Source organism: Cryptomeria japonica, chromosome 9, assembly GCF_030272615.1.
Source record: "Cryptomeria japonica chromosome 9, Sugi_1.0, whole genome shotgun sequence".
NCBI lineage: Eukaryota > Viridiplantae > Streptophyta > Pinopsida > Cupressales > Cupressaceae > Cryptomeria > Cryptomeria japonica.
This window is the reverse complement of record NC_081413.1, coordinates 502,200,922-502,261,869: the sequence shown is the minus strand read 5'-3', so window position 1 is coordinate 502,261,869 and position 60,948 is coordinate 502,200,922. Positions and strand designations below refer to the sequence as shown.

At 36.0% G+C, this 60,948-nt stretch overlaps 1 protein-coding gene across 1 annotated transcript; it reads left to right on the top strand.

Annotated features, from left to right (window-relative positions):
• Positions 1-6,743: 6,743 nt before the first annotated feature.
• On the top strand, positions 6,744-33,823 carry LOC131039329 (uncharacterized). The gene is made up of 6 exons (XM_057972042.2): positions 6,744-7,453; positions 21,492-21,674; positions 21,785-21,886; positions 22,147-22,452; positions 22,586-22,750; positions 33,021-33,823. The coding sequence occupies exons 1-6, from the start codon at positions 7,217-7,219 to the stop codon at positions 33,240-33,242; spliced, it is 1,215 nt and encodes a 404-aa protein (XP_057828025.2). The 5' UTR covers positions 6,744-7,216; the 3' UTR covers positions 33,243-33,823.
• Positions 33,824-60,948: the final 27,125 nt, after the last annotated feature.

The window sequence follows — 60,948 nt, the reverse complement described above, 5'->3', positions numbered from 1 at the left end:
TTTTCAAGGCAACTAATGGACTAAGGCAAGGGGATCCTCTATCCCCTGCTCTCTTTGTCCCGATGGCGGAGGTTCTTGGGAACTTAATTAAAACAAAACATGCAGCTAGGCAATGGAATGACATTTGACTCCATAGATCAATAGAGCCCATCACACACTCACAATTCGCTGATGATACGATTTTGTTTGGAGAAGCTATGGTGAGGGAAGCTAGAGGAGTGTTGGAAGTATTAGAGGAATACTTTCTGCTTTCGGGATAGGAAATGAACAAGGACAAATCGCACATCGCACATTTTCTTTTTTAACACAGACAAAATGAATCAAAATCGCATCGCCCATATTTTGGGCTTCAGCATTGCCGAGCTTCCTCTTAAATACCTTGGGATCATAATTAATAAGGGTAGTAGACAAACCCAAATATGGGAAGATATATTAAACTCATGCAAGGTGAAATCAGAGCAATGAAAGAATAGATGGCTTACTCAGGCTGATCGACTTTTAATGATAAGATCTGTGTTAGCAATAGTTTCAATTTACAACATGCAATGCTTTCATATGTCAAATTAGGTTGGTGCGAAATTAGATGGCCTTTTAAAGAAATTCGTTTGGGAAGGGGCTAAGGATCAAAGAAGGATACCATTGATAAACTGGGATACCATGTGCATGTTGAAAGAGGATGGGGGTGTAGGGACGAGAAAAATGAATATCCAAAACATGACCCTTGGTACAAAGCTGTTGTGGGAAATGTATAGAAATCCTGAGAAGTTATGGTCTAGAATTTTTCAGAAAAAATATCTGAACTTTGATGCACCGAATCAAATTTTCACAATTGCTGACTCAGAAAAGGGCTCTCCCACTTGGAACTTTCTTTGGAAAAACCGAGACATTATTACGAACCACATTTCTTGGAAAGTTGGCAATGGGTGTAGGGCTAAGTTCTGGCGGGACTCTTGGGATGGTGAATTGCCGCTGGCAGAAATCTTTGAAGATCAAGATTGGATTAACTCCATTGAATCAACCATAGGTATACAGGTGGCTAACTTCTTTGAGGGTGTCAATTGTCATGGCATAAGGACTTGGAAACAAATAACAATAGGTAACCTGAAGTTGTGTAAAAGGTTGGAAGAAATTCTGAGAAACAGAGCAATTTTAGCCTCAAGAGAGGAAGATTGTTTATTTTGGTGTGCTGCCAAGTCAGGGGAATACAATGTTAAGTTGGGATATGAAGTTTAGAGGCATAGAGTTGTCAATCCGAACTGGCCTAGTAAGTTATGTTGGAATAACTGGGTATTGCCTAAAGTAGGGGCGTTTTTGTGGATAGCCCTAAACAGTCGTATTCTCACTGGCGACAAACTCAAGACAATTGGCATCCATGGACCAAGCTAGTGTGTGTTATGCAATGCTGAGGAAGAATCGATGGACCATCTACTTTTCAACTGTAAGTTTGCTCAAAGGTGTTGGGAGTGGTTTCTAAGTATGGTGAACCTGCACACAGTCAGGAATGCGTCACTTAAGGAATTTCTAGTTTCATGGCCAATATTCAACCAATCTAAGTGGGGTACACTGTGGCTAGTGGGCCTTGCAATGATTTTCTGGTTGATCTGGAAAGAAAGGAACAAGAAAATATTCAAAAGGACATCTAAACCAATAGATGCAATAATTAGAAATCTAAAGGATGCCATTGAAGAAGCTCTATGTGGTAAATCTAAGAATGTCAGAAAGTTCAGATTCAATGATTGGGACTTGGAAATGGAGAAGAACTGGTCTCTTAAGAATGCGATCTTCCATTATCCCAAAAAGAAAATTGATAGGAATAAGGTTAGATGGGCTAAGCCTCATTGCAATTGGGTAAAACTAAAATTTGAAGGGGCCTGCAGAGGTAATCCTGGGCAGGGTGGTTATGGAGTAGTTATTTGGGATGAGGTTGGGAATATTGTGTCAGGCACCTATGGGCATATTGGACGAGCTACAAATAATGAAGTGGAACTTAGAGCCCTTGAGGCTAGTTTGCTTCTCTGCAAACATAAGGGTTTATCTAATGTGCAGGTCAAGGGAGATTCTCAGATAATTATAAATGGAGTGATTAACTCTAGGTTTACAAATTGGAAATTGGCCAAATGGTTGCCACACATACGCACTCTTCTGCAGTTAATCAAGCCTTACAGAATATCTCACATCCATAGGGAAGGTAATCGATTGGCAGATCTTTTTGCCATCTTTGTGTCATGTCGGATGTGGCAGAAGTGTCAGTAGACCCCAAATCAATAAGCATGGAGATTATGGAACTGAGTAGGAATGATTTAATGGAAAGAAAGCGAGATGGGGTTGGATAATGTCTCCAGTTTCTAGGCCTGCAAATGTACCTGCAACATCATGAATAGGTGGCAGAGGAATCACACAACCTTACCAGACTGACTACTCAAACTAGCAGTGTCGGCGGATTGAGACTCATGTGATCAACAAGAAGCATTTGTAGGACAGATTTGTGCAGACTGTGCGATCTTGATCGTTTTGGCATGTGGGCTTCATATGGAAACTACTAGATGTCTCAGATCCTATTAAAGTGGCTTTCCCCATGGTTCGGCCTCATGGTCTGATAAAATTGAGTGATGAGCAAATTTATGGGAGTGAGAATATTGTCTTGTTCCATGGCATACTTTGGTAATGTTGGTTGCATGAACTTAGAGGAAATACTCGATGCCCAACTCCGCAATCTGTTTATTTTAGAGGAGTATATATATGAGGCAATTAAAGGTCTGGTTGGGATAACACTCAACTTCGAACGACACTGGTGTGACTTCACTATTTATGAAGTTGTCCTTATGCCACTAGTGGACATCATCAAGTCAAGGGAGTGGAGTTGCTGTGCGGTTTTGTTAAGCCTGTCAATGGGAATTGCATCGCCGATTCCATATTAAGCCTGCCGGAGAATGTGTGGATTAGTATTCTAAAGACATACTTTCAGTCAGACATATTCCTACCCACTGAGTCCGAGGACAAAGAGGAGGAGAGTGCAGATGAAGGGAGTGATGAGTCCGATGATATTAAGAGAAATAGGGCCGAACACAGGCATTTGGAGAAGGAAGAACTTAAGGAGATGATGAGGACATTCGATGAAAATGCTTGGGAAGTTTTCAGGTGTGCGGTGCAGAATGGGAATATGGCTCCTTTCCATAGAGTGAGAGACTCTGAAACTTGGTGGTTCTCGGCTGGAGCAACAGAAACCATGATCAATGTGGGAGATTTTGCGGGGGTCATCATGCAAACTCTTAATGGCGGTGCATAATGTAGACCTGGATTATGGCTGTCTCTGTCTTTGGTTATATTGTTTAAACTGCGGGTTTAGGAATGCAGAGGGTGGGCTAGGTAGCAAAATAGGCTGAGGGGTGGATAAGTAATATTTGTCTGATAAGGCTTTGTATACAGGGGGTGGATAGATAGAAAGATGGAATATATAGTTGCTATCAGGCTTAGAGGCCTTTTTGTAATACTTTTTGAAAGTTAATATAAGGTGCTATCCCCTTTAAAGATAGCTCTTACCATTAAAAAAAATAAAATCCAAAATGACAATAAATAGAGAGAGATAAATTAACACTTGAGCATTCAAATGGAGAAGAGTAACCCTCAACTTATCAACCCACAAAACATTCCCCAATGACTTAAGAATGTGTGGAATAAATTTCCACAAATATGGTGGAACATTCTTGATTTCCAACCACCTACGGGAAAATTTAGCCACAACCATCAAATTTTTCCTTATGGGAACACGAAATTTCCTTGAACATAGATTGTCCCAAATCTCAAAATTCTATTTTTAGGACCCTATCTTGCATACCATGGCTTCTAAAGAAGACCACAAAGAGTTGTTTTTGGATAATTCTTTAAAAGGAGACATAAATCCCCATTTTTTTCTCCCACACACCGACAACCTAGTCACTAAAGAATTTCCTTGAAGGCAAAAATTTAGAATTTGAATAAACAAAGAAAATGTATTGTTCCTAAGATTGTTTTTCTCATTCTTAAGAGATTGAACCATCTATGGGTTGGGAGAAATACAAAGGATCATGGCAAGAGAAGGATCCTTACTGTCTTTTCTTGCTCCACCAACTCCACCTTTGACAAAGCTCCTTTCTTCCACTCCAACTACCTTGGACCCCACATCTATCCCATAGTCTAACACAACAAATGTTACAACAATCGAGAGTTATTCACCCACAACATTTGTTCGAAGAGATTCCTTGTAAGACAATTCGTAAGGAAAAGAATCAAAACTTAAATTGGCGCTACCTCTTAGAGAAATTACACCATTTGAGATTCCCTTACCCTCAACAAGAGTCTCACTAATATAGTTGCTACTTGAAGACTCCATCAGTTTGAGTAACATGAGGAAGCAACAAAATACAACAAATGAGTAAAGAAAGCATTAAATGAATTCGACATCACTCAACTAGATCAATCATTACACGTTGATCAAGCAAGGATACCTCAAATGATGAGCGAACCCAAAAAATGGAGAGAATGAGAAAAAGAAAAATTAAATTAAAAAATAGACACACAATAAAGACTTGATTACCTTCACCCTCAAACATTAAAAAAAATGCCAAAAACCGACTGAAATTTAGCCCACACACATCAAGTACTAAAACTTGTAAAACATGATAAAAAGGAAACGAGGAGGACAACACTAACCAAAACTGACAGATAACACTAATCTGAGCTCCTTCAAGTGAATGTAGAGGCTACAAGAAGTTGCAATGGAGGATGACCATTCAACTCCCAAAAAGGTTTTGCACTCACTTGTACGTGAAATTTTCTTGGAGCTGAACATTTCAGTCAAATATTTCATTTAAGTATTTTTTTTACAAATGATTAAAAGATTTGCATCTATAAAAATTATAAATATATTTAAAAAAATATAAAATAATAACATTCTCAAAACACTAAAATCCTTTGAAATTGAAATTGAAATGCAATCTTTGTATGAAGCTACCCTTAGGATTCTAAAAGGGTTTCCTCCTTTGAACTCTAGGAAACTAATAGGGTTTCATCCATCGATCTCAAGAACCTAAGGGTTTCCATCCTCATATCCACTAGCTAGACATAAGTGCTCAAACTAGGTTTATGATTTGATGAAAATAGTCAAAGATGCAAATGCATGAAGCCATGTCCATCTTATATAGAGGTTGTAGTCTTAGCATGGGCTAATATTTCCCACAATTTCATAGTATTAAAATTTTAGACCATTAGTGATGTCCTTGATTGATCACAGTGATAGATAAAAATCCCTACTCAAATAGTGAGCGGTGAGGAAAATATATGCTCGAAGGTGGGGTTCAAATGAAAGGCATAAATGAAAGATGTAATGGCAAGAGGGATCAAAGAATCATGAGTTTGAATATTCAGTAGAGAGGTAGGTGATGGTCTATGGAAGGAATGAATGAATGAAGAAGCAAGGGTTGAGGCTTAGGAGAATGAGATATCTCATTCCATGATTAATGAAAAGAGAGATTCTAGGAACCTACCAAAATTAGGGAGGGTGAATGGGGATTGGGGCTTAAGGATACTTGATACCACAAGGATTAATAAGATGAGATATCTCATGCGATATGAGTAGTAGACGGAAAAGTCCAAAGACTTGCAAACATTATTGAAAGTGATCAAGGGATGAGGTATATGATTATCAAGTACCTCACACTATAGGAGAAGAATTAAGATCCCATTGGGGTTTAGAGAGATCAAGGATCCCTAATGTGACCACCTTTATGCAGGAGAGTTGGTTAAAATGCAAGGGCCTTTAATGAAATGGGGAATGTGGAATGAAGAAGTAGGGAATGAAAGGAGGACACGATGACATAAGAAATTTTGAAATCCTACCCATGGCTGCAATATAACTTAGACATTCTCATACTTAGGATTGGAATATTATATAATACTTGAGAATAATAAGCCAATTCGAAGGGGCAAACCTCCATAACCCCCCAATAAGAACACATTTTACAATATGATACTAATAGAGTAAACACTACCTCCTATATATACCTTACCTAATCCACGTGTGACATCCAGTTTGACTTAACTACTTATATAAGACTATATGAATGATCATATAGTTGAATTAAGAGTTATGGTCACCAAAAGTTGACCACTCATATCCCTATCACACTCTATGATTAAGAGCATACAAGTGATGCCTATAAAAACCATTTGAGAATTTTATAGATACGTGTTTATTCTCCTTTGGTCAAGCCCCTAAATGGATTGGCTCAATGACTTTGGAATAATGATTGAAGACAAGAACTGAATATGCAAGGATGCATAATATGATGTATACTATGATACTACTACTATATATATGCATAATGAATGCTTTATGACAATGCTCTCTAATTATTTTTTAATGATCCTTATATTTCATTTTTAAACACAATAAGATAGTATACAAATTGATACAAATGCACTTTGCTAAAGAAATTTACAATATTTAAGAAAAAGTCAACAAAATCGAAATTTGAATTTTAAATTAAAGCTCAAATGTGATATCTACATACATAAATGAATCAATTACATACAAATGAAAAATGAAAATAGTGAAATGTTCTCTAAAATTAAAGTAAAATCAAAAGAAAATAGCATGGATATTGCAAATTTCAACAATCACATTTTAAATGACTGAGTTGTCTACTTTAGGAAAGCTTCTTTATTCTTTGGATTGGCTGCCATTCAACTTCCATTCAGGACTACCTGTAGCAAAGCCAAGGCACATATATATTCAGTTCAGGGTCCACCTGAGCACTTTTTCCCATTCTCTCACAATTATCTCTTCATCGTTTTCCCTGATTGTAAAATAAATTCGATTGACTGCGATTATTAAAGCATGAAAGATAGGAAATAAACGCGTTTTGTCATCATTCTTACCAGCCTACAACTAGCAAAACAAAAGCCTTTGGGCAAACTAAGGATACCCAAAGATGTGGGCACATAATTTAAACCAAAAACAAAACCACCATTATCTTCTTCTGTAATCTCCCTTCGATCTATTGTATTCCAAAAATGCGTTTTCCTAGATCATGAAATCTATGATAAGACGATCGATTTTTGGATTTTTTGATCGAAATTTCGAGTCTTCTCCCCAGGCATTCTGTGTGAAGAATTTTTAATATTTGGGGCATCGGAGGTCTCGGATTCGAATCTCAGTTTGGGTAGGCGTTTTTCTGGCATGGCTGGTAGGGGCTGCAGAAGGAATAATCCCTATCAGTATGGAGAAGATTATAGGAAGAATAATGAGAATCTGCGCGGAGAAGATTTTTCGCTGGAGGAAGACTCTTCATTGGCTGCAGCGATGAGAGATTCTTCTGCGCACAGGGATTCGTCTTTGTCGTCAGTGTATGGTGAATCGGCTTACAGGGAATCTTTCAGGAACAGATATTCTTCTAATACACCTTCGCCTCTTCAGGTGTCTTTTCTTTTCTCTTTTTCTTTTGGCCATATATTGATCTTTTGTTGTAGATGAAACCTGATGTGTTTTACCCCACATCAGAAGAAAAAAACAAAACCCCGCAAGTTTGCAAAGTAATGTTTGTTTCAGCTTTTTGGTCGTTGGAATATTTTTTACAGTACCCAACAAGAGAAAAGGCTGCAATATTGCAAATTGGCTTGTTATTGCGCGTGTTTTTTGATGAAAAACTTGTTTTTGCAGTATCCAATTAGGGAATGGCCTGCAAGATTCCAAATTTAATTTGCTCTTAGACTTTTTGTTTGATGAGAAGTCTATTTCACAGTGCTGCAAAAGAAGAAACTGTACAATTGTAGATCGACTGTGTTGATATTGTTTCTTTTGTTTTCATCATGGAGAGTTTTTGTAAGAGATAGGGTTAAAGAGATGCTTAATTCTCAGATATAAATGATGCATTGTTATATCTGGTTTTTGTTTATCAGACTTGTTTGATGTAGACGCGTTGTTATAACAAGGGCGAAATAGGGCTTTAGATTGCCCTTATTTTGTGATAAAATTTTGATTTCGAGGTGGTGGGCCTCTGGGTTCAAGCTTGGCTGCTGGATTTCTCGAATAAGGAATGACATTATAGGTGATCTCAATGACACGAGGATTGCATCTACTTGCTGGGGGTATTGCCCCAGCCCTGCAAACTTAGGGAAGTCTTAACTGTCTCACACCCAACTGGGCTTTGAAAAAGTATTTGTGATTGGCGACAGATGTTGAAAATGCCATGACTGCCGATTTAATAGATTGATCCTTTATTTTCATCGAGAATTCTTTACTCCAGCTATTGGTGGGGGGCGCTCTGCAGTTGAGCTTTGGACACTGGCGTCCTAATAGGTATGAACTATCCGTTGAGTCCGAAGTTTTGGCAGCTCGAAATCACGGAGAAAGGAAACTGGTTTGAAAATGTTATGTTAGTACACGATTCTGATCTGCAATCAACAAAGAACAAATTGATACAATTTAGTACATGGATTTTCACAATATTATATAATCCGGTATCTAGCTGCTGAAAAAACATACAGCGTAGTGTATATATATATATATGAAACACCTTCTCTCTGATGTGCTTTGTTTTCTTCTGGAAGTCACCAAGAGATCTGTCTCTCATGGAGGTGGTTGTATTTATAGATTAAGATGATGGTTGGACTTAACATAATCATTGGTTTTTTGTACTATGTAGTGGCGTGGAAACTATATTTTGTAGCTACCATCTTTTTCAGGGCATTACTCCACCAAAGTCAAGCGAGATTACACCAAGATTGATTGAACTAGGCAGAAGAATCGATACATCCTTGGGTTTCTGGATTATTGGACAGAAGAAACTCACCAACCAGAGATAATGACAGAAAAAAAAAGGGAAAGATCTAAAGACTTGCATACAACTTGTTTATTGCCTTAGTGAATAAGAACATCACTAATACCACTGTGTTTTATTAAATCATACAGGATGATGATGTATGATTGGCAGTGATTGTATTGAATCAATGCATTGCCCATGAGCAGTGGAGTGATGAAAATGCAAAGATCTTAACATACAATTTCTTCCCTGTGTCATGTAGAGTATCTTTATTCTAAGTTAAAGTTATATTTCAATTTCTGCAATATTTGACTTTGATGCTCGGATCTTGATTGACTGATAAAATTCAATTATACAGTGTACAGTAGTTGCTTTATGTTGAAAATTGTTTACATTCTAAGCACATTTCATATCAAATTTTGTCTATATGCCAATGATAATCCATCGAAATAATGATGTGGGAGCTTTTAAAACAAACTCACAATAATAAGGTTATTGTCTGATTTATGATTGTAGCTAGGAAATGTGGAAATCATCAAAGCAAATCAATATTAGTCATGGCTCAATCACAAAAGCTCAAATGCAATGATCAATCCTAATTAAATCCAATAAAGACATGAAAGCAAAACATTCAAGATTAAAAGCTAAGCAAACCAAATGCAGATCTGAATATCTCTTTCATGTGACTCCATTGTCCTTCTTTCTTCTCCAAATAGCTTTATTGTGGATCTCACCTACAAGTGCATACACATGAGATGAAAGCAAGTAGACAAGATTGTAGCGCAAGAATACTCGAAGCGTGATTGATTCGACAAAGTGATTATTAGATAATGTGATTAGGGGATTCAAAAATGCGATCAATTGGGGATCTTGATTGAAGAAACTCATCCAATTTATAGATAAATTGGAGAGATGACAAGATTAGCATTAAATTGACATTAGAGGCAATTGATTTCAAAAATGGCACAATTGAGTGGAAAGAAGAAGGTTATGACACCTTCTATGTCATGAATTATGACATATTGCCAATGCAAAGGTTAGAGGACTAGAGGCTTATGACATCTTGCTATGCCAAAAGTATGACGCATGAGAAATTCATGCTTCCACCGAAGCACAAAAATAGGGAGAACTAGAGAGAAATTAATTAGGTGGAAATTAAATTTGACAAATTAGAAAATAGGTGGAAATTAGGAATTAGGAAAATTAGAAAATTAGGAAATTAGAAATGATGAAATTAGAAAATTGATGCAAATTAGGTAAATTAATTAATAATTTCTCATTCATTAATTAATTTACAAAAATAGGAGGAATTAATTAGCCAATTAAATAAACATTTAATTGTGACAAGAACACTTAGGATAAATAAATAAATTATTTAACCTAAAGAGAGAATGGAGAGAAAATGACAAACAAGGTTAAATGAATAAATCATAAAACCCTAGAAGATAAATTAGAAATGCAAGGACGACAATCAGGTCTTGATATAAAATTGATTTGATGCTGATTCGATCATGATTTTGAATTGATAAATGACCAATTTACGAGGAATAATGAGAAATTGATCCAAATTGACACAATTGAGAAGGATGACAATCGATGACAAATTGATCGCAAAATGACAAGATTGAAAATGATAACACAAAACGACAAGATTGAAAATGATAACGATCGATGACAAATCGATCGCAAAATGACAAAATTGACAAGAGGACAAAACCCTAATTAGGATTGACGATGTCCAAAATGATGACAAATTAGCACGCACATTGATGTGACAGGATAAGATTGACCAAAATCATGACTGAAGATTGTTGTCGACAAGACCAATTTCGAAAGTGAGACAACTGAAGAATGCAGAAGGAGGACTTGATGCTCGCAAATGATAAAGACCAAGTGCGTGACATAGGAGAAATGTTAATGCGATGCAAAAACCCTAAAATAAGGCAATGCGTAAATGTTAAAGTACGATTCCGCAAGCGTTGACCATTTTTAGGTGTCTACATTTTGCCCCTCTTTGAGACAATGCGATTTTAAGCGTTGTTTCAAAGAACAATAATAAAAATGCCCCAGACACTGACAATGACGTATACTTGCCCCCTCGAGGAATTGGTCGGAAACATGCAGAAAAGAGGCCAATTGATCGATAAAAATGATAGAAAATGATAGGATCAAACAGACTGCCAAGATTGATGGAAGAAATGTTAGTAAGCAGAAATTAGACAGAGGACAGGTAGAGATGAAGAAAAACTTGCTTTCACTAATGCACTTTGTAGGTGAGAACCTTTATTTAATGTAGCAGAACGGATGCGTAGCATCATGGCATTGAAGGCCAGAGCTGAAATGCAACCCTTTTTTGCAAAAGACAGACACATCGCAGACAAACAACAATCACAACAAAAAAGAAAGGGACCATGAACCATCCCGGTCACTCTAAATCACTCAGTGACATCATTGAGCAACATAGGAACATGATCGAAGATAAATCAATAAAAAGATAAGATGCACAAAATTCCAACAAATCAAACAAACATCTTGATCTTCATTGTCAAAAGTTGAAAGTGCTGATAGGACAATCATGCTGTCTGGTTTCAGGACATGCGGTACCCCGTCTAAGACAGGACACATTCTGGTTTCGAGTATACCACACCCTGTATAAGACCCATGATAGTAGAGACAAGGACAAATGATTTTGATGTTGATTGATATGATAATTTTGATTAGTTTGAATGTCTGGTTTGATTGAAAAATTCATCTGTTTATGCATGATTTCATTAAAGCACAGTGTGATTGCAAGTGTCGTTGGAGGTATGCTCAGTGATCTGTCTATGCACAAAGGGGATAATTTTTTTTTTTGGTTATGCTTTTCGAGTTTTTACAATTTTTTTGTGTGCATTTTTTCAGGACTGTATTTGATTTTTTTGGATTATTTCAGGACATTATTTGATTTTTAGGGATTTTTTCAGGACTTTTTTCAATTTTTTATGATTTATTTCAGGACATTTTTTGATTTTTTATGATTTTTATCAGGACATTTTTTAATTTTTATGATTTTTGCCCCCAGTGTCTAGCAAGGCAAGGAATATGACAGGTGAATAAGTAGGCTTTCTGAAATGATGGTGGATAGAGGGAAGACAAAGGCCTTTTATCATGGAGACAATGCGGATGCAATTTTCAAGGGCTATTGCGTGATGGGACAAGAGACCGGATATGACAATGTAAAGCAGTGACATGGCATGAAGGACATGTCAAGAGGTTTTTGAAACTATGTTTAAATTTTGCGTCCTTATGTCAGATCAAGATCAAGGAATGAAAAAGAGTGTATGGATAGTGATAAGATATGGATAGGATAAGCAAGACCAAGAATGGATAAGGGACATGGACTGAAAGTCGAGATTGGCTAAGAGATAGTGGCAGAAAGTTGCAATAAGCCAGGGAATATGGATGAAAGGTTATAATAAGCAAATGGATAAATGACCAAAAGCTATGATAGACTGAAAGCTGCAAACAAGATACATGATGCTCATGACGATCGTCAGCCTTGTCAAGATCAAAGGTGGAAAGGGAAACTGGACATGAGGGACAATAGGATATGAAGGGTAATGATAGGGGTTCGATAGGATAATGGAACAATGAAGGACAAAAGGATATGAAGGAGGAAACCTGCCCCCAGTGTGGTGTGCAAGAAGTTCATAAATTACGCATGACGCCTGTTTGCCAGGTTTTCATCACGGTACTTGCCCAAGGTGCCTGTTTGCCAGGTTTTCACTAGTGGACGAATTATTTTTGCTTTACTTTTTTCTTTTGTCTTTTCTTTTTTTTTCATTTTTTTTTTTTTTTTGTATTTTGACTTTTTCAATAGAAGATGGACACATGATAGGGGATGGAAGAAGGACTCAAGCGTCTTTTTGTTTGGATAGTAGCCTTGAAAAAAAATGGATCATGACCTTAAAAGTATGCTCAAAGATGTTGGTAGGATAAGGTCATGGAAAATGAGATGAAACTAAGGCAAGGATTTATGCAAAGGATTGGATCAAAGGGATGGAAGGATGGAAAATATGCATTGGATAATAGGTAGGGTATTGGAAGAACTGTGCTTGAGTGGATAGAAATGTTGGCAAGATCGACATTGGCACACACCTTGAGAGGTGATGGACTGATGGAGGAAGAGTGGGTTTTGGATATGGAGATTTTGATGAAGGAATAGCTAGGGATTTGTGGACATAAGGACCCAAAATGGAAGAAGGAGGTGATGGAGGAACAAATTTGGGAGGTTTGGATGGAGGAATAGCAATTTTAGATGCCAAGTTGGATTTTTCCTTTTGTGCTTCAAGAAGCTGCTTAGGAACCCACATTGTTTTGGATTTTTCATGCTTTTGTTGTTCTTTGGTGTGCATTGCTTGCATAAGGGATTTAGGAACCCATATATATTTTGACTTTTGGTTTTGAGAAATGGGCCTTTGTGACCTTTTGGATTTTTCCTTTTCTTTTTGGCTCATATTTTTCTTTGCTTTGACATGTTGATTAGATTGGACATGTTGATCCTTGAATACATGTGGATTTCTAGACTTATGACTTTTATACTTGGCATCCAAATTGCTTGGAGGGGGAAAGGAATGCATGGATGGATATGAATGAAATGGACTTCTTTTGGATTGATGAAATTGACTCAAGGATGTGTGCCTTTGCTGACCTTGCATAGAGGATGAAGGGATATAAGGACCTAAGATGGATGGAAGGTATGATGGGGAAGGTGTATGTTTTGATTTTGATGGGGGGATACCAACGTCTTGAGAGTGAGCTGTGTAGACATGACCCTTAAGATCTTCTTTGATATGGAGAGATTCTTGCTTATGGAGATCTACTCCTTTGCCTTTATGAATATCTTGACTTGTAGGATACTCTTTTCTTTGGGAAGAAGACGCGAGTCCATTATGAGGTGGATATGATATGAGAGAAATAATGAGATCTTGAAGTGGATCGGATTTCACCAAAGTGGAAGAACCCATTATGCATGTTGAGGGTTCATGAACATCTTGCACTGACACGTTAGAATCATGAAGGGGATTAGGATCATGAGGGGGACTAGGATTATGTTGTGGACATGGTTCAAAGACAGGCTCTTCAAGAGATGGAATGGGAGAAATAATGGGATCATCAAAAGAAATGTGATCTTGGAGTGTATATGGAGCATTAAGACAAGGAGATGGAGGAACAAGTGGATCTTGTGGAGGATTTAAAGGAATAATTTGATCTTGACAAGGAGGAAGATCATTGGAATCCTCTTTAAAGTTTCTTTGCTCTTGACTTTTAATGGGATCATCGTAAAGGATGGAAAAGATATCTTGATCTTTCTTAGGAAGTGGAATGCCAATGGGATTTGAAAGGACATTTTTTTCATGAAATGGAAGGGGATCGTTGGGGATTGGATGGACTGGGATATCTTGATCTTTCTCGGGGAATGGAGTGTCAATGGGACTTTGGATAGGATGGACAAGAATAGGGGAAGCGTCATGAGTGTCTGGGAAGATGGGGTCCTGGTCAACAATTGGATGGGATGATAAGGTTTCGGGATCTTGATCTTGATTTTTTGTAGGACTCATTTCTTCGTGCTCTAAATTATCCTCTTGACATGAGGTTGGACTTTGGATATGCATGGGGGATTCTGACAAGGAATCAATGTTTTGGCACGAAGGAGATGCACTTTGAACATTTGTGATGGATGCTGGCAAGGAATCAATGCTTGAACATGAGGAAGAGGGACTTTGAATGGGGTCCTCTAAAACAGGTAATGGCAATAAAGTGCATGGTGGCATTGGGTCTTGTATTTCTGATACATGACAAGGATGTGCATCATGAATTGGATTATCTTGGCAATCAATTATGGATAGCCCTTGGGTAATTTCATCCTTGGGTGTATTGTTTGATGGGGACAATATGGAAGGTTCTTGTGAAACTTTTAAAGGTGTAGGGAAAGATGCCACTGGAGAGTCAATTTGTTTGTGGGGGGATGAGGCATTGCTAGACATAAGTGTATTATCTTGATCTTCTTCAAAGAACTCACTTGGTAATTTCCTTAAGAGCATTGCAATAGAGCCACCTTTCTTTCGAGGTTTTGACATGGTTGTATTTGGAATTTGAACTTGTTTGGCAAGGAGTTGGTTCTGGTCTGGTGTCATGTTTTGATATTGGACTTGGTTCAATTGTTCTAACATTTTTGAAACTTGGGTTGGTGTGTTCTGCAACCTTTGTTTTTGAATGTTTGGTTGTGGTTGTTGACATTGATATTCCACCATTGGTTGAACCATTTGTTGACATTGTATAGTTGGTTGGACATATTGTTGAAATTGGACCATTGATTGTGTTGGTTGTATATGGTGGAAATGTTGAACAATTGGTTGTGATGGTTGAAAATCTGATTGATAGTAAACACCTTCTTGTTCTTGTTGTGGAGGCACATAATGTTGAAATTGATGTTGTCTCTTTTCTTGAAATTGTTTCATCATCTCTATTTGTGAGAGGAGAGCTGGTATGTCTGATCGTTCAAGAAGAGATCTTACATCAATTGGCTCAATATTTGGATTTCGACCTGGAAATTTTTGAAACATTTTGGACATTTGTGATCTATTCTTCTCAATGTTTTTCACTCTTTGTTCCAAAATCTCATTTTCTTGAGCTAGTTTCTCCTCTAGTTTTTGTATTTGGAGACTTGTTTCATTTGCTTTGTTGTTGGGTTGGATATAATTGTGATTGCATTGTCGGTTGATATGTCAAACTTTGTTGCATCATTGGTGGTTGGAACCTTGTTTCAATAGACATGTCACTATGCAATGTTTTTGGGATTTTTCAAAGATAATATATGATATGCAACTAAATGCAAACTAAATAGATGAAAATGCAATCTATGGCAAGAATGCAATCTATGTATTTGGTTGTTTTTCAAGATTTTGACAAACTTTTTGAAATGCAAACCTAAAGACTTAACCTTGGGAAGTTGAAATGAAGCTAAGACCTCAAAGGACAAAAGGACCAAGTGACAAAAGGACAAAATGACAATGTCTCCCCTAATATGCTTGGATACTAAGCTAGGTTTGACCAAATGATATTGATGACAAAAAGACAAAAGTTTGATAAGGTCTAGACTTCTTAACAATGGCTTAGGGTTGTATCAAAGATTTGCATTACTCAAGTATGACAAAACCTAGTTTTGGCACTATATGCAAAGGGACAATTACTATGTAAATGACCCTAACATGATATGATAATGACCTGAACTTAATGAAGAGACCTAGGGTATACAAATATGAATGTATGACAATGGTATTGCTCTAATGCAAGAGGACATATGCAAATGGATGACCCTTATTGATATGCAAAAGGAGTATGACTTAGGTGAAACCTAACCTTGGTACTTGACAAATGACTTTGCAAAATGCAAACCTAAGATGAACCTAAATCTAAGTGACATGAATGTTGAGACAAGACTTTGAAAAATGTTTGACAACCATGTTTGAAGATGTTTTGAATTTGAACTTTGTTGGATGAAATGTTCTTGTGTTTAGCCCTGTTTTGAATCAATTTGTCTTGTTTTTGAAATGAGATGCAATTCAACTTTTGACAAGTGAAGAAGACAAGATATTTTAACATAGACTCAACACAACCATGCTCATTCACACATTTCTTATGGCAGGCAAGGACATTAGGTACTTGAGAGGTAGACTTGTTATGGGATTCAAGGAGAATACATAGATGCTTGACCTCACGGGCTCCCCTCCACGACACTCACTTCTCAGGGCAGCCAAGCATCAGTCCCCATGGAAATCTCCCCATGGTGAACTTAGTATCTCTTCCAAGTATCCAAACTTGTCCTTCTCAAGCAACTAGAAGGATTTTTGGCCTCTAAATACAAGGTGTTTAGTAAGGATTTCTGTTAAGCGTTACTCCTTGATGTCACGCAAGCGTAATTGAGACATTAAGCCCATCAAGATACCAAACAAATGTAGTCGCGCAAGCACGATTTAGACCGTGAGATCCTACTTAGATGTTGATATGAGAAAGAGTTCAAGGGTCATCACTTCCCAAGTAACTGCAATTCCCACGTAACCCTTCCTTCAAAGCTTTCGCCCATCAGGTATTTGTTTATAGTGAGTTAGAATGCCAAGGTATTCTGGCCGTACTCACTTTGGGTCGTTCCCTTCTCAAGATTATCACTTGCTTGCAAAAGCAAATGGTCGGGAAGGTAGGCCCTCTAAAGGTGACACACAATCAAAAACATGAGCATGGTATTGAAGATCTGGATTTTTGATCACCCTAAGAAGGATGAGAGCATACTCTCCTACTCCAATGTCGAACTCAACAATCAAAGCAAACATATATTCATTCCATCCTATTTAGAAATCATACTAGGTGCCTAAATATTAATTTCAAACACAATGTTTAGTTGTATTCCAAGGCAACCTGCAAAACCCAAGTCAGAAGTTTGATATGTTTAGTTTTTGACTATTGAACCTGCACAAAAACGTGTTAGTAGTTTCATTTGTTGTCTTTGTCATGCGTATGCCAAGGTTCTGCACAGAGAATCAGTACCAAAGAAAACCAAAATGCAGAAACAAAATGGAAAAACAAAGTAATTTGCAAGTAAAAACACTACTTTTTTTACCTCTGTTTCTGGTCCTACACAGGCACAGAATGTCTGACACAGGTGCAAAATGCTTGACACAGGCGCAGAATGCCCTTGACATAGGCGCAAAATGCTTGACACAGGCGTAGAATGCTTGACACAGGCACATAAGTTCCCAGAAAACACTGCACTACCTTGTTTCTTGGGTTTTTGACCTGCAAATCATCTCAAAAGCACTCAAAAGCATGATTAGGGGGTTAGTTCACGTCGGGTTCACCAATTAATGTAGCTAGGAAATGTGGAAATCATCAAAGCAAATCAATATTAGTCATGGCTCAATCACAAAAGCTCAAATGCAATGATCAATCCTAATTAAATCCAATAAAGACATGAAAGCAAAACATTCAAGATTAAAAGCTAAGCAAACCAAATGCAGATCTGAATATCTCCTTCATGTGACTCCATTGTCCTTCTTTCTTCTCCAAATAGCTTTATTGTGGATCTCACCTACAAGTGCATACACATGAGATGAAAGCAAGTAGACAAGATTGTAGCGCAAGAATACTCGAAGCGTGATTGATTCGACAAAGTGATTATTAGATAATGTGATTAGGGGATTCAAAAATGCGATCAATTGGGGATCTTGATTGAAGAAACTCATCCAATTTATAGATAAATTGGAGAGATGACATGATTAGCATTAAATTGACATTAGAGGCAATTGATTTCAAAAATGGCACAATTGAGTGGAAAGAAGAAGGTTATGACACCTTCTATGTCATGAATTATGACATATTGCCAATGCAAAGGTTAGAGGACTAGAGGCTTATGACATCTTGCTATGCCAAAAGTATGACGCATGAGAAATTCATGCTTCCACCGAAGCACAAAAATAGGGAGAACTAGAGAGAAATTAATTAGGTGGAAATTAAATTTGACAAATTAGAAAATAGGTGGAAATTAAGAATTAGGAAAATTAGAAAATTAGGAAATTAGAAATGATGAAATTAGAAAATTGATGCAAATTAGGTAAATTAATTAATAATTTCTCATTCATTAATTAATTTACAAAAATAGGAGGAATTAATTAGCCAATTAAATAAACATTTAATTGTGACAAGAACACTTAGGATAAATAAATAAATTATTTAACCTAAAGGGAGAATGGAGAGAAAATGACAAACAAGGTTAAATGAATAAATCATAGAACCCTAGAAGATAAATTAGAAATGCAAGGACGACAATTAGGTCTTGATATAAAATTGATTTGATGCTGATTCGATCATGATTTTGAATTGATAAATGACCAATTTACGAGGAATAATGAGAAATTGATCCAAATTGACACAATTGAGAAGGATGACAATCGATGACAAATTGATCGCAAAATGAGAAGATTGAAACTGATAACACAAAACGACAAGATTGAAAATGATAACGATCGATGACAAATCGATCGCAAAATGACAAAATTGACAAGAGGACAAAACCCTAATTAGGATTGACGATGTCCAAAATGATGACAAATTAGCACGCACATTGATGTGACAGGATAAGATTGACCAAAATCATGACTGAAGATTGTTGTCGACAAGACCAATTTCGAAAGTGAAACAACTGAAGAATGCAGAAGAAGGACTCGATGCTCGCAAATGATAAAGACCAAGTGCGTGACATAGGAGAAATGTTAATGCGACGCAAAAACCCTAAAATAAGGCAATGCGTAAATGTTAAAGTACGATTCCGCAAGCGTTGACCATTTTTAGGTGTCTACAATGATAAATTACAGAACCATAACTACTACATATGCACTCTAAGTGACTGGTCCGGGTTCATTTATGCCAGTATGGCAAAGGATTTTTGCAGTTGGGTATACTGGTTTAAAAGAAATTCATATTTTTTTATATATTTACATCCTAAAAACAGGAATTACGTTCAGAATACCACATAACATTCATATAATAAACAAAATTGGCTTAAAAATAAAAAAAACTTAAATGTCAATTTGTGAAACTGAAATTTGATTGTTATGATAGATATTGGTTGTTCAATATTAACATAACAAAATCAACAATTAGTGTCATATGGGTCTTTCATAAAAATCATATTCATTCACATTCGATGATGTAGGTAGATTGGAAGAACCACAAGGAGTGCCATTGGTACTCGCACTAAAAGTATGCTGGCTTTTGACTCTTCAAAAAATAAATATTTTTGGGCAGCAGATGCATTCAAGTTAGTATGCTATGGCTCTACATCCCACAGCTTTGTTGCTCCTTTTTTGTTGTCATTTTGTTTTTGTGAAAGAGGGTGCAAGTTGAAATGTACATAAAATAAGTCCTCTGTCATGACCCCATCAATGGAAGAAAGAAAGAAATATTAAGCTTTGCCTAGCAATCAAATCTAGTGATCAAATATGTTTTATATTAACTAAGGAGAAAAAGGAAAATCTAAGGAGACCCCACCCTCCACCCTTGAAGAGAGGGTGACCGCCTAAGGGGACACAACTCTTCAGCAACAAGAGAAGCATATTTAAGGAGGGATGTGATTGAAGGAAAGGCAGGAGGAAGAAAGGAAATAATAATCTGGATCTGCAATAGTAAAAGGCATCCAATCAGAATTGAAACATCTTCAGCGAACGATAAAAGAGGACAGCAATACAGACCGGGAAAAGGCCTTATCAAGCAACAAGTGCGAATTAAGATCAAGCTCATAACAGAGCAGTCCCAGATTTATGATATAAAACTGGTAATAGCTTTGCTGATTATTTTTGTGAAGCAATCAGTCTCTGAGAAGAACATCAACAGATTCAGACATCTGCAACAGCCGATAAAGGAGCGCACATTCCAAATTAGCCTAAGATCATCAACTCCAAATAATTTCAGCAATCAGCGAAAGGAGATAACATCCAAATCAGATAGACTTATAAGCAGCAGATACATAATCGAGATCAGATTTTAACTAATCTGATTCAGATCTATTATATCCAACATCTAATAATCTTAACAAGTACTCTTGTGGTTCTAAATCACGGTTCATCTTGTTTAAAAAAGATATTTCACTTGGTAGAGATATAACCCTAACCCTAACCCTAACTCATCTCTCTTTCTATTGCAATTGTGATACAAGGACAAATTTTAAGTTAAGTCCTAATAGGGGACATTACATCCTCTGCCTTTTTTGATATTAATCATTTGCGCTTTACAAGGAGTATGTACTCAAATTCTGCTAAGATGAAGATAAATTGGCAACATATGAAGACAAAGTTAGAGTTGAAGTTATAAAATTGTAAATGAAACTTCAATCTTGAAAACATTTATTACAAAACTGAAAAAAAATGAAACAGAAAGAAATAAAATTATAAATGGTACTTTTTGCCGTTATGGGGGCATACTGCCCTTGGGTTTTGTTACAATCATAGTGGAAGGGCTTTCTTGCCCCTTAGGTTGATGGGTCATTTTGGGCCATTAGAAAATCCCATTCCAGGATTCAGTGACGAGCTTGTATGAAAAGGGTTCAAATTATAAAGATTAAGTTTATGATCTAGTGCAAATGAGTGGTTCCTAACTGTGTGGTTCAGGATAAGTTGTAGCTCGTCACCCCTGCCTAGAGGAGTACCTTTAGGATTATTTAGATCTCTATAGCATACCTTCAACCCTACCAAATATAACTACACAAGAAATGAAACTAATGGGGGCATCGGTACACTCAAATTGTGGCTTGTACCATCAAATCCAAAAAGGTGGAGAAAATATGACTGATTGACTACATAGAGAGGAGATGAAGCCTTATTTATATAACAAATGGAGTAGTTTCTAAGACAAGCAACTACATAACCATATGACTAGGTATTTTATGTGGATATATGGATAAGATAGTTCACCAAAATTTATTTGTTTTTCTAGCAGTATTACTTGAAAGGCATAGAGATGTGTCAGAAGAATTAAGATTATATTTTAATAATGTCATTTAATATTCAGGAATTTAAGAAGGGTGTGAATTTTGAGATTGTTGTAGGGTTCATTTGGCTTCTTTGTTGAAATCTAAACCCACTGTTATTGTTGGTTTGTGCACAGAAAGCTTATACTCCAAATGAGCCCTCATCTCTAAAAAGTCCAACTGAGTCCAAGCCGGGCTTCTGGAGTGCACTTGCAAAAAAAGCAAAATCAGCTCTTCTTGAAGATGGTAGTCCAATACAATCTCCCAAGTCAGAAACAAGAAGTGGATCCCACTTGCAACAAGCACAAGCAAATATTCAGGTAGGATCCTGAATGTAGTCTGCAGATTTTAACTAGAAGAGAACAGTTTTCTTATCCATTAATAGTTATGAGGAATTTTGTTTTGTAATTAGAGGTCTCTGATTTTGCAGGCTAGCATGCCTGAGAGACGAAAGCAAACAGATGCCCCTGTGATACAGAAAGGGATAGAAGCAATTGCTTCTTCCCTTAACTTTATTGGCGGTGCTTTAGAGGTGAGTAGCTAGTAATACTCAAAATTTCTGTTTGCTTTGAACCTTTGTATTCTTATCTAATTTATATATCAATATGAGAAGACAAGTGAGACAATATGAGATGCAGATTCTTATCTTAATATATAATAAAATTCTTAATCATTATTGTGTGGTATTTTAATTTTTGCAAATGCCTTTAGTTGTAGTATCTGGTGAAACGACTAATCTCAATGTGATATGGCTCACTAAGTGTTCTCCATATTTTATGGAGTGTCTTATAGGAGGGGCTGAACATTGTTGAAAACAAAGCTTCAGATATTATATCCGACACTAGACGTTCCATGAAAAAGAAGACTGATGCTGGTGCCGAAAGTAAAGCTTCAGACATTATTAATGGGCCCCGACAATCTACGAAAAAGAAGGCTGATACAGGTGTTGAAAGTAAAGCTTCAGACATTATTTATGGAACTCGACAATCTATGAAAAAGAAGGCAGATACTGGTGAAGCAATTAATCTGCAACGACAAAGCAAGAAAGCACCTGATGTGGAAACAAATTATGAGACACAACTAAAGGCTTCTCGCGACGTAAGGTGGCAATATGCGGAACTGGAGTCACAATTTACATTTTTACAATGCTTTATCTAGTTCATGATATTTTTATAATTGATTATTGAGCATAAGAAATGAAAGACGTTTAGGATGGTTATTTGTATGGCAGGTTGCCAGTGCAATGGCTGCAAAAGTTAAACTTCTTCTACGTGAGCTGAAGACCCTAAAAGCAGACCTTGCTTTTGCCAAAGAACGCTGTGCGCAATTAGAAGAAGAGAGTAAAGTACTGAGGGAAAGCCTCGAGAAGGGTGACAGGCCTGATGAAGATGACTTGGTGAGTTCCTCATTAGTTTTAATTTTTTACCCTCACAGAAGTCACGTGCTGACAGATGTTGTGCTAAGCAGAGTCTGTACCAGATTAGCCAATTTTTTATTAGATTAAGATTATAAAAAATGCATGTATATTCAAAGATGAAATTTTGTATGGATTATAAGTAAGAAGACTAAACATTTTGCAGGGCACATTGCATATCAAATCATGGTCCACATCTGGCAGTTGTTTTATGTGGCATGGATACAATTAAAGTTGATATTTTTGCATGGTCGATATGAATTTAAACTAATATTTTTATTCAACATCCAATAGGGCATAGTTACAAAGGAAAACACAGTGGAGAATCAGGTTACAAATGTTCATTTTTTTTATATTAATTTAGAATTTGAATTAGATGTTCACCAATTTTTCAATGTATTTCTATGGGTACTGTAGTTAGAATTTAGACTTATTATATTTTTGTAATGGATGTTTCAGTTTTCAGAACATGATCAATGTGTGAACAGAAGAATTCTAATGCCCTCTGATTTTTCTTCTCCTCACTTTCTCCCTTTCAACCGTCCACTTTTATTTCAGTAGTTTTTTGTTTGTATTCTAAAATCAAAATTTCGAATGCAGATGAGTCTGATAGTAAAGCATAGTCACTAGGAGATGGGGGTACTTGGAGATGCCAGAGATTGGTGCCAATACCGATTTTTCAAAAATAAGAGATGGAGGCACTTGTAGATGCCATTTTTTTAATATAATTTAATAATTTCCATTAAATATCATGACATAGAACTTTGAAAACAAGAGAAGTAAATCAGTCATACAAGAACAGTAAATAATAAAGGCAATTTCTCTTTAGACCATTACAATGACAGGAAATCAGTCATCAACTGTTTATTTCCCTCTCAAAAAGTCTACATTGTCAATAGATATGATCACCATAACTCTGCTTGGATTTTGGTATCATCCAAAATATCAGGATGAAACATTATGCAGGCTTATTTTATTTACTTTCCTTCCTGTTTAGCGTTTAAATATATTTTGCGCTAAGTCTTCTAGCAGGAGACGTCAATTTCTGGTCGGGAGACTTTGGAGATGGTGGGAGACGGCAGCCAAATGAACCCTGTGCATCAGGACATTTTTGCAGATGTTTTTGTCTCTGAGATGCATCTCAGGGGGTGGGAGATGCATTTCCAAGTTACCGTGTAGTAACGTAATCAACATAACTTTGTTCTATTTTTTTGTTTGGATCCTTATTTAGGTACTTTCTGAACCATTTTCAGGAATGGGGGATTTGGTATGAACCATTTTCAGTGTATTGCATACATTGATTGCATAGAGCAATTGTGAGCATACACATGAGTTTTACTGGAACCTCAGGATGATGAGCAGAGTATGGGCATCACCAAATTTTTCATAGAGATGCACAGTTAGACTTTAATTGATGTCCTCTTGTTGCAGTTTTGGCTCATAGTTCATGCCTCTTACCAATTTGACATGCCTCCACAACCCATAAAAATACATTGTCAACGTGGTAAGTATGGCATATTCACAATTAGCCCACGTATTGTGACAGTGACACTTATTCAGAGAACTGCAGATGATTCTTTTAAAATGAAAGAAAATACTCTCTGATCCCTTGAATCACAAATTACTCTCTTGGAGAAAATGCAATAGTGACGCCTTCATGGAATCCCATATGAGCTTAGAAGAGAGAAATAAATTATATCAACTCCCATCTATGAGCAAAGTTAGGTCAAAGGTACTCAAAAAATACTTTCAGTCATAACAGAGAAATAGGTAAAACCCTAGATTATTGGAAGGTACTTGAACACTAAGCAGAAAAGAACCATAATCCTGTCAAGAAACTTAAATCTAAAAATAATTCAGACAATTTCCTAGGTTAATTTACAAGACAAAATTATATATAACTTCCTAGATGAGTTAAATAATGTTTAATTTGAAATTTTTAGTCATAAATTTTTTCACCCATTGTTAACCAACAATATTCAGATTCAGAAGCAAACTAGAATTCATTTCCTTGCATATATCTGTTATGATTTTGCTTCAACTCCAGAACTCACTATCAGATTGGTTAAATCCATATTAGAATAATTAAATCTGGTTAGATTGTTTGGATATCTCTTTTGTGATTTGTTTCTAGCTTGCGAAGAATGTATAAAGCTGAAGCCTGAATGTATAAGAGCTTTTTTCAGGCAGGAATATTCACATTGGTTGAAACTTGGCAGGATCCTTTTAGTGGGGTACATGTTCTATTCAGCCTGTGTCTTCCAGGCAGTGTACATTAAATTTGGACTCATAGAAATGTTTCTTGTGGAAAACACAGACAACCCTCAGGTTTATGCTTGGCAAGTTTTATAATATGTATTTTAATTTTTATGTACTTTGTCTAAGGGAAAGTAGGACTTGACAACACTGGTAGTAGAGAGCAATTGAAGTAGGCAAATGGGCTTGTTTAGCACTAAAGGGAAAGCCCTTTGGTAGTTTATTGATAGGCATGGGATCACATCAGCCTCACTTATAGTAGGCATTACAAGAATTTTGAACCCATTTAATATTCTTCTAGGATCCAAAGCATTAGAGATAAATGATAGAGACAACCTTAAAAGAATATGCCAAGCTTAGCAATTGTTTACTAAACTTTTCCAAACATAACTAATGCTAAATCACCTGGGCAATTGAAAATGACTTGAGTGGATGAAGCTAAAATGGTTATTCCCCAGACCATACTTGTAAAGCACAAGTACAAAATAGTCATCAGAGTGAAGGATCCCTCTCAATGATGCTCCAAGCTGGCCAAGATCAAAACTGGAAATCAGCACTATATGCAAAAGAGAGGCATTATTAGTTGACATTATTTAAATATTTGTGCAAGTGGAATTATCACGCTACATGAACAAACACATCATTATAACATCAATATAAATTTAACTTCTAAAGTTTGCATTGTAGGAACCCCTGTTCTCCCTAACTGAATTTTTGCACTGAAATTGTATTTTCTGATTTCTTGCCCTTGCTGATATAATTTTCTGAGTTTTAAGTTTTGAAAGTTATTTGCAATTTTTTTGATATATTTGCAATGCTTGTTACAACAATATAATGCAGCAAAATAGAAGATATTGCAATAATAATTTTTAACTTAAAAACTGATTATTACATAGGGAATACACAGGTAAGATATGCCTTGAAACCCTCTGAAATGGATGCCAGAATGAAGTATAAAGTTTGCAGCAGTATAACAGCACAAAAGGTAGCCTTCAATGGATGCTTCTTTAATATTTTGAAAACTGCTCACAAACCCTTGAGATTTCTTGAAGACTTTCACCTCCGATCTGCACAATATATTTCCCACATTCCAAAGAGAGTAGGCACAACCAGCAATGAATATATTCAATGATATTTATCTTCAATAATTCTGATCTTCACTTAAAACCCTTGTAAACTCTTGAAATCTTTCACCAATACAGCTCAATTATGACTACTGGATGTAGCCAACCCTTAAAGCAATCTTCAGCTGATATTTCACAACCTCAGTATGCTGACAATGAAGAGTGAATGTTCTCCAAAGTCTGGAAAAGATTGGAAATCTGCAGAAACCCTTGGTCTCTCACAAATCCCAAAAGCAAAGACAAATAATCATCAATAATGAGTTTGATTTGCTTTTTGAAATCTTTTGTATCATCTCAACTCTTAAGTGCCTTTAATCCCCTTTTGAAATCCACTTTTAGGTTTTTCATAGAACTTTATAATAAGTCTTCAAACTCGGGCTCTCATATTCATGAATAATAAATGCACCTTAATATCATTTAAAATAATATAACTTGTGTGCACATTAACTTTATGAAATACTTTAATATTTTGGCTTCCAAAAATATAATCCATTAATTGCACTTTAAGTCACTTAAATGAAGGGTCATGGCCCCATTGAATATAAAGTGACTATTTAACTTTATAATATCCCTTTAATGATTAATTATTAAGAAAGTATTACTTTATTAATAATTAAAATAGCTTAACTCCATAAATACTCATTATTTCTCGATTTCGCTTGAACCAGGGAGTCGACCACTGCATCCACTACACATCCATCTGCCTTACTAAAAATAGTAAGGGTCCATCTCGATCGACCACTGACTTACTATAAATAGTAAGTGTGTGAAACTAAGTCAAATGAAGGCGAATTTTGAATCAAACTTAGTTCCAAAGAAGAGAACACTTTGCCAACTGCTCACCAGGACCCTCTAACTATCTATTTTAGCCTACGAGGGCCAAAATAATAGGCTAACATCAAAAACAAGAACTAGCAAAAAGGGGACATTACAGTCCTCTCTCCCTGAAATTGCTTGTCCCCAAGCAATCTCCATTGCTCAAAAGAAAACCCTTTGAAAGATCACTCCACTTGGGTCCCAAGGGAAGAATTGTGTAATGTCCTTGATATCACCAACCAACTCCTATAACACCAACACCAATAGCACAATTGACAGGACTTGCCAAACTAAATCAAACTCAACAACAGGTGTCACAAGAACATGAACATCAAGTGGAAGCAACTTTGAAGATTGACAATGTTTTCTTCCCAAAACTGCACAAGATAAGCTACCATACGTATCATCTAACACATGCGCAACTGAGTTGTGCATCTAAAAACAAATCATGTACACGAGAGCTTGAAATGAGACTACCAACGATCCACACCATGTACATGCAAACCGGAATGAACGCAAACCGGAATCTTGTTGCACACAAAGGACTCCTCAACATACTGGCGAGTGTCCAACATAATATACCGGGATCTTAAATCTAGGAAAGAAGTTTGCCATGTAAACCTCCCTCAGACTTCCGCTGCTCATCACTGATCCCCACTTCACCATGCTAGATGTGGTGAAGCCAAACCATGGGAACTATCCAAACTGCAACACTAACTTTGTCACCACCTGGATCCCAGTGCAATCTATACACACATCCATCCGTACTGTGGAGATAGGAATACTTGAAAACATATGCTATGCAACATCTCTCCACAACCTTTGCTAAACTCTCATGGATGTGATATCCAACTAAACCATCATGCCCACTCTCACCATAATCTCCCTAAAGCCATGTAACCAAAGATAGTCTCTGTGTCATAGGAGTAACAATCTCCATCAGATACACATCAACATGATGGGAAACTGAACATTGATCCAGCAAATAGCCCCCAGCAATCAATTGAGTCGGGTACTTGCAACTACTAGTTCCATATACTGAAGATGGTAACTCTCCATCCCACAATGGATGGTATAACTCCGAAGCCAATTCTGTTCCGATGCATCATCAAGTCCTCCACGTGTGGATCAAAAGAAAAGTGATGAGCACTCCTTGTTGTGTAGTTGCGATAAAATGCTCCAACCTCGGTTAAGGGCTCATCTCTAACGATACTGGAATCAAGAGACGGCTCCAATCTCTGATCCTGAATAGCTAATTGGGTAGGGGTTCTGGTAACCTTCTCTGCAAACCCAATCACAAAATCTCTATTAGGAAGCATTGTAGTCAGAGTATCTACAATTACTCCCACACCACGCTTGGTGGCGAGAGAACCTCGGATGAGAGTATCCTTGGTGGCCCCAAACAGACCCTCTTGAAATTCAAGTCTCTCAAGAAGTTACTCAACAAATGAATTTGTGCAGTAAAAACAATATAAGTCTAAATCAACCTTATCCTCCGAGACTTGCAGTTGATCACTCTGACTCAGAGCCACAACAAGCTGGCATCCAAAATCAGCTACATGGGATGAAGTAACATATTTGCTTCCAGGAGAGGGAAACAAATCTACATGAGAGCCATACTCCCAACCAGATGACACTCTTCGAGTCCCATGTAAAGTGGATGGAGTAACGTCATGTACTAACATACAACTCTCTAGAGAGTCCACCACTGCCACACAAGAGCTATCAACAATTTGACCTGCATCATCGGTCATAGTACTAACCTCGGGAAATCCTGATGCAACAAGTGGCTCTCTGCTGCTCTCAATCAAAGTACGCATCCCAACTAAGTCATCTATACTTGCATCAATGACAGATGTAGCCACATCCTCAACACCTCCATCACTACAACCCGTGGGTGTAAACTCATCACCAAGTGCCGCTATAGGAAACTCAATTGTATCCACAGATGGTGAAGATTGTGCTAAACTCAACGCCACGGTAAGCTCCTCAACTTGTGATTGTGACTCATGAAGGGCTGACTAAGCGCTCTCCAACGAGTCCATAGCCACCTCAAGCTCATCAACCTCCTCCTTTCCCTTCAATGCATCGTAGCAAGTGCAATCCCACTCGAGAAGATAATCCCTATCAACAAGTAATTGCAAATAATTATGTTTCATTAATCCAATAGCTTCTTGGAGTGCATGGAACTCTGCTAGGGAAAGGCTACTATCACCGTGCTCATCTGTCTCATGAGTACTCGAACCATAGGTCACCAACATCAAAATGCTCCAAAGCTGTAGCAATCATACACTAACCTTCAATTGCCCAGCCAGATGATGATACCCCTGTGACTCATTCTTTCCACCCAAATCTGCACTATGGTAAGAGGTTGTATCCACATCACTCACCTCATGGTAAGCAGTGTCATGTGTGCAATCAACCATGCACACATCAATATCTAAGGTACTGCTGCTATGTACCTCAAAGGATGGCTCAACTGGCAAAGTAGAAGCTGCTGATATGACAATATCTTCGCACACTTCCACTTCCAGTGCAATTGTATCACCATCCAACTCACGATCCTGGGATTCAATGCCAACCAATGAATTTTCTAACTTGTTTTCTAAGGTCTGATTTGAGAAATCAGACTCATCATGACATGAATCCACAACATACAATGTATCATTAGTACCTAATTCTCGAGTACTTTTATGTGACAACTCAATAGTAGCATCTTGCACGTGTAGTCACTGCTATCTCCTACTGATGCAAAGTTTCGCCACTGCTGCCATGTAAATCAGAACTGTTATGAGTCGAAATTCCCATGCAATCCTCACTTTTGACACTTGTATCATGAGTGCCAATACTGAACTTACCATGACATTCAAATCATCATTATACTCAAGTGGAAGGCTGCTGTCATGAAAATCAGATTTGTTATCATGACTAATAACAACTTCTTGAGTGCCAATAATCACCACATTCTCCACAAATCTCACCTTCTTTTCATGTACTTGCTCCTCAATTAAATAAGGTTTCAACTTGTCTTCACACTGTTCAAAAACATTGCACACCAAAACGTAAGCAGCTGGAGAAGTCAATTTTCCTCGCCTATGAACAGCTAGAAGTGTCATAATGGGCTGAGATATGCTATCAATGTTATCCACGATGGAGATCATGATATCTCTCATGTAGTCCTGTATACACCTGTCATGCCCCAAATTAATGGACTCTACAAAAAGCCTGAATAACTGCAACACAAGATCATGCTGGTCATAATCAAGCATGGCAACACATGATCTAACTTGTGCCATTATCTCTAAGACCTTAACCTTCCGTGCATAGGTAGGACACTCCCAATTTCTCCAATCCGAAACATACAATCAATGATCAGCTGAAAAACCTCTCTCATGGTGTTATTAGAATAAGGAACCAGAGGAACAATGATCCCCATGAACTGATTGTAGCATAGGGCAACAAAAAGCCTGATCTTGCTATCGTTATGCCTCAAGTACCTATGCTCACCCAACACTGTTACTGCAGGACCCATTGCTATCTGAAGCAATGTTGAAGGTGACTGTTCTACAAGACTTAAAATTTCTTCCAGTCTACTCAAAATACACAATGTATTAAATCTGGATTGTGATGATTTGCTAAGTTTTTTACCCTGTTCATCTAACATCCTGGCTAACCATTTTCCATAACATGGTTCCATTATTTCTCCATTGCTTGAACTCATTTTAAAACTTGACTTAAAAATAATGTAGCTTAAGAAGTGAATGAATGCTGGACACTCAAATGTCAACTGTGTGAGCTCAATAAAATTTAATTCAGACCCTAACAGGATGGCAGGAAACCGCTCTATTACCACTGTAGGAACCCCTGTTCTCCCTAACTGAATTTTTGCACTGAAATTGTATTGTCTGATTTCTTGCCCTTGCTGATATAATTTTCTGAGTTTTAAGTTTTGAAAGGTTTTTGCAATTTTTTTGATATATTTGCAATGCTATACAACAATATAATGCAGCAAAATAGAAGATATTGCAATAATAATTTCTAACTTAAAAATTGAGCATTACATAGGGAATACACAGAGGTAAGATATGCCTTGAAACCATTTGAAATGGATGCCAGAATGAAGTATAAAGTTTGCAGCAGTATAACAGCACAAAAGGTAGCCTTCAATGGATGCTTCTTTAATATTTTGAAAACTGCTCACAAACCCTTGAGATTTCTTGAAGACTTTCACCTCCGATCTGCACAATATATTTCCCACGTGCCAAAGAGAGTAGGCCCAACCAGCAATAAATATATTCAATGATATTTATCTTCAATAATTCTGATCTGCACTTAAAACCCTTGTAAACTCTTGAAATCTTTCACCAATACAGCTCAATTATGACTACTGGATGTAGCCAACCCTTAAAGCAATCTTCGGCTGATATTTCACAACCTCAGTATGCTGACAATGAAGAGTGAACGTTCTCCAAAGTCTGGAAAAGATTGGAAATCTGCAGAAACCCTTGGTCTCTCACAAATCCCAAAAGCAAAGACAAGTGATCATCAATAATGAGTTTGATTTGCTTTTTGAAACCTTTTATATCATCTCAACTCTTAAGTGCCTTTAATCCCCTTTTTAAATCCACTTTAGGTTTTTCATAGAACTTTATAATGAGTCTTCAAACTTGGGCTCTCATATTCATGAATAATAAATGCACTTTAATATCATTTAAAATAATAGAACTTGTGTGCACATTAACTTTATGAAATACTTTAATATTTTGGCCTCCAAAAAAATAATCCATTAATTGCACTTTAATTCACTTCAATGAAGGGTCATGGCCCCATTGAATATAAAGTGACTTTTTAATTTTATAATATCCCTTTAATGATTAATTATTAATAAAGTATTACTTTATTAATAATTAAAATAACATAAGTCCATAAATACTCATTATTTCTCGATTCTGCTTGAACTAGGGAGTCGAGCACTGCATCCGCTACGCATCCATCTGCCTTTCTAAAAATAGTAAGGGTCCATCTCGATCAACCACTGACTTACTGTAAATAGTAAGTGTGAAACTGAGTCAAACGAAGGCCAATTCTGAACGAGACTGAGTTTCGGAGAAGAGAACACTCTGCCAACTGCCCACCAGGACCCTCTAACCATCTATTTTAGCCTACGAGGGCCAAAATAATAGGCTAAACCATCAAACACAAGAATGAGCAAAAAGGGGACATTACATGCATGCTAGCATGTGACCAAGTAATAACAGTTGGTGAGTAACAATTAGTCTGTGGCTATATAAAAATGCTGATCTAATTGATCATCCCATACAGATGTATGAGAGGATATTCAGGCTTGGCTTTTGCTATGTTCCACTGCATTATGAACAAGATTAATCTATTCTCCCTGTTTAATGTGTCATCCAATAACATGTGGTGGTAGTACAGTTTCTACTACCTAGATGATATTTTATTATAAAACTTTTGTTCTATATGGAATAACATGATATGCATGATTCCAAGAAAAAAATTCTCTACTCTAAGAAAATGCAGGGGGTTGGGGAGGGCTCTCTCTTCATTCTTGGGCTGAAACATCTTAGGTTGAACATTTTATGGTCTGATAGTCTTGTACAAAATTCCTGGTACAGTTTCTACAAGCTAGAAGATGTTTAACTATAAAACTTCTGTTCATGTGAGGTAACATGATATACATGATTTCAAGAAATTCAGACTGAACAATTCAGGGGGGGTCTCCTTCCATGCTCGTGCCAGGGCATTTTAAGTTGAACATTTTAGGGTCTGGTAGGTCTTGTATATCAGTCAATTGGGAGCTGTACTGATTTAGTAGTAGTCTCATTGAGCACTAGAAGGGGACTGGTACTTGAAATTTATCTAGGCTATGTTGTGCATATCAATGGGGCCACTGAATTGCAAATTTGAAGGTAACTGAAGGAGATATGTTTGCCTTGGAACCTGAGGCTCCATGAACTTATTTCAAAACCAATTATTTTCATATTGTAGCATTCACATTGTGTACAATTTGTTGACAAGTCTTGTTTATTTTTCAGGTACGGCTTCAGCTGGAGACATTGCTAGCAGAGAAGTCGCGTCTTGCACAAGAAAATGCCAATTATGCTCGTGAGAATCGATTTTTACGTGAAATAGTTGAGTACCACCAGTTGACTATGCAGGATGTTGTTTATTTGGATGAGAGCATAGAGGAAGTGACAGAAGTTGGTTTGGACCCAATCAGAGAAACACAAAAAGAAAGGCTTCCGTTTGAAAAGTAAATTTTATCACTGTGTGGTAAGAAGATCTAGCTAAAGTGCCATCACTTGCCTATGCAATCAAGATGTGATTACCTTGGATGAGTATATATCCTGAAGCGACAAAGCTTTCAAGTCCATTGCAGAGATGAAGGTGGTGAATCTACATCTCGAGAAGTCAAGTTCATGTCTGTGATATTGGTTGTGCCATTGTAGTCAGCTTGGTCTTCTAAAACTTGTTGATAGAGGCATGATAATTGAGTGTCATCTTCTTACTTCCATACAGATTGTTGTGTATTGTTTAGGCTGTGCACTGCTGCAGCTTGGGTTTAATGTATGATAGCTTCCTCCAATTGTGGCCTTGCCTTATGGTTTGTATGCACATGCTCTATTCTTTTTGGAAGTTTCTCATTTCCACTGTATTGTCAAAATTATTTTCTTAGCTGTAATGGCTTTGAGGTTTGGCTCTAACATTAAGAAAATGAGTCCAATGTGACAAGCACATTTTTGCCCATTTATCTGTACTTGAATATGCTAAAAAGAATTGTATCGTTCTGAACTAAACTCATCTTTTAATGCTTGTATAGATATTTTCTTGACTACAACTGCTTATGAACTCAATCAGTTTTTACACCTGGAATCAGTAAACTAATTACACAAATTTTATCGTCAAACATATACCTTTTAATTTGTTTGGAATTTTTTATTGTAAAGCAGATCATTATAGTAATCACAAATTTTAGCTTGGGACAGTCCAATATGTTTCGCAAGGTAGGTCTATCTGCATATATAACTAATAAAAAAATGCTGATAAGAACGTGGGGCTAATTTGGATTATTTGGAAGTTGAATGGTCAAATCTATGTGTGTTCCAAGGCCTTTTGACTTATGGAGACTTATCGGTAAAATATGTTCTTTTGGCAATTTTTAATTTGATAGCCATAAATCAATAATAAATTCATCCAACTGATGGACAGAAGTTTTTCAGGAAATTTTTTGTTGAGGGGACTCAGAGATATTCCTGAGGGAATGATGAGAAATGCTGCAGTCTTTTAAGGAAAGCATAGCAACAAATTTTGCCACAAAGAATCCATAACATGCAAACGAATAAGGCTCGAGATTAATGTTGCATCTAAAGGCAAGTAAACTATTGTGTATAGATTGCTATTTACATAGAATCCAAATGGATATCTTTATGAAATATATAGGGGATGCCTTGCCGTCCCCAAGGTGGTTGGGATGTTTCAGATTTCCCTTGACCATCTCGAGGACAGCCAGGTGTCCCCTACAGAAAAGCAAATTTTTATAATATTTTTATTTTTAAATTGTTCCTAGCATCAAAAATAGTCTAAAGACTGTTAAATATATCATTACAGCATTATAACAGCAGTAAAACATGGCAGCATTTATAACAGCAGCAATAAATATATCTCGACAGCATTATAACAGCAGTATAACACCAATTAAATCAATCTTGACCACAGTGACAGCAACAAATACACATAATTCAGATTCATAGTTAATGATATAAGTTATATAACAGTTAACACTAACAGCCATAATTTGGATTGCTGATTTCATTGTTCAAAAAGTATGGTATTAGAGTTGGTTATTATTGTCAGTTGCAAAAGAGATTAAAGGTACATTTGCCATGGTCTGGTACAGTGTGGTATTGTACGAGAAGTACAAACAAACAATTTCCTTTTGGAATTTGGTGAGGCCCTTGGACTGTTGTCCTTGAAACGTGTTCCCTGCCATCCCTGTTTTGGAAATGCCATGGAATATAGTATACAACAAATAAATGCTTCAGGGCTGCTCGGAATCATTGCTTAAGTAAATGCTAACATTATTTGTAGACTATAATATATATAAAAAAATGTGCAGTGGTTATATTCATCCCTGAATAAAGACTGGGCTTTATTGTGAACATTTGATCTAATTCTAAGAACATGAAATTGACAAGGTTTTTATTGTGAACGGTTGATCTAATTCTGAGAGTATGAAATTGACAAGGTTTAAGTTGTGTTAAGAGCCATAACGTGTTTAATGATATGCCCAACTCTTTCCCCAGGGGTTTGGGGCACATATGCCACACCATCACCCTCAAGATTTTATCCATCCAGCAGAGATAAGGGTGCAGTTTGTTGGATCTTAGATTGGCAGAGTATAAAAACAAAGATGCAGGAGACAACACATTAAATGATTGCCAGCTTATTGGTGATGGTAAAAGACTATTAACACAAAGGTCTGGCTGTGATTTGAAATAACACTAATTGTTTTAGATATGAAGCCAGACGTGTTGGTCAGAAACATGAAACTGCTGAAGCCACCAACATTCTTGAAGAGATAAAGGTGCAGTTTGTTGGATCTTAGATTGGCAGAGTATAAAAACAAAGATGCAGGAGACAACACATTAAATGATTGCCAGCTTATTGGTGATGGTAAAAGACTATTAACACAAAGGTCTGGCTGTGATTTGAAATAACACTAATTGTTTTAGATATGAAGCCAGACGTGTTGGTCAGAAACATGAAACTGCTGAAGCCACCAACATTCTTGAGCAAAGATTTTTCTACTCCATAATTTGAGAGCTTCCAAGGAAATTAAATTTCAACCTCAATATCAGAATTGTTCAGTAGTTATATTTATTTCTGTGTTAAAGGCCTGTGGCTTTGTTATGAACATTTGATCAAATTTTAAGCACATGAAATTCACAATGTTAAGTTACGTGTTACGATTGATAATTCATTGAATGGAATACTCAACTCTTCCCCCAGGTATGGTGTACATATGCTACCCCATCCCTCCTAGGATCTTATCCATGCAGCCAAGATGAAGATGCAGTTTGTTGGATGTTAAATTGACAGTGTGGAAAAACAAAGATGCAGGAGACAAAAAAATTATATCATTGTTAGCTTTATTGGTGATGGTATAACTTAGATGGAATACTCGCGAAGTACTCGGTGAGTTTTGAAAAATTCGTGAGTTTTTTTGCTTAGTGATTATTTATGCCATTTACTTGCACAAAAAACTCGCAGAGTTTTTGGGAAAAGCGTTTTTGGTTCGGTGAGTCTTTAGCAAAAACTCGGCTACATAAAAAATAGAGGTCCAAACACGTCAAAAAACTATCAATTTTTTTTTTCAAGTCAGTCTCATTCTCTTCATTAGAATATATAAATGAAATATTTCAGATCTTTAGGAGTTATAATACAAATTCTACGTTTTAAAAGATCTTTTAACTTTTCAGACTTAGTCAAATTTTAGTAATTAGCAGACTCCTATCAGCATTCTCTCGCTCTCTCTATCTTACTCACTTTGTCTGTCCTGAATTTTAGACCTATCTATCTCCTTATCACTCTTCCTCTATCCCCTCTCTCTACCATTCTCTATCTCACTCTCTCCTCTCTCCCCCAAGATCTAGACCTATCTCTCTACCCCTCACTCTCTCACCCTTTGACCTCGTGAGGGTTGCTATTCTCAGCCTCATTTTGGCGAGGTGGAGGGAGCCACATCAGACTCCTAGGATTAGATCCTCTAGTTATATCTTTTCCCTAGTTTTCACTAGAGCTGAGAAGAGGAAGATGTAAAATGTTTTGATGCAATATTTATTTTTAGTTTAACGGAAACAATTTGCTATTTCATTTTGTTTTAGTATGTCAACCATCAACGTTCCACAAGAGGATGTCATTTTGTATCCAATCTGCATTTAAATCAATCAAATATATCTAGACTCAGTTTGTTTCTTTTATGTACTCATTTATTGATTCATTGGATGCATCTCCTCATTGGATTTGGCAAAAAAAATGCATTTCTAATTAAGTTTAAGCAATTTTTTAAGTTAAATAGTTTTTTGCCAAATTTTTGCCCTTCTTTTTTGGTCCTTGGCAAGTTTTTGTTTTTGGCAAGTAGTTTAAGTATAGGTATAAAGATCATTAACACAAAGGTCTGAGCTGTTATTTGAACAAAAACTCATCATTTTAGTTATGAAGCCAAATATATTAGTTAGAAACATGAAACTGATGATGTCATCAACATTCTTAAGCAAAGAGATTTCTACGCAAAATTTGAGAGCTTCATTTCCTGTCGGTGGTATCATAAATTTTTTTGTGGGCAATTTTTGTGACCACGTGGTATTGCTGGTTGCCTCGCTTTGTATCTCAGCCATTTTTATATTCTAATCTTAATAACAGGCACCAATCAGTATGATTTATACAGAAAAATATGTGCTCATTTTTGCAACATTTCTTTTAATTCTTCCGGTGTCTATTTTTCCCATTTTAGAACTTTATTGATAATTTAATGGACTTCCATTTTCTCCTCTCTATGCATACAGTGAGTGGTACTCACACAAATCTTTCTCTGAAGGCCAAACCAACAACCTTGTGGGTACATGAGACAATAGGCTGAATGGAAGTAGCTCACATTTAAACCTTAGAATGTCATGTTGACTTTCTAGAAATGTTGGCCTTCATTTATTAGATATCAGAATCATTCCTCCATAAAAAAAAAAAAAAATACAATCTACAAAATCTTCATCATTCCTTTGTCTCCGTTCGCTGACAGTGGTTGTCAGTCCCAACACAACGTGACAGTTTATTAGGGGTTATCAGTCCCACTAATAAATTCAGATACCTGCAAGATTTATAAATTCTTGGCAGTTCTTGGTAAAGAGTGCATTGAAATAATTAATTTGTCAAAATTCAACAGTACCATAATAAATCTCGCTGATTCTGTATTTCACTACCCTAGTATACGAACAATCAGCCTATCGGATCTTTCTATTTGTCCGAACAGAATTCTATTTCAACATTTGAAGCATAGAAAAACCGAACTTTCAACTTCTAAATGTAACCCTTAAATCTGGCAAATTCAAGACTTAAGAAAGCAATTATTTTTAGATAAATGATACAGTCCCATAAACATATGTTGGATGTCTAGGAATACTGAAATTTATATTTTATTATCAAGGCAAATCAATCAGTGGCATAAAAATAATACATCAAAAAACTCCCAACATGATCAATGAAATCTTAGAAGAGATTGACAGAAAATTCAAAATCTCAAACAATTCCTCTTAGGAAGAATTTTCAAAATTCAATGATATTTTGTTTTTAACCATTCTTTCTATCAAGAAGTCAAATTATTTATAAGTTTTGAAACATGTAAATCATTGCAAAAACCACACCTATGGACTGAATGGCATCAAATTTTAGCAGAAACAAATTCCCATGAATGCTGCACTGCAATATCCACTTTTAATACACAAACATTTATATTGCACTTTATCTTTGAACAAGAATGACCTGTTGAAAATCCGTCAATCAAGAGGTTCATTGATACTAGTTCAACCTCAGGTCAAATTTTTTATTACATGCAAAAACAGATCACTGATAGGAAGAAGATAACAAAATTCTCTTATTAGTGCAGTCAAGCCAAAGATAAACTCTAGATAAAGAAAGGGTGGTAATGCACATTAATTTTGTGAATTCCAGTTCTAGTGAGCTCCAAAAGAAGTATTAAATACATTGTGTTGCGTTTGCAAACACCGCACATAAGAAATCATTATAATTTGCTATTGCACTTGTTAAATTATGTGATGAGCTTCTTAATAATTCAAAAACCTGCACTTTTACTATGCTTCATTTAGACATAAAATGCTTAGTGAAATATGAACAAGACTATAATTTACATGGAATACTGGTTTGGCTCAGCTAACGAATCAATTTAGAGATCTATAACTTCTGAGTTATCTGCAGCCTAATACATGACCAATGTATGCCTACGGGAATGTATAATTGACTGCATTTGCTTTGGTGGGATGGATTTGGCAATGCCTCAAATTCATCGTCTGCTGCAGAGGTTGTGCATTTTTTCCTTGTATACTAAGAAACACTTCAAAACATTGAAATGCTGTCTTTTATCCATATTACTGCTTAGCTCCGCATTAGGCATTCACAAGTTTCTCCCATCCCATCTCACGTGCACCCACTACCTGTCTGTCAGTAGCAGATACTCTTGCACCCTGATTTCCCTCAATGAACATTTTCTCTGTAAAGTTAACAATTGACTCTCTGTCTTTTTTCATACAATTAGACAGAGCGTTACAGTAAAATGCAATACATGATAACCAAAATGCTGTTTTTGAAATTAAGACAATTCATTACAACGGATATTACAAACAAGCTAGAAAATGAATATTATAGCGACAAAGTGACTATTTATGCAAGTTAATTTGTGATATTCACAGCTCACATGGAAGTGTTGTGAGGAGTCTAGAAGCAGGTTAAAAGAATGGTCTATCCTTGCGCTTCCATGCAAGCTGGGAATATCAGAAATTAACTTGCATCGGTAGTCAGTTTGTCATTATAATATGTATTTTCTAGCTTGTTTGTAATACCCGCTGTTCAATTAATTCATCAATTCAGGATATAGCCATTTGTAACTTGGAGCTTCATTTGTTCAGTATGAGTGTTTTGGGTGAGGAGTAAAATAGTCCACAAAGTCCTCTCACCCAAAACACTCATCCTGAACAAATGAGGCCCCAAGCTACAAATGGTTATATCTTGAATATTGATGAATTAATTGATCGAATATTACAAACAAGCTAGAAAATGCATATTATAATGACAAACTAACTGTCTATGCAAGTTAATTTTTGATATTCCTAGTTTCCATGGAAATGCAAGAATAAAGCATACTCTTAACTTGCCTCTAGACTCTTCACAACACTAATTTATTTAAGACTAGATACCTTAAATGAGTTCACAAGGCCGCTATTTATAGCAATTTTAGGTCAAGGGTAGATAAAAGTGGTAGATAGATCACCAGTAGATGTGATTGGTAGTTTTGGATAGCTAGTAGATGTGGGTGATAGCTTTGATCAAAAGTAATTAGTAGATGAAATTTTTGGAAGATAGTGATAGTGGAGTGATAGGTGGTAGTACGTACCTTTGGATAATGTAAGCTTATTATTATAAATTTTAACCTAATAAATATTAATATCACCTTATAATATTAATACTAGAAGATAAATATTTGTCCACAAAATAATAATATTTATAAGAGTTAACTATTAATATTTTACTCGACCTTAATGACCTATTATTTATTATCACTTTTTTAATACCCGAAAAAGCGAGAATAGTCCATTTAACCACCCATAAGCGTCTACATGAATTTTGCTTTTTATGGCAGAGTTGTATTTTGTTGTCAAATCATAACATGGTTGACATCACAACATAGACAAACCCATGTGCTAGTTGAAGTGAGATCCAACTGGAAAAAGATTATTTGGAAGAGGTTCAAAAATATCATCCGAATCTTGTGAGCGTCTATTAAAAGCATATGCAATTTTGATTTGTTCTTCTCCTCATGCATAGTCCTATTCTATGCAAACAACTAGTTTTGCTGGGGATAAACTTGGCATAGCATCCTCAATTATTACTTCTAGAAACCATGGATAAGTTAAGGGATATAATTCAACCTTGTGGGGCAACTAGACATTAACTATTCCATGAAAAATGGCGTGAAACAAATTTCCTTGGATGAGATAAAAAATTTGTCTCGTATCAAGTGGGAAATTTGGGATTTGGAATAAAAATGTCTGCTTAGTCTTCAAATTCACTTTGTAAAAAAGTGATGCTATTAAAGTACCCAAACTTGCAATATTCTAGGAAATTCATTTTTGTTGGATCGGTCCAACATAAGGATATTGAAACCTTGTGATCTGTATATCCATTGAGCAATGATTTATGTAGGTGAAATCAATTGCAGCATAAGATAACCCAGAACTTTCTAAAAACCTTCATTCATCTTCTAGAGAATGTAATTGTTGATTATGGTATTATAAAATGGGTCTTCTAAGATCTCTTAGCCATTTATCCAAAATCCATATTTCAACCATAAGTGTAATAATTTGGATTAGAAGCTGTGGGAGTTCAATAATACTTCCATCTAGTAATTCCCTAGTTAATGAATCAACAAGGGGGTTGTTTTCCCCTTTAATCCATTCTATGTCAAAATCATAACCAATAAACTCAAAATACCATTGAGTCATTCTCCCTTGCATGATATTTTTACTGGGTTTTTTTCTTCGTAAGGCTCCTCATAGCTTGACTATCCATTCTGACAACAAAATGTTCTAGTTTGAGAAAAAAATTGAATATCTCAATTCCCTTTTTTATTGCAAGAATATCTTTTTCATAAATGTGATGTAGAGATTATGTATTTGTAAATGTTTCAAATCCGTAGCCACATATTTTTATCTTTATTTTTTATGAAAATTCTTGTATCAACACAACAAACTATGTTGTGTTAGAAGCATTAGTGTATAAAATTAGTGGGTGCCCTGTTGTTGGGATCTAAAGACTGGTTAGAGTTTGTCATCACAACTTTTGTTGTTTGAGGATTCCAACCAGAAAATGATTCTTTAAGTTGGTCTTGGATTTTGTTCAATCTTTAGCCAATTCTTTATAAAATGGTGCTATACAATTTAGACAACCAAGAAAATTTTGAATATGCCTTATCTTTCAATATATGTAGAAATTCTTGGATTCTTTTAAGAACATGTTGTAACTTGATCTTACCCTTATCAATATGTAATCCAAAAAAATCAATTTGTTTGTCCAATCACCATCTTCTTAGTTGATAGACAGATTCCATTTTCCTTTATTGTTGTATACAATTGTTTCAGATGTTCAATATGATTAGTAACATAGTCAGAGAAAACAATTATATTGTCAATATAAACAACACAAAAATCTCTCAAATGTTTGAGAGCTTGATCCATTCTTCTTTGAAAGTATGTAGGTTCCATGCCCAAACCAAATGGCATCACACTCCATTCAAATAAACCTCATTGTATTAAAGAATTCCATTCTATACTTGTCTTCTTCTTTTACCTTAATCTGCCGGAATCCTAATCTATAGTCAAACTTTGAAAAAATCTATTTATTTGCTACTCTCCCAATTAAATCTGAACTGAATAGTATGGGATAATCAAATGGTAAAATAATGTTGTTAAGAGGTTTATAATTTATGCAAAACCTCTTTTTACCTCTTTCTCTTTCAACTATTTTATTTACCAAAAATGTAAGACATGCAAATGAACTTTTACTTTTTTCTTATAAAATTGCTTCTAGCAACTTATTCAAATGCTTATCCATTTCTTTGGCTTCATTGCGGCTCAACAAATATGCAGTCTCATTTATACTGCAACAATATTTTTCAAAATTTTCTTTAATTTGAGCTAATTCTTTCTTTGCATGTTTATCTTGAGAAACCTCTTTTTTCCATTCTTTGTAGAATTCTTATCTATCCTCCAATCTATAAGTAACTACTTTTAAGATTGGAATCTTGATCTCTTCATCTGTATGGTGTAGAGACATCCGTGTTCTTTTAAGGATGAAGGGTTCATATTTGATAAAAAATAAGTAGTCCAATAGAATGTCATTATCCATATCATTAAATTCTACAAAATCTGTAATGAATGTTTTACCTTGAATTTTGATACGGACATCTTGTGCATACCCACCCCAATTCAATTTTTCTATCATTTGATAATTTTGGTTTTGACTTCCAAAACCTTTATGAGATTGCTTGCCAATCCTGAATCAATAAATGCATCAAATTCAATTGATTTGTAACGAACAAAACATAATGAAAATCTAATATATACACTATTATTTGAAGATTTTTCTTTTTCTTGTTTCTCAAGTCTTGTGTGGTTTGTATCATTGTCTCTGCCACCCTTAAAATAGGACATCTCTGATTTCTGTCATTGATTGATTGAGTGTTCTTATTTGCTTTTCTATTCCTTGACCATCCTTGTGATCAGTTTTTCAACATCATTTTTTATTATGTCTAGTTTTTTTAAAGAGCAAGTTGATCCTTACTTTCACTTTTCTTTGTGATTCTGCTTCTGAATTTGAGATTTTATCTCTATCATAATCATATCCTTCAAATCAACTGGATCATAGCTGACTTTGATATTTCTGCTGCCATGGAGGAATCTTATAACCAACCGTTTTCTTACCATAAAGCAATCAATTCATCATTTATTTGCTTCGTTTCTTCTTTAAGTTCCTTTAGCTCCTGCAATCCTACTCCCTTCTTTAGATTTAGTATCCTTGTAAGGATCTATACTTTTTTTCATCATATTTCTTTCGAGTTTCACCCAGTTTTTTTCTTAGAAGATTGACTACATAATATGCTTATTATTATGAAACTTAGCCATCCAGAGTGAAATTTAAAGGAGAAAAATAAAACAATATTCTTCTAAACAAAGCTCTTTTAGAATAAATTCAATCCATGATAACCGAAATGCTGTTCTTGAAATTAAGACCCACATGTATAATGCACTTCCAACTAAAATCAAGTAGAAAGACCTTTGCAGGTCTTACATATGGCTCACTGTATTTAATTATACTGTTTTACTGAGTCAGATTCTTAACATATGTGCAGGAAAATGCAGAGAAGCATGAATTTTTAATGTAAAAAATCTCTAAATAAGCAATTAGAGTCAGCTTCATGTTCCCCAAATCAAGGGGTTGCTAAAAAGGATTCTGCTAATATCTTGTGACCCTCCTGGGTCAAAACTAACACATACAGCGCCATTAGAGGGAAGCTGAGCATTGTTGACGCTGGTGGCCTCACACAAGACCACTGTAAGACTCCTGATTTAGCTTTTGTTAGAATTTGGACTCCACTTCCAGCACCAGTGCATTAACTTTGACGATCATAGTAGAATTGGTCTCTCAAATTTTGATCCAGTACACTTTAAGGCCGATTGTATCCATTGTCTCTCGTTAACCTGGTCACTTCCTGCACTGCATCTTCTAACACTTCAAAAGGGAGGACAGCCACACTTCTTATGCTTTGACCAATCATGAGGACTTGATGACTCATAGCACTAGCACACAAGAAGCTTCTTAATGTCACGCCCTGGTTACCGATTAATTTTGTCTCTATTGTTAGCTATGCTTCCAAAATTTCTGTGAAGGACACCTGAACAAAATTTAATCGTGAGCTCATGGTGAAAGTTATATAGAATTTCTTATCAGGAGTTTTTACAATACCTAAAAAATTTGGGCAGTTGATACCTTTGCTATTTTACCTTCTCCTTCGGATTGAGCTTGATGAAGTGAAGGCGCCCCTTTGATGATGCTCCACTTGATATGCTCTTTGCTTGATTTTGGATGTGGAATGTTCTTCTTTGTGCTCAACAAGATAGATGGATTATTGGATTGGATTTGAGTGATGAATATGATGATTTAAATTAGAAGAGAATGAGAGAAGAAATGGCAGCATGACAATGCATGAGAAGTGGATCCTTTTGTGAGGATAATAAGCTCCAATTTATAGATTGGAGGAGGCCAATGGAGGGCCAAGATTGATTTGATTATGAAGGGTTGAAATTGATTTTAGATAGAAGACATGGATCAAGGGTGCCTTGGGAAAATAAACAGGAATATAAAATTCATTTGGAAAAAGGGGGGAGAAATTTGAATTTCAAACTTGAGGAATTAAAAATTCCTAAATAAGGATGCATTGAGGGATTCAAAGAAATTTGAATTTCTTTGAGAGGCTCAATGTTGATGTGATATGAATGAGAATTAAAAATTGGAGAATAATGATAAACATGATTATGCAAGATTCTAGAAGGATTAATTAGGTTGAGTTGGATTAGGAAAAGTGATTTGTAGGAATCAAATGACTAGGTTAATTAATTAAAATTAATTAATTGAGTGGGTTTAGAGGAAATAATTATTGAGATGACTTTAGAAGAGTAGGGAAATAATTAATTTATTTTGATAAATTAATTATTGGACAATAATGACAGGATTAAAATTGATTCTTAGAGGAATAAGGATAACACAATTAAATTAATTAATTATGTTAATAGGCTTAAATTACTTAAATATTAATTTTAGGTGTCTATAGTTGTAATATTTATCATTTACTATTATGTGTTTAAATTTTAGGTTACAAATAGATTAGGTTTTAATTTTTTAAAGTAGAAAATCATTTTATGTTGTGTTAAGCATTATAAAAAACAATGCCTAAATTAAGGAAACGTTTCAATGGCTATGATAGCATTTGTTGATTTAATGTCAATATTTAAGAGAATATTGCACCAATAGTTGTGACTTTAAAGTTGTTATTGTGATGGTGACTACCCATCATTGAATGAAATGTATTCCCAAGCACTAAAAAATAACAAATCATGTGATGTCACATCAACACACAAGTATCAGTGTCACTTTTGCACAAGTAGCAGTGTCACTTTTTTTTGGGGCTATTTTGGACACTTTGGCAAAAAGCATGCTAATGTGGCCTTGTAACCTTAGTTTTTGATTAAAATAAGCAACAAAACAACGGTGTTGACCTTTAACAAACCTTGGTCTGATAGCTCTCTAACAACAAGTCAAAAGACCACTGCTAAAAGCCTGCCAAACCATCAACAACCTAGAACCTCGACTCAAGAGTGGGGAGAGATACCCAAAACTTGACTTGAAGGATTTTTGGGGGAGGGCTTACCCTTTCACCTACGACAAGCAACAATCTAGGCAATACTGTTATTAGGAACATCATGAGAAGGATCAAGCGAGGAAATCTTGACAGAGTTACTATTCACAACAAGAGCAAATTGTTGTTGCAAAGCCACAACAAGAGTAGATTAAATAGGAGTAGATTACTGCTGCAAAACCACAACACGAGTAGATTCACTAGGGGCAGATCGTTGTTGCAGAACAAGAGTAGCAAGTGAAGGAGCCTCGAGGTCAGAGGAGGCCACATCAATAGCAATGAGAGGGCCAACATGGGCCTCAACAACAGTAAGAGGAACAACCTCAATCGCGAGGAGTCATCCTCCTCCTATGAGAAGTAATCAAAATCATCATAATCAGAAGCCTTGATAGTCAGCTATTCAACCATAACATCTTTCCACCAAGTAGCAGCACCTTTGTGGCAAGAGAAAACAATCCAAAGTCAAGTGATCCATTGAAAAACATATTCGACAACGAAAGGGGAGGCCCTCATAATCCAACGATTTAGTCCATGGCCTATCCCCAACCATAAGAACCACCTATCCCCAACCATAAGAACCACATCTCCAGGGAGGGGCATAGAGATGTCAACGTCGATTAAAATGCGGGCAAAGGTAGAATGCCCCATGGTAGCTATGGAATCATCAACTTTCAAGAAACAACTTGTGACTTGCCAAATAAGCTGTTGTAAAAAATTAGGAGTGATTTGAAATTTTCATGTAGGATTTTGAGAAGCGCGAAGTTAGGGTGCTCAACTGCTCTGTCTTCTCCCCTACTTGAAAATAAATAGTGTTTGAAAATATGTAATCTAATGCATTGTTTGGATATGGAACATTGACAAGAGGATATTACTTGGGGAGGAACAACATTTTGAGTCTTATAAGCCCATTGCATAATGAACATTTATTGTCCAACTATATTCCATAAATGACATCTCCCTTTTATAAAATGCCAAAAAATCCTCTTAGATAATAGTTCTTTTTTCCTTATTTTAGTTTTATTTTATTTCCTAGTTAGAGTCTAAAAATATAATTTTGAAAGCAAGATACAAAACCAAACCATTTCATGTTGGTTGTGCATCCTCTAGATGTTTGAAATGCTTCATTATGTTGTCAAATTCAAATACCTTACAAAAAGACAGTTCAAAAAATCTTTGAGCAAAAAAGCGTTTTGACATTATATAATTAATTGCTCATATTCTAATTTTTAAATTTCAATTTTGAATTATGAGTGCTTAAAAGTGTAAAAATAGGGTTCTAATTCTCTATATAATTTTTATCCTTATGCAAGATAACCTAACAAATCTAATCCCAAGGAAACTTTTGTGATGAAAATCTTAAAAAACTATTTCTAATCAATCATTCATAAGTCAACTTGTTTTGGAGTTTATTGCATGAATGGTATTATGAACATTGAGCATAAAATCAAGTTATCAAGGTAAACATTTGATGATGATAAGGACACTTGTTCAATGCAACAATGAGTATTGATCAATCTTGCAAGTGGTTTGCATATAAGGAATATAGTAACATTGTTGGTGATGGAGATAGATAGAAGATCATGTTTGTTTTGAGAATTCAAATATAAAAGCAACTTCGATTGGCACTTTAATATGGTCAAAACCAACATATTGGCGACATATCATGTTATGGGAATTTTCTCCCAAAGTGGAAAAAAATACCTTTTCCCATGTAAATGACCCATGAGAATTAAAAAGAGATAAAAGTTATTATTATGCGATCCTTTAGTAAAAAAGAAGCAACCATAAGTAATTTTTTTTCTTGATCGATTAAATGCAAGGATTTTTAGCCTGGCCCGCACCAAGTGAGGCCGCAACGGGGGATGACAAGCCTGAAATCACCTCCTCATCCTCATCCTTGTCCTCCTCATTTTTCTTCTTTCTCTTCTCTCCATCCTCTATGGGGTTTGAACCTTGGTGGCAATTTCGACAATGCCACAACTTAACCATCACACCATGGGGGTTGACCCCAAAAGCTATATGCAATTACCTTAAGAGGGGTAAAATAAATTCTCAAGTAATTACCTTTATTGCATGAAAAATAAGAAAAACTTCAATGACAAATAATATAAAATAATTAATCAAATTATTTTCTTACAAGAGGTTCTGATGGTTTGGAGACTACTCCTTGAAAGATAACATAAAGAATTTATGAGATGTTTGGAAGAGGGCACACATAAATTCTTGGAAGAGGGCACAAGAGTAGTTAGGTCATCCACTAAAGAAGGTGGAAATTAAATAAAGAGCACATGGAGCATGCCCAACTTGGGGTGCAAAGAACACCCCTAAATAGAACTCTGTTTTGAGTGTTTGCTTTGTTTTTCTTTTTTTGGTAAGTGTTTGCTTTGTTGTGCATGACTAACTACCCGTATTCATTGAAAACAATTCCCTTTATATTGCAGCCATAGTTTAAGGGGCCTATCCATTAGATTCTTTGAGGGGTGCAAGTAGCCATTACAAAGAATTACCTTAGATAAGTATTGGTTCTATTGCTATCTGAATAAAATAAAAATAAAAATTGAAGATGAAGAAATATGGTAGAAGACATTAAATAGATGAATGAATGAATGAATGAAATATACAATGTTAACTTGCCTTTTACTTTCTCACCTCATGGATTGAGCTTAAGTGAATGTACCCCCCCTTTACTTGATTTGATCTTTTAATGTTGTAGTTGGGTGGAATGTGGTTGTTCAAACTAGCAACATGATGTTGGGATGAAGATGATTAAGATTGATAGAAGATTAGAATTGATAGCACGTGGTTAGGATTATATAAGTTTGGATAGAAAATATGACAACATGTAGTTAAGATATGAAGAGATGTAGAAAATGAGAGAAAAGACCTCAATTTTTAGATTTTTGATGGGGAGAATCAATGACTAAGATACAATATCAAATGGTTGGCTAGGATTGATTGAGAGGGATGCCATGGATTGAAGGTTTATCTTTGTGACAAGTGTCACACAAGGAATGGAGGTGTAAGAGCTAGGTGCGTTCACACGTGTGAGCACACATGAAGAAGCTCATGAAAATGACACATGAGGAAAGTATGGTGGCTACCTTATGACATGTGTAAGAGGTAGGGTGGCTATGAAGTGACCTTTGCATGCTCACACGTATGAGCATAAGGGGACATGGGCACTTATCACAAGATGACCATTTTAAATTTTGATCCATGTAAATGGATTTAATGACTAGGATTGAGTATTGGAATAAAAAATGAGAGAAAATGGTAATTAAGATTAATTAAGCTAAATCAACTAATTAATGGATTAGTTGGAGGATTTGGGGGATGAAGGTTTAGCCTTAATAAATGTAATTTGATTTAATTAAAGATGAGGGATAATATTGAAGGTTGAACTTAATTAAGTAACGATAAATTTATTTAATAGGAAAGAAATAGGAAAGAAAGCACAACAAACCAAAAACAAATTAGGATTTTGCCCCTACTCATGCTGAAAATTGATTGATTAATTGATGATGATGAGGATGACAAATTTAATGATAAGAACAATGCACATATAAAGGATTGAGAAGGCTACAACTCTATGATGATAATTGGATTAAAGTGGATGAATGTATAATCAACTGATTTGGATCAAAATGATGGATGCTTTAGGATTATGGGCTAGCTTGCAAGATGGGATTGTATGGATTGGAATTTGCTTGCATTTGTATGGACTAATTTGGGATTTTTAAGACTAGTTGGATGGAAGGAGGATAAATGGATTAGATAACATTGGATTGTATGGAGGATAAGATGTTTAAGATAGAGGAATGAATATGAACCATTGGCAAGGGAGAACCAACAATTGGTATATGGATGGAAGTATAGAGGAATGGATAGGAACCACTGATGAGGGACATGTTGCAAGGTGTGCGCCCTTGGTTTCCTTGTGTTGTGTAGCACAACGCTCTAGTTTGTGACATGGCATAATCGCCTCCTATGGATTCTATAAGTCTAGTGGTTGTATCGGGCATTAACATGTTGATCTTTTGGTGCAATGGCAACCACACTTGTAACAGGAGAACCAAGGCTTGGTATAAGAATTGAAGGATATAAGAATTGTTTGGATAGGAGATAGAGGGATTGAGTGGATGGATAGTGATAGGATATGGAGCATGGAGCTCCAAGAACTATGTTGTAAAGGAACGACATTCCCCATGGTAGATGTAGCCCAATTAAGATGAAAAGATGGTGGAAAGATGTATGAGATGTAAGGATAGTGCATAAGCGATACAAATGGTAGAGGATGTAAGGTTTGTATTGTCCTAAGAATGAATGGATATTTTCCCCAAGCTTGATCAAGATCAAAGGTAGGAAAGGATGATGTATTTGGATAGGATGGGGAATATGAGATGGAGGATATGGATAGGATAGTCAAGATCAAAGATGGGAAAGGAAGATAGACCTATATAGGATGATGGATAGGGGATAAGGAATGTGGAGGATGCGTATAGGATTGTCTGAATGAAGCTCACCCTCAAGTGTAGAGTGCAACAATATTGAGGATTACACATGATGCCCATTTGCCAAGTTTTCATCATGGTACTTTCCCAAGCTTCCACAAGAAATGGTTTTCACCACTAGATGGATTATTTCTCTTTACTTATTTTTTTCTCATCATTTTTTTTATTTTCTTGGATTTTTGAAATAGTTTGTTTGGAGAGGGATGGAGATAAGAATGTGGAAAGTGGATTTTAAAGAAAGTGGATAAGCGATACAAAGATTGTGGAAGGATTCAAGCATCTAGTTCCATGGATAGTATCCCTTGAAGATGTGATACAATGAACCATGTCGATATAGGTATGCTCATAGATGTTGGTGGAAATAGATGGGAAAATAGAAAAGATAAGGATACATGAAAAAGGATGGGGGAAAGGGATTAAATAATGAAATATGGATAAGTGGATGGGGGCACGTTGGAACACTTGTGGATAAGTGGAACACACTATGAGGGGTGTTCGAAAGATCAACATTGGAACACACTTTGAGGGGTGGCAGAGTTGCGGAGGAGATGTGGATTTTGAATTTGGATATTTGGAGGGATTGAAAATGGATTTTGGGACATAGGGATACAAAATGGATGAAGGAGATGATGAAGGACATAGGATAATGGATTTTAGTTCATAAGGCCCCATAATAGATTTGGAAGGTGAGTGATTTTTAGATGGAGGATTAGTGGAATTGAGTGGAGGAAAATTTTGGATTACCAAATTTGAATGTCAATTTGGATGCACTTTGAGACGCATTGCTTCAACTAATTGCTTGGGAATAAACATGGTTTTTAATTTTCTTTTTGGGCCTTTGTGGCCTTTTGGATTATATTTTCCTTTATTTTATCATGTCTTTTTGATGAGACATGTTGATCCTTGGATTTTTGTGGATTTTTGGCTTTATGTATTTTAGATTTGGCATACAATTTGCTTCCAATATAAATGGTATGGGTTCATGAGGATGGATGACTTGAATATTTTGTAGATGTGGTGTTTAGGGGAGAATTTTGGAGTGAATTCAAAGGCATTTGCCTTTGTTGATCTTGCTTAGGGATTTGAAGTGATGAAGTAGTGGACTTTGAGATAAAGTTGATGGATGTGATGTATGGAGGCATATAAGGACCTAATATGGATGAAAGGGATGAAGGATTTGGTTTTGGGACATAAGGAACCAAAATGGATGTGGATGAGGAAGGAATAGGCTTTGTGACATAAGTATCCAAAATATATTTGGATGATAGGCGATAAAGATATTTAGGTTTATATGAGGGACATATTGAGAATGAGATTGGTAGCTAAGGCCATGTGAACTTGGATTTTATTTAAATTGAATAGGTTCCAATATGCCTTGTTTATGGAGGTCTAACCCTTTTCCAATATAGTGCATATTTTAACAAATCCTTTTCCAATGGGATACTCGTTGTTTTGAAAGTAAGACGTGAGTCCATTTTGAGGAGGATATGATATAGAAGGAAAAATAGGTTCTTGGAGGAAACCATATTGGATAAAGGTGGAAGAACCAAGCTAATAGGTATGAGATTCATGGATATCAGGGATAGCAGTGAAGGGATCTTGTGGAGGATTAGGATCGTAAGGGTGATTAGGAAGGATGAAAGGATCTTGAGATGAATTAGGATTGTGACATGGAGATGAAGGAATAATTTGATCTTGACTTGAGAGAGGATCATGTGGGGGAGATAGGTTGGGGGTGTGTGTCTTGATCTTTATTAGAGAGGGGGTTATTAGATGAGATGGAAGGGGTTCTTTTCTCTTGATTTGAAATAGAATTATTGGATGGGGAATTGGGAAGGTTTTTTTGGATTTTGAGATGAAATGGGATCATGAGGTGAAATGGAAGGAATGGGATCATAAGATGGAGCAGAACAAATGAAATCATGAGGTGGAAGGGGATCATGACACAAACTAAGAGGGATGCTTTGATCTTACTTTAGAGATGGATAATGTTATGGAATGGATGGTGTGATTGGATCTTTAGGTGTAAGGGGATCATGAGGGGGGTTATGAGGGATTCTTTGATCTTGATTTGGAAATGAATCATGATACAAAGTTGAGGGAATACTTTGATCTTGAGGTGGAGAGAAGCCCATGTTAGCATGCTTTGGAAAAAAGCTCTCGGTATGTTTGAATTTGTGTGGATAGTGTGATGGGGGAGAAGTGTTGGATAGATTCTTCAACTTAGGTAGATGGAGATATAGGAGAATTACAAGTTGTGGAAGATGGGGTTTGTCTTGATTTGGAGGACATGGAGGTGGATTCATGACATGGGATGAATGCATAATTTGGTTTCGAGGTGGGGATTTAGTTTCCTTTACTAATAGCCCTTGGAGGCAATCACGAAAGGCATGAGATGAACTATATTTTCTATGATTCTAAGGATGTTCGAGAGGAGCAAGTGGAAGAAGTGGAGTTTTCAATGGATTCATGGATTGAGGATCTTAAAAAGAATTTGGGGATAGGCATTTGGAATGTTGATAGGATTGGAGGTGAATTTTGGATATAGTGTTTGTTTCCCTTGTCAAAGGAAGGGGAAGGATAAACAATAGGAAATGAACTAGAATTTGATGGAGGTGTGGAGGATAAAAGTTTGGCACCAATAGTAATGAGGTATCTAAGAATGCCATTTTTATCCTTGTTGAAATGGTAGGAAAGGATGAAAATTAAGGTGTCATGGGAATTAAAAGTGAGATTGGTAGTGATGATGGTGGATGGGGATATTTCATCTTGATCAATAAGACTCTCATTGTCATCATAGGGATTATATTCATGTTGGTCAACAAGATTAACTCATGAACATTAATGTGATTTGGTTTACCCTTGATTATGATTTTTACTCTTGTTGGGATGTGATATGGATGGATGATGTCAGATTGGATGGGAATGGGATAAAAAGGGTTAGAAAAGGATGAATTAAAAGGAGGATATATTGTATGGTTGAAACTGGTAAATAATTTATTATAATAGGAAGGTTTGATTAGATAGTTATATTGGTTTGCTAAAGCTAAGATTTTTTATTTGATTAAGATCAATTTTTTTGATAGGATGATATCATAGATAAATGATAGGGGTGATTTGAGGATTGGATTATAATATGGTTGATGTAGGATTTATATTTAATGAAGTTTGATTAGCTTTAGAATAGAATTTGGATTATGAATTGGATTAGAATAATATAGAGGGATGAAAGTTTGATTTAGATGAAGTTAGATGTAAAGTTGGATTGGAAGATGTAATTGATAAAGAGATGGTATGGATATACAAGGTAAAATTGTTGGGTTGGATTATGGAAGAAAATATGGTATATGACACTAATACATTTGGCCTAAAATTCCGACGGAGAAGGTATATTATGACCAAATTTGATTTTTTTTTGAAAAAATGCCCGCATTCGTTCGAATTCCGACGATAATTTAACATTTGGTTTCGCCGGAGAAGGAATTGGCAATGAAATGTGTGTATTTTTGAAAAAGTGCCCATGTTCGTCAAAATTACGACGACCGTGGAAATTACTTCAAAAAAAAAAAAGACGAAGTCATTTGATAAACATTATTCCCGCCTCTTCGTCTCGTCAACCTCTTGCATATTCACAAAAAAATTGGGCATTACAAGGAGGGAAACAATTCTGGATTGGGGTGCTGCCAAGATTTGGTTGAAGAAAAAAGGTAGGGTATTCAACCAATTCATTCACAGGATGTTTTATTCAAGAAAAAATCATTATGTTTGTGACAATGTGCCGAATTTGCTTGATGTAGTGATGAAGTTATTTGAATTTTACATAGGAGGTTGCATTTGTGTTGGTTGATGATCAAGTTGTATCCTTCTTATAATGAATTTTACTGCTCATAATTTTTTTCCCCTAGCTCATATTCATTGTCTGGTAGAAAAAGAGATAAATAAGATTGAATTGGATGGTTGATCAAATGAAATGATCAATTATCCTCTTTGTAGGTAAAACCTCTTAGGACAGGCCCTAATTAAGGAGTAGGATGACCTAAACCTGTGTGATCAAATAGGGAAGAACCACAAATTGTGCCACTCTTGTATCCGACATCCGCTAGAAGTGGCCTGAACGTAGGCTCTAGCTGAGGAGCTTACCTTGGGTATGGATGCTGATATATATGGCTATGACAGAAACTCCCTACTGTAGGACCGTGAGACCACTGTGTAGTGATTGAGTGCCATTTTTTGTCGGTGTTTTGGAAGGGAGGATAAGTGTACCATGATCAGAAGGTTGTATAAAATGGAAGCTGAGAGGTATAAGATTATGATGTGTGGGTTAGGATAAGATAGGGAGGTAAGTGATGAAGGATGTAGTGGTGAAAGAGTAAGTTAGGATATGTTATGGGTTTGGAAGGTAGGAAAGTGAATGGGGGGAGATAAAAGGATATGAAGGATGGAATGGGGTTAGGTAGGTGAAGTAAAAGTAAATGTGTATGAGGTTAAGGTTTAGGATAAGATGTAGGAAATTGAAGGAGGTTAAGAGAGGGGATATGAAAGGTAGATGGAAGGTAATAATGATAGGAAGTGAGGTAAAAGTTATGAGGTGTGGGTTAGAACTTAGGGTGTAGGAAATGGAAGGAAGGGTCATCCATGCCGTAGTGCTTCAAGAGGAGCACATTCACATGAGGGACAAGAAGAGTCATATCACTTTGAGAGTTTTCACCAACATGAGTAGATTGAGTATGGACCTCAAATCTTACAAGCCTTATAAAATTTGATAGGTATGATACAGGATAGGTTTTGACCCACAACAAATACACCTCATGAGGATCCACTTGTAGTAGAGGAGCATTTACTTGCATCTTGGGAGATTATTAGGAGCTCGCCTTGAATTTGGGAAATACACATATAGGAGATAGAATATTGATCAATACACATTACCTAGCCTCATCATGCATAAATACAAGAGGTATAGACTATAGCAAGCACATATCATGAGCCAAAGGATCATATTCAAGAGTTTCTTCATCTCCAATCCTCTATATTTGTAAGATCCACAAATGGGGTTGAGGCTAAGTCTTGGTTACTTAGCTTGGACTTATGCCTTGGGTTGCATCTATATGTGAGAAACCTAAAGGCATAATTTGCAATGTAATTTTTGAGAGGACTTGCTTCCACCTTGTGGTACTGGAAGGATAAAATGCACCCTCACATTGGAAACCCTCTCATGGGATACCATTTTGGAGTGCTTCAAAGTGTGCTCTATTTCAAAATATTTTTGACAGAGATGCATAGATGAGTTTCACAATTTACATAATGAGGTTTCCTAGTGGCTCAACATGAGAGTTAGTTTTTGGAGTTCTTGTAGTTTGTAGATTACATTCAAGACAAGTTACTTGTCAATTATTTCATTAGGGGAAAGCCCAAAATTTCAGTTTTCCTACACATGGCCAATCCAAATGACTTTAGGGTTGCTATGGAAAAGTCTCTTATGGAAAAGGAGGTACATGGGAGGATACAAGAGGCATGAGAGAAGTTTGTAACCTTGATCAAGGGACTAAAGTGTCCATAGGCCTCCCCATCCTTCAAAGGAGAATTTAGACTTACTATAGGATTTCAAAGAAAAACCCAATAGTATCAATATTAGGGACAAAGGTCTAGAGCATAGTATGGGCCATAGGGTAGTCACATGTGACCATCATTGACACAAGGACATTTTAGGTATGAGAGACTATAGGGCTATCAAGATAGGCCTTCTATGACTCAACATCCTTTTAGGGGAGAATCTAGTGTTTTTAGTAGTTAGGATTTTCTAATTATGGTGGGGCCTAGCCAACATATGGTTATATGAGAGGCACATGTTATGTATATGTTAGTATCAGACAGAGAGTGCCCACGAGGTTTTAGAGTAGGTGGACACCATCCTAGGATGTCAAAGTAGATAGTTGATATGTGGGTCTTTACCCTCCCAACCACTCAACATATACCACCATGGGTCCTTACCCTCCTAAACACCCAAAGGTCAAAGGAAGATTCATTGCTGCAACAATCACTTTTTGTGACAGTCTCAAGCACTTAGGATAGTCACTAATTTCATGGCCATTCTTCTTCACACAACACTCTTTAACATTAATTATGATGATAGTGTACCTCCTTAAATCTTCCACCAACACCAAACTCAATACCAAACTCTTTCCCAATCTCGCTAATGGACTAACTCAACTCACTATCAAATTGTGACAGTCAATGCAAGGTTTAGGACAATAGTTAGGATCTTCTAATTATGGTGGGGCCTAGCCAACATAGGGTTATATGAGACAGGGGTAAGTTCAACAATGATGTGTATTAGATTGTCATCAAAGTTTCCTGTTAGTGTTACTTTGTATCAACATTAACCACTTATTGCCATTTAATTGTAATCAGTTTGTTATTTCTTATAAGAATTTGCAGTATTACCATAATTTGCATAACCTGAATCTGATTGTATTATGTATTCTTGAGATTATGTGCATATATATATTATATATATATATATATATATATATATATATATATATATATGTTATGTCTAGCAGTAACGTTATGTTATTTTAATGCTGTTTGAATAAATAAATAAAAGCTACCTTCTTAACTTAATATGATATTAACTGTCATTGACTTGATTAAGAACATCTTCATTTATATTCAATGATGCACACATCTGAATTTAAATATCTATATCATACTGGCTGATATATACTCTAATGCTAACTCAGGAAATTCATGCTTATACATACCTGGCACTGACCTTACCCCTGTCTTTATCCCTGCTGGCAGACTATCATTATTCATCTTGTATGCTCTCTAAACTTGGGCATTAAGGTTGTCCTATGCATTATCACATGACTATTTTTTCTTGTTCTTAGGGTTTCCTATTGCTCTAAACATGATTAGGATTTTTTACTATGTTGACTACCACCTTTAATGGACTTCCATCATGAAGACTTATTACTATTTCCCTCTTTGACTGTCACAAGATGACTAAAATGTTTGCATAGGTGACTAGATCTATCCATGTGAGTTCTCTTCATAGTATTGGTAATTGTCATACTTTGATCGTAAGGATACCACCTTACCTCTTTATGTCTTGACATGATTCTTTGTTCACATAGTTATATTTTTGTCATAAAACCTTGTTGCCTCATACCATTTGGATGATAAAAAAATTCTACAAGTTCCAATGCCTTTGTCTTTGAATTGTCTTGGACTATATAACTATCAACTTGGCATTATTACCATGTGCTTGTGGTGAATTTCTTTGTTATCCTTGGACATACTTGCTATGATTTGTATTATTGATCTTTGTTTTTCATTTAAATTAAACTTCTTTTTATTGGCTCCACTTTCTCCTAAATCTCAAATGTCACCCTTTGATAATTTCTTTGCCAAAAAGAGATCTCAAAATCTATCATTGGATTGTCTTTTGATGTTGTGACTACTCTGAGATTCATGCTTATATTCTTGTGTTCCTAAGAATATCATATTCTCCATTATTGGTTCTTTATACAAACCTATATCTTTTATCATTGGCAATGGTTTGCATGCATTCATAGGAATTCAAGGCCAAGAACAAATCTATACTCCTTGGTGTCAATGAAATCCCTCTAAGCATGTGTTTTCTTCATCTCTAAAACTTTTCTTTCCACCCTTGTTGTCTGTATCACTTCAGACCTATCCATTAGGTATGAGCTTTTAATCTCTATGTTTGGCTGCTATAAAACTTCTATTTGGATTGTAACATTTGCTGCTCCATCTATTTTTGATCATCTTCCCATTGTTCTACTCAATGTCTTCTACCTAATGGCTGACATCTATGTGGTTTCTATGACTATTTACCCTTGAGGGTTGTCATCATATCTTTGCAAACACCTTATTTTGGCCCCTCCTTATGTAATATTCACAAATTACGATCTCTCCTAAGTAATTGATAACGATTATATATTTATCAATAAATAATCTAAATTGAATGCAAATACTTTTTCCTTTGCAATGTAAGGTGTTGGCGTTGGGTTGAAATCCTACCTCAATCTTTGATCTTGGTTGAAAACTCTTCTTAACTTGCTCTTTCACCGTTCGTTACATCTTTGGGACTGTCCTTCATATGCATGATACTTCACATGGTTCATATTATTGCTATGGGTAGGCTAGGATGGGGGTAGGTGATAAGATGGAAAGGGTAGGTTAATAGGGTGGTAGGTTAGGATAGGGATAGGATATGGGTAGGCTAGGATGGGGGTAGGTGATAAGATGGAAAGGGTAGGTTAATAGGTGTGTGGTAGAGGTAAGCTTAGGGAAATAAAGGAAGTAAGACTTATGGGATGTGGGTTAGAATAGTTGATTTTAGGAGAATAAAGGGGTAAAGGATTTAGGTATTATGGAGGGGAGTGTGAGATATAAGGTATGAGGGGACGAGAGATGCTAGGATAGAATAGGGGTAGGGGTAAGGTGGAAAGGAAGTTAGTGGAGGGAGGAGAGGGTGTAAGATGGAAGGGTAGGTTTAAGTTAAGATGTGAAGGAGGTTAAGGCATGGGGTATGAAAGGTGGTTAAAGGATAGAGGATAGGAAGGTAGGTGAGTTAGAAGGTATGGTAAATGGAAGTGAAGAGTGCTAGGGGAGGTCGAAATGGGAGTGATTGGGTTTGGGCACCCACTGACAGGATCAAAAAAAGGGGAAGGGATTATGCCTTGGTTGGGCAAAGGGAATGTTAAACCTCACTTCATTTCAAAGAGAAAGACTTGGCCAGCTCCTGAGCAGCTATGAACAAAAGGTTAGCAACAAAGACTCAACAACAACCAACTAAGCTAAGACAACTAACCTAGAAAGCGAAAAAGTGTGTTTTAATTGGTGAAGATTGGGAATAGTGTGTTTTGGTGAAGAAACATGATATGAGAAGTTTGATGTAGAGGCAAGGGTAGAACTCAATATTTCATATTAGGACAACAACCACATTGATTAGGCAAGTCAAATAAGGTCTCTCCAATGTTTAGGATACACAAGGGCATCATTAGTCATGTAAGTATGCATGAGCATGGGAGTGGATAGTTACTTTCCTTTTAGAATAACTTGTGTCTATGACTCTCTATAACTTGGGTCTATGACTAACTTGGGTCTATGACTCTCAATGGGCATATCACCTGCTCTAAATCACCACAAAGCCATTAGATGTGTTTTGAGATGAAAAAGAAGAGTTAAATGGTTTTGGTTCAATTTGCATAATTTCTATGTTCAAGTAATTTAATTTGTTATATTATACTGAAATGTGATTTCATAACTAACATTTCAACTTCTATATAACTAGTTCTATAGCCCGATTTTTTTGCCTGTGAAGAAAGACCATGTCAGACAATATCAACGAACAACAAAATAAGGAGACAATTGCTAGATTGCGGTCTAACTTGAAAAGAAAAGGTGATAGAAAATGTTATTGTCCCTGCAAAATTTGTAAGGGGTTAAAGACCAGAAGACTTCTAATCAAAACAAATAAGAAACATTGTAGGTTGCATGGTCACATTGAAGGTAGACATGATTATCATCCATTAGTAAGTTTTTCATTATATCGTTTTAACAATTTATATACATAAGAAATCACTTGATGATGAGATCATGATCATGGCTTATTTATGTTTATCAATTTTATATAGGTCGAGCACCCCAGAGCACATGATATGGATCAACACAACCCAGAGAATATGGTTTTCGAAGTGGAGGAACATGAAGGAGTGAATATCGAAGCTGAAGATAATGATCCCATGGAAGATGACGATCATGAGCCACAAAACACAATTGAAGATGATGGTACAAATACATTGATCCATGACACATTTAGTACTGGTGCAACTGATCATGATGATGAAGATGACCTTGATGTTGTTCATGATGTCCCTCTACTTGAGAAGGCATTCGAGGCCCTTTACGAAGGCTCCCAGACAACTCTTCTCTCTGTTGTATTGTTGTTGGTGAACTTGAAGGGTATGAATGGTTTATCCCAACATAACAATCTCACGTATGTTAACGTATGTCATATATGTCATAATAAATGGTGAATCATGTTGTACCATTAATATTATTTATATTAACAAATTATATTTTTTTGCTGTAGATTGATATGTGAGTTTTTGTTACCACCATCAAATATTCTACCTCGCTCATATTGAAAATTATCTGCCATTATGAAAGATATTGGAATGGAGTATCAAGCAATAGATGCTTGTCCCAATGATCATATTATATATCACAAACAACATGAATTTCAAATTGAATGCCCTGAATGTCATATCAGTAGATATCAAAAAGATCAAATAACAAAAATGGTTCCCCGCAAGGTTCTTCACTATATTCTCATTATTCCACGTATGCAACGATTATTCAAGTGCACTAGCTCGACACAATTTATGGATTACCATGCATGCAATAGAAGTCGAGATGACATTATTCGAATGTGTGTGGATGGTTCAACATTTATGGACATAGAGGAAAAGTGGCCACACTTTAAAGAAGAACCTCGTAATCTCAGGCTTTCATTGGCAGCAGACGGTGTCAATCCATTTGGAGAGCTGATATCTATTTACTCAGTGTGGCCTATTTTTGTTATCAACAATAACATTCCTCCATGGATGTCAATAAAGAGGGAGCACATAATGCTGGCAATGATTGTTCCAGGTATTTTATCAT

Bases quoted from the DNA above. Each gene is read 5' to 3' on its own strand.
- LOC131039329 (XM_057972042.2), top strand. From the start codon at position 7,217: ATGGCTGGTAGGGGCTGCAGAAGGAATAATCCCTATCAGTATGGAGAA. The intron at 21,675-21,784 runs GTAGGATCCTGA...CTGATTTTGCAG, and splicing joins AAGCACAAGCAAATATTCAG to GCTAGCATGCCTGAGAGACG. The intron at 21,887-22,146 runs GTGAGTAGCTAG...AGTGTCTTATAG, and splicing joins TTATTGGCGGTGCTTTAGAG to GAGGGGCTGAACATTGTTGA.